This window comes from Notamacropus eugenii, chromosome 5 (genome assembly GCF_028372415.1).
Source record: "Notamacropus eugenii isolate mMacEug1 chromosome 5, mMacEug1.pri_v2, whole genome shotgun sequence".
Lineage (NCBI taxonomy): Eukaryota > Metazoa > Chordata > Mammalia > Diprotodontia > Macropodidae > Notamacropus > Notamacropus eugenii.
Window position 1 is genome coordinate 92,735,818 of NC_092876.1, and position 60,948 is coordinate 92,796,765.

At 36.9% G+C, this 60,948-nt stretch overlaps 2 protein-coding genes and 2 pseudogenes across 2 annotated transcripts; all 4 read right to left on the reverse strand.

The window, feature by feature from the left end:
• Positions 1-3,491: 3,491 nt before the first annotated feature.
• Positions 3,492-4,485, reverse strand: LOC140508772 (olfactory receptor 52E4-like). The gene has a single exon (XM_072616647.1). The coding sequence runs from the start codon at positions 4,428-4,430 to the stop codon at positions 3,492-3,494; it is 939 nt and encodes a 312-aa protein (XP_072472748.1). The 5' UTR covers positions 4,431-4,485.
• A 17,414-nt stretch (positions 4,486-21,899) lies between these two features.
• LOC140508773 (olfactory receptor 52E1-like) lies at positions 21,900-22,835 on the reverse strand. The gene has a single exon (XM_072616648.1). The coding sequence runs from the start codon at positions 22,833-22,835 to the stop codon at positions 21,900-21,902; it is 936 nt and encodes a 311-aa protein (XP_072472749.1).
• Positions 22,836-42,421: 19,586 nt separating this feature from the next.
• On the reverse strand, positions 42,422-43,031 carry LOC140508774 (olfactory receptor 52E2-like; annotated as a pseudogene).
• Positions 43,032-53,500: 10,469 nt separating this feature from the next.
• On the reverse strand, positions 53,501-60,708 carry LOC140507602 (olfactory receptor 52E4-like; annotated as a pseudogene).
• Between the last annotated feature and the right edge of the window lie 240 nt (positions 60,709-60,948).

Below are 60,948 nucleotides of genomic sequence, written 5' to 3' on the forward strand. Positions count from 1 at the left end.
GAAATACTTAGAGACAAGAATATTAAAATAGAGACATAGTGAACCAGGTACTGAATTTATTGGAGTTAGAGGAAAGAGTGATCTGGACAACCCCAAGTGACAAGAAGATGACTCTGAAAAAGATGGGATGAATTTTGCAGAAGTAGTTTCTTAATGAGGGAGGTGTTAGGGTACTAAGAGGATCTGAAAGAGGCAGTGGAACAAGAAGTATTCAATTCTTCTTCCTGGCCCTTTCAGTCAGAAAATACAAAAGCAGAAGACAGCCTTGTAAAGAAAATCAAGAGATATGGTGTTTCCAAGGGAGAACTAAATTTCACTGAGTTCTACAAGAAAGAAATAATGTGAGAAGAGACTTGGAATGAAGGGTAGATTGTTAACAATAGCAGAGGGTTATAGATGAAAAGGGAAGTCAAAGAAGGACAAGACCTGGAAGGGGCACAGATAAGGTTGCCATAGAAGGGGAAATTCTGTGCTGGAGATCCTCAAATCAAGTGACTTGATAGCCATTGGACTTAAAGAACTGCCATTCTATAATAGAGAAGGCCTGCACACTCTGGGCACATGAGTCAAAGAAAGAGTGCTCTTCTGAATATTGGTACCTAAAACACAAATAAACAAACAAAGAGAAAACACCCAACTCACTCAATCTAGTTCTAGCTCTCATGTGAAGTCTAAATTCAAGAAGAAAACAAATGTATACTCTTTGAAGATGAAGGGTTGATTACTCAGTTCAACACATCCTATCAGAATTAAGTGTTTGGAATTCTTAAATGGCAAAAAAGTGAATATGAATATAAATTCACATATATGTGTATACATATATTTACATATTCACACATACAGATACATGCACATAAATACATATGTGTATATATATGTATTTATATGCACCTTATGAAATAAAAGTAGTTACATATCCCTGAACTGGTAACTGAAAATACATCTCTTTGTATATACATGTGTGTATAATATATACATTTATGTATATATGTACTTATGAAAAAAAAGTAGGGAAATATTCCTGCATAGAAACTGAAATCCACATGATTGTGTGTATGTAGTCATCTGGTTGATATTTAATAAAGGTTATGCGTGTATCTATGTATGCATAAATACATATGTGTATATTTAAATAAGTGCTTTATATGTATGTGTATTACCTTTAAGTGCCAAGTGGATGACTTTATGCATACATATATGTGCATATACATGTTTATAAATATAGATGCATTTATAACTCTTAACTGCCAGATATACACACACATATATATATATACACATCTGTACATACCCAAAGATAATATATATATACATATATATATATATATATACATGTGTATATATATGTACATATATAGACACAATCACACATATATTTTCAGTTTCCAAGGCAGGGATGTTTTCCCAGTGTTGTTTCATAATCTGCAGCTGCTTGATATTGTAGGCAACATAAAAGCTCAGGGGTAGCATCTTATGGAAAAAAAGTAGGGAAAATTTTGTAAGAAGTATTTTGGATTATGAGCATTGACTGCTTTCTGGTGTCATTTATGTATGAATGTCTATGTCAGGAAGCCTGGTTTTGCATCTTTAATTAGGAATGCTTTCCTATATCTTCACATGTGCCCTCTCTCTTCCCTTCAGTCTCACTCAGGTATGACTAGTGAGGAGAATGTCATAGATGTATGGGAAAGGGAGAATTATTGTCCTTTTGAGAGAAGACAAACAGTGCATGTTTAAAATTTCAATAAAATCTCATGAAACAATTATGTGTGTGTTGCTCACCTAGTACATTAGTGAATTCATTGAGGGTCACATGCGTGTAACTGATTCAAGTCAGTCCTGGGTATCTACACACGGTACGCCCACAGGGTACGTTGATGACTGACTGATAAAGAAGGGAAATCTACTCAATCCATTCCTTTAGCATTTGTTCTCTACTGTAGTAGTAACAGCAATATTAGTAATAATTAGTAATTGTCAATCAAGAAACACATTTTTATTAAGGATATACTATGTGCCAGGCACTGCTAAATGTTGGGGAGACAAAGAAGAACATGAGCAAACAAAAACCTTCTCTACACTCAAGAAACTTATAAATGAAAAGAGGAGACATCATATAAGTAAATGAATAGGTGAGTACCAAACACTTACAAAGTAGAATGAAAATAACAATTGAAGATAAGGCTCAAGTGACCAAGGTTATTGGGAAGAACTTTTGCAAAAGATGGCATTTGAACTGAATATGGAAAGATACCAGAGTTGCTGAGATGTGAAGGAGGAGAAAGAGGCCCATGGTAAAACCAGAGCAAAAAACCATAGAGAGGAGATAGATTGTCATGTATGAATAACAGCAAATAGGGTTGCAAGATTCCTGGAAGAGAGATCAGTATAAAAAGTATGAGGTAACTATAAATTACAAAAGTCTGAGGTTGTTTAGACTGTCAAATTCAAAACAGATGATTTTAAATTTAGTCCTAAATATAACAGAGAACAACTGTATTTTAAGGTGGTTCTAATCCTGGAGCTGGAGTTGGACCAGCAGTCTTGACAGGAGTGATGTTTTAATATTTAAAATAGTTCTATTAATAAAAATAAAACAAAAATGAAAATGACAATCTTCCATGTTGACAAATGCTTATTGAAATTAATTGGATTTAAAGTAATGTAACTTCACAGAGCAGAAATAGGAAGAGAATGAAGACTTCTCACATCTAAAAAGGAAACCAAGGAAATGATTGTGTTCCAGACAAGAAAACAGAGAGTTTTCATTGGACTGAGAACCAGAACTGAGGTGACTCTGAGACTGAATTCTTAAGCTAGGTTCAGCAGGACTCCACAAAATCTTTGCGTGAAACATTATTTCCTATTCAATCTTGGTGTATTCATGCCAAGTAGCTTAAAAGTGTGCTGTTAGCTTTGTTGCAGAGAGGAACAGGTGATCAAGAGACAGGCTCATCTTCCTAAAACATTTCCACCCCCAAATCCTCAAAATGGTGATAGCAATAATTAGGGTAAGGTCAAAGTGCCCAAGAACCCAATGGGGATGGGCCTTTCCCCAAGCTAGGTACTGAGTTTTCTTCTGTTCGCTTAAGATCAGAAGCATATGTTTAACTCAAAGCAGAAATTTAATTGTAGGAGTGAGAGTCACTTGTCCCTGTACCCACTGAGAGAATTAGCAATGCCCTTTATTAATCATCAAAAATGAGGATCTTCTCTTATAACACAGGAAAGATTAGGCAGAATGTGTGTGTGTGTGTGTGTGTGTGTGTGTGTGTGTGTGTGTGTGTGTATGAAGGCTATGGAAAGGCAGGTACTGTATATGAATCACTGGGCTAAATTAGAGCAGTATAGTGAGAGGGCCTCAGCTCACTCTCCTCCAATGATGAGCCTTTTCTCTATCATATTCCTGAGTAAACAGATATGACAGAGTGAGCTGCTTTCATTCTGAGGGATGATCCCACAACGTTTCTCTCATTCTAAGAATATGCTGGCTATTCTTTCTGAACAAATATCCGTAGCACCCGTTCCCAGATCTGTTTAGTCCTGACTCCATAAATGACAGGATTAAGGGCTGGAGGGATGACCACATAGAGATTGGCCAGGAGGATGTGAATGTAGCGAGGGACATTACGGCCAAATCGGTGGGTCATGAAGGAGAAAAATGCGGGTGTATAGAAGGCCAGAATGACACAGACATGGGAGCCACAGGTGCTGAGGGCCTTCAGTCGTGCATCCCTGGAGGGGAGGCGGAAGACATTTCGGAGTATCTGGACATAGGAAAGGACAATGATGATCAAGTCAAAAATGAGGGCAGCAATAGTGAATAAGCCATAGCTAATATTTACCCTGATGCTAGCACAGGCTAGCCGAGCAATGCCCATATGCTCACAGTAGGTGTGGGGGATGATATAATGACCACAGAATGGCAACCTTTTAAGGAGGAAGGAGAAAGGAATGACAAGAGCAGCTGGTTTCCCAACCACCACTGAAGCTATAATGGCTACCACCTTGTTGGTGAGGATTGTGGTGTATCTCAGTGGGTAACAGATAGCCACAAAACGGTCAATGGCCATGGCTAACAACACCAGTGACTCCATGCCAGTGTAGGTGTGAATGAAGAACATTTGGGTGAGGCATCCTGCAAAGCTGATTTCCCTGAGGTCGAACCAGAAGATGCCAAGCATCTTGGGGATGGTGGATGTGGATAGTCCTAGGTCAATAAAAGAAAGAAGGGCCAAGAAATAAAACATTGGCTGGTGAAGGCTCTGTTCTGTCTTGATCACAAGCATAATGGTGATGTTGCCCACAAATGCAGTCAGATATACAATACAAAAAGGGAAGGCAATCCAGATGTGGTAGGCTTCTAGCCCTGGGATCCCCAGAAGTAGAAAAAATGGAGGAAGAGAGCTGGTTTCATTGGAAGATAACATCCTGACCAGGAGTTATGACAGATGACTGATGCACCACAATTTTCCACAGTCCTGACATGAAGCAAAGGGAAGGTGTGATGTACTCTGCATCTAATCAATTCCATTTGGAGATTAACGAAATCCCAAGTCACCCCAAATAAATACTTCTGGAGCGAGCCAGAAGACTGGGAGAAGTCTCAAAGACACAGAGAAAATTTTCATAAAGGTTTTAATGCAGGAATTCTTACCCTTTTTTGTATATCATGAATTCTTTGAGCAGTCTGCTAACACCTGTTTTGAAAATATTTTTGATACATAAAAGACACTAAAGATTGTCCAAAGGAAATGAATTACATTAAAATAAAACAATCAGTGATATATATATATATATATGTGTGTGTGTGTGTGTGTGTGTGTGTGTGTGTGTATGTGTACACACTCATATATATATGCATATATATATATAATTTTCAGACCACCAGGTAAAGAAATCCTGGTGTAATGTAGTCTCACTGTTTGGCAAGTATTGATAGATATGATACATTTGACTCATTTGAAGGGAATTGGGGAACTATAACAGCTACTTACATTGAAGCATATATGGTAACTGATAAATGCCAACTCGTCCCTTTTATATCTTACCCTTCTCTGTGAATGGCCCTTTCTCTTCTTACATAATAAAAACCTTTCCTTCTATAAGGTGAGATAACTTTAAGATCATAAAAGCTTGAGAACCTTCCATTTTAATCTCTACTCAAAAAGAACCCCCATCTATAGTACTCCCAACCAATGATCATCAGGCTTCTACTTATCTAATTTTAGGATTTAGAAGTCCTTTATCTGAGAAGACAATCCATTCTCTCTTTGCATAGTTCAATTCTTAGAAAATGCTTCCAAATCCTGAGCTGAAATTTCCTTTCCATTAACTTCTGCTTCCTGGGTTCCTGTTGGCTAGAACCAAACACAATTAACCTTATGTTCATTCAAGGGAAAACTTTTCACACATTTAAAAACAACTTTCATGTACTCTTAAGGCTTCTATAATCTAAGAATTTCTACCATCTATCTTGTCACACAGGTGGGCAGTTAATAAATCCTACTCAGCTGACTAACTGTGAGTAAGCTTTGCACATTTCAAGTACTCTCTTAATCTAGAGATCTTCTCTTTTGTTGGTTGCTTCTCCCCACAAACTTCACTTTAAGGAGCACATTCAGGCCACAGTAGTATTCATTCTTCTCCAGGCTACATTCTCTCTATCATTTCCCCACCCTGCGTCCCTTCAATTCCAGACCACCTCTTCCAGCTCCTTTTTCTGTATTGCTCTTACCAGTTAAAATATACGCTTCTTAAGTTCAGAGGTTTTCTTCTTCTATTTGTACTCCCAAGGCTTAGCGCAGAGCCTAGCATAGAGCAAACCCTTTAATAGATGCTTCTTGATTTAACTTTGTATGGCAAAAGGCCATGGCATGGACTTCAATCCTGATTACCACCTTTTTACTTCTCCCCTCACTTTTGTACTTGCAAAAAAGGTGATGTCTAGGACCAACCATAATTCTTCACATAATCAAGATAGAATGGAAGAGCCTATTAACTCCTTCACTCTGGACTATATAAATCATTTAATATAGCATTGTTACTGTCCTTGTTTTCTGGGACATGGGAAGAAAGAGATCATATAACAACATGGGGGAGTTAAACAGGGAGGAAAGTACAGAAGGAAATAGGAAAGTATGTGATGTGGGAGAGTCAATAAGACATCTATTTGGCTCAATTCTCCATCACACCTGAGATTTTAGAGAGGCAATGGCACAAATCTTATATCCACTGTTTACTGCCTCTGTGACCCTTGTATAAATCCCTTTACCTTCCTGAACCACACTCATCTATATCTATTAACATTAATAAATATAGTTTTAATAGGAATATGTATAAGGGTTTTCACCTGAGGTAAAAAAAAAAATCAACTTCCTAAATACGAAGTTGGTAAAGTGTAGGTACCTAGGCAGCAATTTGTCTGAAAAAAAAGAAAAAACTGGGAATTTTAGTGGAAGAGGTCTGTACTGAATCAAACATAAGCCACAGTGGCCACAAAAGCTAAAGTGATTTTAAGATGCATTAGGAGAACCACAGTATTCAGTAACAGAAAAGTAATATTAGCTATACTCTTGCTCTGTCAGGTCATCTCCAGAAGAACTTCAATTCTGAATACAACTAATGTTAAAGACTTTGATAAGCTGCTTAGTACCCAAAGGAATGGAGGCAGAACGTCATTAGGACATGAATTCATGACACATGAGAAATAAAGGTTTTGTGTTGGGGGTTTTGTATTTTTGTTTTGTTTTGTTTTTGTTTTGTTTTGTTGTTGCCTTGGAAGGAATAGGAACAATGGCTTGACATTATAAAGAGCCATGTTCAGGTGTGTCAAAATAAACTGCATCCTAATCATTAGAAGTACCTGAACTTGGAAGAGGCTGACTCACACAGGAGTGGATTTGTCTTAATCAGAGACTTAGTACATATGTATCCACTGAGGTCACTTCTAGTTCTGAGTTTCAGTAATTCTGTGAAATGGAATGGGATTCATTAGAAGTTCTGAAACCCTTTTCACTGGGTGTCTTTGAGTGGGGTTGGGGCAATAAGTATTTATATAGTACCTACTAAGTGCCAGCATTGTGTTAAACGCATGACAAAAATTATCTCATTTGCTCACCATAAGAATTTTGCAAGGTAGACGTTATTATTCCCATTTTACAGCTGACGAAACTGAGGCAAACAGTGATAAAAGTGACTTGTCCAAGGTCATGCAGCTAGTGTCTGAAGACATATTTTCACTCAATTCTTCCTGACTCTATGACCAGTGCTCTATCTGCTGTACTACATACTTTCTAGCAGGGGTTACATTAAATCATGTCAGGAAAGCTATAGGAGGTCTTATTTTCTTGGGTAGGGGGTTGGACCGTGTCTTTTGAAGTTCCTTCTAACTTTAAGATGCTATGATTCTAAGCAAAATTTTTTTTAGAAAAGTTATTGAACTCTGAGAATCTGGAGGAAAACATACTCAGGTCTTTTTTTTTTAAATGTACTTTAATCCTGCTCTAAATTTTATCTTATGTCTTTAAACAATTGTTAAGAATCATTCAATGACTCTACCCATGCCAACTGGCATTCTCTGCTACTTATAGTTTTAAAGAGTTCTCTGGGCTCCTAAGACGTTAAGTGACTTGCCCAGGTATAACCAGTGTATATTGGTCAGAGGTTGGGCAGTAAATCAGCTTTTCCTGATTCTGGAGTCCATTCTCTATCGAGTATACAAAACTGAATCCCTAGTAATTTTTATTTTCTTTAATTGATCCCCATGCTTCATGGTTTCCACCTCTTTCATAACTACTCATTCTTCTCTGAGCACTTCTGCTTGTCAATGTCTCTCCTAAAATGTAATGATCCAAAATAAACATATCAATACAAACATTGTTTGACCAAGATATAATAGAATGGGATGGTTTTCTTAATTCTTGAAACTATGACTCTCAATTTAGAATAGAGACAATAACCTTGGGGAATAGGGGAGAAAACTTTACACTTACATGGTGTTTTAAGGTCTTTGTAGTGTTTTATTCCATTTCTATTTTCAAAACTGTTCCACGGTTAGCATTACAGTTATAACTAGCCTCATTTTATGTATAATTACCCTGAAACTAAGGTATTATGTGATGTTCCCAGGGTCACACAGCTAGTAAGAGTCTGTAAAGGCATTTGAAAACATATCTGTCTAACTTCAAACCCAGGAATCTACCAGTTATGTCCTATTGCAACTTGACACCTCTTTTTTTGTGAATGTATTTTAATCATTTTGGGTTTTTGATAAGGAATTTTTTTAGGTCAAAAAAACACTGGAAGCCTGTTCTTCATTTCAATTCTTCATTTTATATACACAAGCACAGAGGGCAAGTCCAGTTGGCCTATGCAAATAGAACCAAGTAATCAGTGCTCACTTTGGAGTAAGTAAAAGAACTGAAGTCATAGTGATCAGAAGAACATCACTTTCATAATATTGCTCTTGCAAACATAAAACTATTTACTATAGCTTGGTAAAGTCCACATACCTACACCCAGGAGAACTGGCCAGGCAGTTGTATCTTTTATGAAGGAAGAGGTAAACAGTATGTCTCATTGTTTTCAGGAAGTCCCCACCAAGGAGACTGGGAAGACAAAGTTGGTAAGCATGCAAGGCAAAATTCTGGAGCTCATGGAAGAGTATCTGTACATGGTCCTGATACACTCAATCCGCTGTTGCCAAAAGGAGGAAGAGCAAATGAGCAGACACCATATCTAAAGTGGAAGGAGGTCTGCTTATCAGCTTTTCCAAGACAGCTATTCAGATCCAAGATTCATGGATATTTCTAAGAACTAGACAGCTTTTAAAAAATGTGAATATAGGAGAACATACTTTGAGGTCAAGACATACTTTCTCCATCCCTGGAATGCATTCCTTCCTCTGCTCTGCCTCATATAACGCCTAGCTTCCTTTGGCTTCTCCTGATGTGCTCTTCATCCACTAGTGATTAACTCTCTCTTTTGTGTGAAATTATTTTATATTATTTTTCTATAAACACTGTGCATTTAATTAGTAGTATAGATGAATGAAAACTTCTTGAGGGCAGGATTATTCTACTACTTTTCCTCATATCCCCAGTGCTTTGTAAAATGCCTGGCAAATATTAATCACTCAATTATTAAACTGAATTGAATTTCTATCTTCTTGCAAATATATTTCCCTTCCTTTAGTTGATATTCCATGGGCTTCATTCTCTGAATAAGTCTGTATTCTGTTGTTCTTGTTCTGTGTAAAGCTTTGAACACCATTTTTGTTTGAATTTGCCACTGCCATGTTCATTATCTATTGTCTCAGTGCCTGTGAATTCAGACAACACAATTTGGCTTAGTGCAAAGAAGTGGGAGATAAGACATCTATGTTCTCGGCTTGGATTTGATACAGACTTGCTGTTTGGCCTTTAAAAGGTCACTTCACCTCTCTGGTAAAGGCATCTTCATTTTTTTAAAATGAAGGGGTTGAATTATTTTTTTTATCATCACTATTCAGTAACTCAGTCCCCCTTCTAAAATAAAAGTCCCTTCATTTCAACAAAGTAAGTATAATATCAAATACTCAGTTTGAACTTTTCCTCTATGTCCTCCAAAAATTTAACTCTACAGGGTCCCTTCAACGTGGCAACCCATGAAAACAAAAGTATGATAAAATAAAATAAGTGAACATATCAATCATATATTTATGAAAATGTATGCTTGGTTCCAGAAATCTAGCCCATTCTATTTCAGAAACCACATAGGAAGAATATTTTGGAATTTGAAGGCCTTTGTGGTCTCATTTAATAAATATTAAGTTCATACTGTAAAACTTTTGAGTGAAAAGATATCTTAACTTCTCTTAGGATCTAAAGTTACATGAGCAGTCACATTACAGCTGAATTTCATCAGCAGTATCATTATTATTATAATCATTTTCATCATCATTACCTGAATGTCAGCTAGTAGTTGAAAAGACATTTTTAAGGGATGAAGGTAGTTACAGTAATCGAGCCTACATTTCTCTATAATTATTAAGGTGCAAAAAAGGCTAGCAGCTTTGACTTCCCCAGGAGAAATAAATGTTTTTGAGTTACCAAAGAAAAATACCATTCATCAAAGAATGGGAGGCAGAAGAGAGCAAGAGAAATAAGGGGAAAATAAACTAAATTAAGTAAGTAGTAGCAGGGATAAGGGGGAGAAAGGGCTTTTTCAGGAGCCTAGGGCAGAGAATCTAAGCCTTAATCAAAGCAGAAGCAGATTGGAAATAGAAATACAAGAGACTTCTTGAAGAATATGACTACAATAAGGAGCTTGGACTTAGCATGAGCAGGGTTCATTTTGCTGAACAGAGGCATCTAGAACCAAAAGTCTCTAAATTCTGTCTGCCTCTTGATCTGGGACAAATTGGTCTTCATTATTACTACCATGTGACTAATTTCCTGTCTGGATAGATTTGATTTACCTTGATAGTGCTCCTAGCTTGTCTTTATGTAATTTCAGTACACTCCAAATGCTTAAATTGAAAGTTTGTCACCGTAAGAATTCACTCAAGTTCACTTTTGAAGATGCTCCCAACAAACCTGTTTTTTTCAGGTACTATATGCATTATCATCCTCATTTTATGAATGAAGACACTGATACTGAAGAGCTAAATGACTTGCCCAAGTTACACATCTTGCAATTGTGAGCAACATAAAAGCAAAAGCAATGAACCAAATTTCATAGAGCACACATCCCTGACTCTACAGAATTATTATCCTGCTTCTATGAGAGCTGTCCACTATTCTACACCCTTTCTCTTGGGGTGAACTCACTGACTTCAGCTGAGGTCCCAGATCCTCTCTCAAAGATTGGGCACTATACCCCGCTGAACATTTTTTTGAAGTGCATCTTGTAATCTCTTATCTAAAGAAGGAGAGCTTCTACTAGCTTTGCTGACCTGTAGGGACTGGTCCCTTGTAGTGGACTCTGCAGGGAGTGGTTAGACATGAGAATCTCTGAGGTAATGATCTCAGAGCTCTGAGATTTTTAAAAGGAAATTTAAGCACAGAGGCACAGGAATTTCCTCCAGTCACCCTCAAGGGAGAAGGGCTCCTAGAGCTGTTGAAACTGTTAGTTTTTTTTTTACTTCTATGGACATAACCTCAAAGATCTGGATTTTCCTTATCACTCACCTTAACCCTGTAGCTTCCATATTTTTCTTGTCCCCACATGGCAGTGATTCTATAGACACATGTGACAATAGATGGAAAATATCATCAAAGATAACTTACTCAGTACAAATGAAAGGACTTGTGAAGGGCAAGATTTTTTCTTCTCTTGAACTCCTCAATGAAAAGAGTAGGAGTATATGTGTATGGGCTGTGGAGGTCTAGTACTGCCCAGAACCAGGGACTTATTGCAGGTAGATTCTTTGAAAAGATTGGCAATCAGAAAAGATCCGGTGTGTCACCCTTTATAGCATAAAAGACAGACAATGACCATGACCATATAGCTGCCCTATATATCAAATGCTAAGGATCAGCTTCATTGGGCCACCCTCACTCTCTTACCTGGTTGCCCATTTGACTACTTGAATTTGTCAGGTGTGGAGTCCAGTGTGTCAATAGTGACAGTAATTCACCTGATAAGAACCTAGAGATGTTTCTAGTGTCTCCATTAGATCTGTTTGTTGCTAAGAATAGGGGATCATTTATTAATGATCTTGATTGATAAAGGGGAGAGTTATCTTTAAAGCTCAGAAACCTGGCTTCAGACCTGGCTATCTGATACACATTGTGTGACTTAACCTCCCAGTGCCCTAGGCAAATCTCTAAGGCTGTGCTTTATAGATAAGGTGATATTCTATATGCATGGGTATATTTAGTTTCTTCACCCAGGATTTCCCTGTAATGATGAAATCAAAAGACTGGTCTCTGTCCCTAGCCTACAGATGATTACGGTACCAGAGTTAGAGATCAGTTTTGTGGAGGTTAAGGATTAATGTATGGCTACTGTAGTTGGGGTTAGATAGTGCTCAAGATATAGTTTGAAATCAGGTGGAGAAGCAATGATGCCAACCAACCTACATACAGATAAACCAGTTCTCATTCACTTTGTACTCACTCACCTCTGGTAAACAGCTAAGGATTACCCTAATGAGTGGAGGGTTATCATTCCTATATTATCTCTCTATTATCTGACTATTTTACCGGTATATCTATTTACCTATCCCCACATTAATTACTGATTCATAATAGCAAAAAATTTACATACCATTCTAAGGTTAGCAAAGCACTTTACACCTATGAACTCATTTTATTCCTCAAAACTCCCCTGGGAGGTGTTATTTTTATCCCCATGTTACAGATGAGGAAACTAAGGCCTATGCTCCCTTCTAGATTTAATGCTTTATAGTTCTTTCTTGAACAAGAAATCTGTAACTCAGACTCAACTCATCTTACAACACTGATGCAGGAGAGTCTTTACCTGGTTATTTCAGAAACTGACAAATTACCATTACAATTGTATGTAGGAAGTAAAGGAGAGAGAAAAAAAGTGAAGGATATAATTTCATTACTTGGAGAGTTCCAATTTCCTTATCATCATGAAATTTATAAAAGAAGAAAAGACTTCCCTACCCCAGAGGTGTCATGAAGTCATTGCTTTTGGTTCAAACCAAGCATGATCCAATAAATCAGCATTTATCTATGAATATATTTCATGTCCTCAACACAATGAATCAACTGATTCTCCCTGTTATGTTCTAATTAATGAGGAAACAGAACCTAAGAATTATTTCTGAGAATTCATTCTCAGTACTGAATCCTGGATCAGGCTGATGGAGGCACCTAGTTGGCACAGTACAGAGAGCATTGGGCCCAGAATTGGGAAGTTAAAATACAGATTCATACACTTATTAGTTATGTGACCTTGAATCAATCCCTTAAACTTTGTTTTCTCAATTTTCTCATTTGTAAAATGGAGATAGTAATAGCAATTAACTCCCAGGGTCATTCTGAGATATTTGTAAAACTTTTAAGAGAGTGCCTAACACATAGTATGGGTTTAATAAATGCTTATTAATTTCCTTCCTGACCCATTCATTGTACTGAAAGAAAGTGAAACTATAACATTCAGATTGGTCAGAAGGATTAGGAGGCAGCTAGTGGTATTGTTACTGAATCAGGATATTATTAATGAGAAAAATGTCAACATGTGTAGGGTCAACATGACACAGACATGTGATTCATAGTTGCAGAGGGTTTTGAACCAAGAATCTTCAGAGGGGGAGCAGAATACAGTTTGGAGGATTAGGGTACCAGAGATCAAATTGGGAGAGAAGCACCATCCATTGTATGAAGAAAAATTCATCGGCTTGTCTGCTGTTGTTGCAGCTCATATTGAATCAAAGAATTTTGAAATTTGAAGGACCTTCACTGGTTCTTAGGTTCAATCCATCTCCTAAAAAGAATTTCTACTAGAACAGATATCATAAGTGGTCGGTCATCTAGCCTTTGCTGAAAGCTCTCCAGTGAGGGAGAACTTACTACCTTCTGAGCCAAAGCATTATAATTTTAGGCAGTTTCACTTGTAACATTTCACTCTTTCTCTGCTGTCAAAACCATCCCCATAGTGATCCTTCAACCTCAAAAAGACCTCACTTGATCTAGTCACTCACGCTACCTGTCATCCTTTCTCTCTCCTCCCTTTTGTGGCTCCTTCCTAGAAGAGACTATTCACACTCTTACTTTCTTTCTTTATTTTTCTCTTGTCTGTCATCCAATCTTGTTATGCCCCTGAAGTTGCTCTCCCCAATATTACCAATCACATTTTAATTTGCAACTCCAACGATGTTTTCTCAAGTCTCTATCTCAAACATTTTGTCCTATAGACATCTTAAATTCAATATGTCCAGAACACATCATCTACCCCTTTGAAACCCTACCCTCTTCCCAGCTCCTCTGTAATTGCCAAAGCTACTACCAACCTCCTAGTTGCACAGATTCACTACATATGTATTATCCTTCGTTCCTCATGCTTTCCCACTCCCATAACCAATCAGAGACCAAGATGTATTGATTTTATCTTCATAATATTTGTTATTTTTGATGCCTTATGTCCTCTAACACTGAAATCAGCCTGGTGCAGGCCCACATAATTTCAATACTTGAGTAGTACAATAGACTTCTCATTGCTCTTCTTGCAACCTTGCTGTCTTTCAAATTCCTATTTATTGACCTTTAAGATATCAGATAGGTATTCCTAAAATGCAGGTCTGATCATGTTATAATTCAATTAATTCCAGTGTTTCCTTTTTGTCTTCAGTATCAAATGTAAAATCCTTATTTTGAATTTTAAAACTCTTCATAACAGGATCTCTTCTCTTTTTTCTAGTCTTCTTATAGTTAATTCCCCTCCAAATACTTTGTGATCTGATGATAATATTTTGTTTGTGCATTTTTCCTTAAAAGATATTCCATCTGATGAATATGCATTTTCATTGACAATCTTTCACACCTGGAATGTAGACAGTGATTGTCTAATTAATAATAAATTAAATAAATATTGTTTATATTTAATAATAAAACAATGAATATGGACAGATAAACAGAAAGAAATTATACACCAATTTTATTAATGAATATTGATTCAAAAATTTTAAACAAATTATTAACAAGGAGATTACTGCAATAAATCACAAAAGTCATTCACTATGATCATACGGCATTTATATCAGGGATGCAGGGCTGGTTGATAATAAGAAAAATATCAACATAATTAAACATATAAATTTAAAAAACCCAGCAGAACTCATGTGATTCTTTCAACAGATGGAGAAAAAACTGTTGAAAAAATACAGTATCCATTCCTATTGGAAAAGAAAATCCCAGTGGAAACTTACGAATGAATGGAACTTTCCTTAAAGTGATAAATAGTAGCTATCCAAAAATATTAGTGACTATTATCTTTAATGAGAATAATCTAGAAGCCTTCCCAATGAGATTGGGGGTTAAATGAGGCTGTCAATTATCATTGTTCTTATTCAATATTATACTAAAAACCCCCATTAATTATAACAATAAGAAAAGGAAAGAAAAATCAAGGGGATTAGAATAGGCAATGAGGACACAAGACTACCACATGTTACAGATGATACGGTAGTATACTTAGAACATCCTAGAGAACCAACCGAAAAAAGTAGTTGAAATATTAAAAAAATAGCAAAGTTGCAGGATTTGAAATAAATCCATATAAATCATCAGCATTTCTATGTATTACCAATAAACATCAGCAGCAATTGATAGAAAGAAAAATTACATTTAGAATAATGATAGACAATATAAAATACTTGGGATTCTATATGCCAAGACAAAGCCAGAAACTATAAGGACAAAACACTTTTCACACAAATAAAGTCAGATCAAATAAAGTCATTCAGGACAAAAATTTAATTGCTTAACGTAGGCTAAGCCAATATAATGAAAATGACATTTCTATCTCAATAAATGTACTTATTCACTGCAATATCAATCAAACTACCAAAATATTATTTTATAGAGCAAGAAAAAATAGTAATAATATTTATCTGGAAGAGCAAAATGTCAAAAAATATCAAATAATGTAATAAAAAATGTGAAGGAAGCCATAGCAGTTCTTAAACTGTATCATAAAGTAGTAATCATCAAAACCATCTGATACTGGCTAAGAAATAGAGTAGTGGATCTGTGGAACAGATTAGGTACACAATACACAGCGGTAAATGTCCATAGTAATTTAGAATTGGATAAACCCAAATATCCAGACTTTTTGAGACAGGAACTCAGTATTTGACAAAAACTGTTGGGAAAACTTCCAAAAAGGTATGGTAAAAACTAGCTGTGGACCAAGATCCCACAGTGTATGCTAAGAAAAGGTCAAAATGGATGCATGATTTGGACATAAAAGATGATACCATGGGGAAATTAGGGGAACATTGAAGAGTTTACCTATAAGATCTGTAAAGGGAAGAGTTTATGGTCAACCCAGACACAGAGAGCATTGAGATATAAAATGGATAATTTTGATCATATTACAGAAAAATATTTTGCACAAGCAAAACAAATGCAGGCAAGATTAAAAGGAAAGAAAAAAAATTGGGGGTTGGAGAAGGGGTGGAATTACGGTATCTTTGATCAAAGCTTCATTTCTCAAATAAACAGAAAACTGAGTTAAATTTATATGAATGCAAGTAATTTCACAATTGATAAGGGTCAAAGAATACGAAGAAGTAGTTTTTAGATTAAGAAACTAAAGGTATCAATAATCATATTTTTTTTTTATAAAAAATGGTCTTAGTCACTGTTTCTTAGAGCAATTCACATTAACCTAACTCTGAGGTTCCACCTTTCACCTGTCAAATTAGGCAATATGACAGAAAAGGAAAATGATGAAAGTTAGAGGGAATGTGAGAAAATGGAGACACTGTACGTTTACAGTTGGTGGAGTTGTGAACTGAAGAACAATTTGGAATTATGCCCAGTTTAACCCAGAATATGACTACTAGACGTGTTTCCCAAAGAGTTTAAATAAAAAAGAGGGAGAATATACACACACACACACACATATATATATGTATATATACACATACATATATATATGTGTGTGTGTATATATATATGTATATATACTTATAACAATTCCTTTTTCTGTGGCATTGAAATGGAAATTGGACAGATGTCTATCAATTGGGGAATGGCTGAACAAGCTGAAGTGTATTACTTGGATGGAATATTATTGTGCAATAAGAAATGATGAACAGGATTCAAACAAAAGAACTGGGAAGACAGGTTAACTGATTCAAAGTGAAGAGAGAACCAGGAGAACATGGTATACAATAACCTGAATATCTAATGGTGGGTGCTTGTGAATGACGACTATTTTCAGAAATACAATGATCCAGACAACTCCAAAACACTCAAGAAAAATGTTATCTACCTCCAGAGAAAGAATTGATGTAGTCTGACTGCAAATCAAAGAATACTGTTTCTCACTTTTTATTTCTTTTCTTTTTGGTCTGTTTCCTTTCATAGGATGACCAATATAGAAATATGTTTTGCATGATTACACATGAATAGCCTACGTAAAATTGCTTATTGTCTCAGGGAGAGGCTAGAGAAGGGAAAGGGAAAGAGAACTTCAAACTCAAAATTAAAAAAAAAATGAATGTTAAAAATTGTTTTAAATGAAATTGAAAATAAAAATATGTATTTTGAAGCTTGTTTCTGTCATAAATCTACTATGAGATTTCATGGTATAGCAAGGTGCCTACAATATCAATCATAGGAGGAATCTACTTACACTTCACACATTCATCAATACCTACACATAGACACATAAACACATACAGAGATTGATATTTAGTTTTGTATAGCCAATCAAATGCACTATGAAAATCTATTGTCAACCCTTTCCTTATCTTCATGTAGATGTTGTTGCAATTGTTGGTCAGTTGAGTAATTGTAGCAATTATATAAGCTCTGTAGTTAATATCTTATCTGTGACATTCTTGATAACGGGGGCAGTACTGGTGCCAAACAACATTTTCATTTGATCCTCCACATTTCCTAATATTCTACTGTCAGATGCTTCTTTCTCTTAAGTAAAGTAAGTGCACCAATAATTAGAGTGTCTAAATATTTTATCATTATCTAATAAGCTTGACCCATGCCCACCACATCACTTTCTTGTCTTCTCAATACATATGCCTTCCTAAATCTACCCATTTTAGCTCTGAGAATGGTATTAAAATTATATCCTACCATTCCTAATAAGGACATGCCACCCCAATAATCTTTGTCTTCAATCACCATTCACTCTGGTTTTCCTGTCATAAATCTCCCTGGCTACCTTCTTGAAGGTAAGGACTGTCTTGCTTGTTTGTAGCTGAACTCATACCATCCGATACTGTGTTTGGCTCATAATGTTTAATAAATATTTTATTAAATAATTTCATCATATTGTATTAGCCTATTTAAATATCAAAATAAATTGGCAAGAGCTGAAATAATTCGTTCTTATTGTCTCATTCATGAAATCATATGAGTTCACAAATTGTTGTGGATGCCTTGATATTATTCCTAATTCATTTAATTTCTTATATAAATCTATCTATTATGTGATTCCTGTTTGAGAAAAATAATTTGGAAAATGAATTGACCAAATTTCATCAAATCAAGCCCAGAGTCAGCCCTTTATATAGCAGGGTTATAGGCTATTTCTAGAGTAATGTGTGAAGGACACACTCCCTGCTCTGTTTCATCCTGACTCTATAAATAAGAAATTTGAAGGTGCATGAAACAACCACATATAAATTGAAAAGGAGGTTGTGAACATAGTGGGAGACGTAGTGAACAAAGTGGTGGGCCATGAAGGAGAAAAATACTGGTGTCTACAAGGCCAATGTGACATAGACATGAAAACCACCAGTGTTGAAAGTCTTGAACTGAGCATACTGAGAAAGAAGACAGAATACAACTCTGAGCATCTGGACATTAGAAACAACGTCCAAGTGGAGAATAGAGATGGTACAAAGGCCATAGATGATCAGTTGTGATACTGGCACAGGCTGGAAGGGCAATACCCATGTGCTCATAATAAGTGTGGGGAATAATGCAGTGTCTACAGAAAGGCGACCACTGCATCAGCAGAACAAAGGGAATTGAAAAGGTCAAAGATCTCAGGAGGACGACTTAGAGCAATGATGAAAACAGTCTTGTTGCTAAGGAGCAAAATGTAGCAGACAGATTTGCAGATAGCCACACAGTGATCAGAGTGATCTTATGCATGTCTACATAAGACCAGTTGTTCTAGGCCAGTGAGTGAAGAACCCATCTGTATAAAGCATCCTCTAATGCTAATCTCCATTAGAATGAACTAGAAAATGCCCAGAATCTTAGGAATAGTGGATGTATTTAAACCTGTCAATAGAGGAGAGAATGACCAGGAAGCAGAAATGAGCTGGTGAAGATTTTAGTCAGTCTTGATCACAAACAAAATGGTAGTATTTCCCAATACAACATACATAATGCAAATTTGTCGTCTTCTATGTCAGTAGCTCAACTTCAGGGATCCATTTCTAGTTAAGTTTGACATCACTACAAGTCTAAATGATACCATTAGTTGTTTTCATCCTATCAAGGCTTATGACAAAATCCTCTGATGGCTTCATATTGTCTCTAATTCTTAAACTTGGTTGACAGTAATATGGATGTGGACATAGTGACCCTATGATGATATAGAGAGAGCTTGAGGGATCTTAGAAAGTCATCTAGTTCAAATCATTCATTTTACAAATGAAGAACATAAGGGCTAGAGCAGGTAAGTGGCATATCTAATGTCACACAAATGCTGATACTTGAACTCAGGTCCCATGACTGTAAACATAATGTTCTCCTCACCGTGTCATCATCTCCAGTTAGTCTTGATAAGCTAGGTCCATTCCTTCCTAGGTCTTCTGAAAAGGACTTGTGCACTGAAGATACAATCAAGCAAGCCTTGAAGTGAGAAGAAGAAAGTGAGCATCTATAACTATGATTCATAACAGGAATTCTGTTTGCTCTCTTTCTTTCTCTCCCTGTATATATACATACATGCACACACACACACATACACACACTCACATATGTATGCATGTATATCAGTTCTAGCAACATTCTTTGTCATGAGACCTAGTCTTGAGTTCAGGCAGAACCATTCAAGTCAAGAGCAATGGCCTAGATTAGATTTCATAGCTTCTACATTATTTGCTTCCCATCCCAATACAAGTCTATTTATCTAATGTGTCATAACAACAAAAGGCTAGGATTCCTCACTGTAGACAATTCCATCTTGCTGGAAACATAAGCACTACAAAGTCAGCTACAGTACTTCTTGATGAAGAAGTTATGTTGAAGGTCCCATCTAATGTTGTATAGTAAAACATAACATGTTATTATGACTGAATATGTTCTGCTATATGATTGTGATGGAATACTACTATATTATAAGAAATGATGAGCTTGATATTAGAAAAACATGGATAGACTTGTAGGAAATAATGAACACAATTAGCAGAAGCAAGAGGATGTTGTATGCAATAATAATATTTTTTAAGTATGTGAAGGAAAATACTGTCTGCAACTAGAGAAAGAAATGATAAATAAGAAATAAGTAGAGAATTATTTTACACACACACACAACAAATAAACGCACATTTGTGTCTGAAGGTAGGCATCTCTAAGGTGGGGGTGGGAAGGGGAAGAAAAAAGGAAAAAAATACATGATGACTTTCTTGTATATTTAAAACAAATAGCAACTTACGTATGATAGAAGTACAGTTTCATGTTTCATTACCTTTTTATTATACTGTGTTATGGAAATATTTGTTTTACTCCACAAATTAAAAAATAAAATAAAGAAGACTACTCTGGACAGGAAAACCCTGCCTGAGAATAATTTCCAAACTGAATATTAAATTTTGTTGATGGCAAACATAGGCTATTCCAAACATGTACATGGGTCCTTGGGAAATCCACTGTAGTCACAGACCAGTCTTCCTAGCCATAGCCAGATATAAAAAAAAGGCATCATGAATCTGTTAATAATCCATGGACATTTAGGACTTTCCTAGTAAAATGTAACCTCACTGAGGCCATACTAACTTAGGAAATAAGAGATGAGACAGCTTTGAAATCCAATCTAGGCTAGTGCTGTTGATTCAAAAAGTAGCACCTAAATTTGCTTTCAGGTCCATTGCCAAAGAATGCTGCTGAGAGCAGAAATATGGGCCATTTATAGCACGTATCATCAGTAGTATTACTGTGATAGTTCACTAAGGCATCAATAGAGAATGTAAAATTCTGTCTTAAAATAAACCTAGTTTTATTTGAATGGCAGAGCCTATAATCTTTCAGACAGAATATCACCAAGCATTATTACTGAATTACATAATCTTGTTCCCATAAATTGTGACAGTAGCTAGCAGCAGTAACAGCAGAGGTAGTAGTAGTAGTAATAGTAGCAGTAGGAGTATGAGTACGAGTACGAGTATGAGTAGTGGTAGTAGTAGTAGTAATACTAGTAGTACTAGTAGTAATAGTAGTGGTAGTGGTAGTGGTAGTAGTAGTAGTAGTAGTAGTAGTAGTAATAGTAGTAGTAGTAGTAGTAGTAGTAGTAGTAGTAGTAGTAGTAGAAGTAGTAGAAGTTGTAGTTGTAGTAGTAATAGTTGCAGTAGTAGTTTTAGTAGTAGTAGTAATAGTTGTAGTAGATTCCAAAGTAGTAGTAGTTACCGTCATAGTCATAGTTCCAGTCATAATCTTAGTCATGGTGGTAGTTGTAGTAGTTTTAGTAGTAGAAATAACTAGCATTCACAAAATGTTTTAAAGTTTACAAAATGCTTTACAAATATCTCATTTGACACTCATAAGAACCTTGGGAAGTAGGTACATTATCCTCATTTAATTTTATAGAGAAAACTGAGACACAGGGAGGCTAAGTGAGTCTTTCCTAGGGTCAAACAATTAATTAACATCTCTCTTCACTGTACCACCTAGCTGCCCAGTATTTGGTATGACCAAAATGCTCATGCGCTGATTATTCAAGCAAATATTGTAGTGCAAGGAAATAACATCTGGTTGATACTAAACTTACTGGTAGAATTTTAGATATACTCTGGGTTTGATTGGTATTGGAGTGTGGTTCCATGTACTTCACCGTTTCACTCATTCTCATCCACATGCTCCTTTAGTGATACACAGATTGATTTAGTTCTTGTACTATTGTACATATATTACTCCTGACTTCATTGCTCTTTTTATTTTCAAAGAGGGCTTGGAAATATTGAGCTGGTTTAACTCTTCCTCCAAGCCCTGATAGGGAGCCTTCTGCAGTACAGGATCCACTGTTTATTTGGGGGACAATGTCTTCAACACTTTCTCTCTGATCTGTTTGGTCCTAACCCCATAAATAACAGGGTTAAGAGCAGGTGGAACAACCACATACAGATTGGCCAAAAGGATGTGAACGTAGCGGGGGACATTGTGACCAAAACGATGGGTCATGAAAGAGAAAAATGCTGGTGTATAGAATGACAAAATGACACAGACATGAGAACCACAGGTACTAAGGGCCTTGAGTCTGGCGTCCCTAGAAGGAAGGTGAAAAACAGCGCTGAGGATTTGGACATAGGAGATCACAATTGCCACAATATCAAAGATAAGGATAGATACAGCAAAGAGCCCATAGATAATATTGACTTTGATACTGGCACAGGCCAGGCGGGCAATGCCCATGTGCTCACAGTATGTGTGAGGTATGATATGATGTCCACAGAAGGGCAGTCTCTGAATCAGTAGAACAAATGGGATAGCCACAGACAAAGGTCTCAAGGCTATGGCCATTGCAAAGATGAACACCACATTATTGGTGAGCACCAGCTTATAGCGGAGAGGATTGCAAATTGCCACGTAGCAGTCATAGGACATCGCTAGGAGTACTATTGACTCCACGCCAGTGAAAAGGTGAATGAAGAACATCTGAGTGACACAGCCAAAAAAGCTAATCCTTTTCAGGTTGCACCAGAAGATTCCTATCATTTTGGGAATGGTGGATGTGGATAGACCCAGGTCAACAGAGGACAGAATAGCCAAGAAATAGAACATAGGGTGGTGGAGACTCCTATCACTCTGAATTACAATCAGGATGGTGATATTCCCTAAAAGAGCAATGAGGTATACAAGACAGAAGGGAAAGCCAATCCAGACATGCATCTCTTCTAGTCCTGGGATTCCAAGCAGGAGGAATGAGATGGGGTGGAACTGGGTGTTATTCAGATTGGACATCCTTCTGGGGCCCAGATATGACTCCAACCATCAGATTCAACCTCATTCAATGAGGGGTTCCACTCCAGTGTATTGTACTTCTCTGACAGACTGGAATTAGATAGCATTATTATATCATATCTTACCTTCTGTAAAATTTATTTTTTAAAAAATATTTTTACAAATTTTTTTTTCAGTTTTAAACATTCACTTCGACAAAATTTCAAATTTTCTCCCCATCTCACCATTACCCCTACCCCAGGATAGCAAGTGTTCCTATTGCCCTTTCCTCCAAACTACCCTTCCTTCTATCACCCAACCCACCCATCCCCTTCCTTCTGTTTCCTGTAGAATAAGATAGATTTCTCTAATCCATTGCCTATATATCTTATTTCCTAGTTGCATGTAATCAACCTCTAGCATTCATTTTTAAAGCTTTGAGGTCCATATTCTCTCCCTCTCTCCCCATCCACCCTCATTGAGAAGGCAGGCAGTTCTATAAAAATTACGTTTGTGTGGTCATACAAAATACCTCCATAACAATGATGTTGTGAAAGACTAATTTTATTTCCCTCTGTCCTGTAGTGCTGTCCATTTATTCATTTCTCTGCTTTGTCCTGCCCCTCTACCAAAGTGTTTCCTTCTGATTACCCCTCCCCCAATCTGCCATTCCTTTCATTTATGGCCCCTCACATCCCATTCCTTCCTGCTTTTATGTAGCGATAGATAAATGTCCACATCCAATTGAATGTATATGCTATTCCCTCGTGAAGCCAAATACAAGAGAATAAAGTTCACACTTTCCTTTTCACCTCCCCCTCTTCCCTCCCAGTGAAAAAGCTTTTTCTTGCCTATTTTATGCGAGATAATGTGCTACATTTTACATCTCCATTTATCTTTCTCCTAGTACATTCCTCTCAACCCTTAATTTTCTTTTTCAGATATCATTTCATATTCAGTTCACCCTGTGCCCTGCTCCATATATAGATAAATAGATATATGTATGTATATGCACATACATACATACATATACAAATATATACATATATAAATAGATATAGATATATTTATATAGATATAGATACACACTTATACATTTATATAATTCACACACATATATACATGTAAATACATGTATATGTTCCTTCCAACTATCATAACAGTGGAAAAGTCTCATGAGTTACACATTTCATCCTTTCATGTAGGAATGTAAACAGTTCACCTTTAATAAGTTCCTTATGCTTTCTCTTTCCTGTTTACCTTTCCATACTTCTCATGTTTCTTGTATTTGAAAGTCACATTTTTGTATTCAGCTCTGATCTTTTCAACAAGAATGTTTGGAAGTCCTCTGTTTCCTGAAGTTCTATTTTTTCTCCTGAAGTACTATACTCTGCTTTGTTGGGTAGGTTATTCTTGGTTTTAATCCTATCTCCTTTGATCTCTGCAATATCATATTGCAAGACTTCTTATCCCTCAGTGTAGAAGGTACTAGATCTTGTGTTATCTTGATTGTTTTCACAATACTGGAATTGTTTCTTTCTAACTACTTGTAATGTTTTCTCCTTGGCTTGGGAGCTATGGGCTTTGACTACAATATTCCTAGAAGCTTTCATTTTGGGATTGCTTTCAGGACTGCACCAGTGGATTCTTTCCATTTCTATTTTACTCTCTGATTCTAGATTATCAGGGCAGTTTTCCTGGATAGTTTCTTAAAAGGTGATGTTTGTCTCTTTGTTTGATCATGGCTTTCAGGTAGTCTAATAGTTTTTAACTTATATGTCCTGAATCTATTTTTCAGGTCAGTGGTTTTTCGATTGAGATACTTCCCATTGTCTTTTTTTCTTTGTTTTGGTTTTGTTTTATAATTTCTTGATTTCTCATAAAGTCACTAGCTTCCATTTGCTCCATTCTAATTTTTAAAGAATCATTTTCTTCAGTGTCCTTTGGTTCGCTTTTTCCATTTGGCCAATTCTGTTTTTTAAGGCATTTTTCTCCTCATTGGTTTTTTGCACGTCTTTTGACATTTAGATTAGTCTAATTTTATATACTATTATTAATTTTTTTTGCAATGAAAAGATGGCTAGTTACTTTATTTTTAATTAATTCATTTGCTTTCAGTTTTTTACAATCACTTCCATATATCTTAGATTTTTCTCCCTCCCTCCTCCTTCCTCCTCCCTTCCTCCTCCTTCCATCCCCAAGACAGTGTGCAATCTTATATAGATACTACACATATAGCCTTATTAAATATATTTTCACCTTAGACATGTTGCACAGAAGAATTAAAATGAATGGGAGAAATCATAAAACAAAACAAAACACAAGAGAAAATGGTCTACTTCATTCCTCCATTCAATTCCATTATTTCTTACTTTGGATGTGGAAGGCATTTTACCTCTAGAGTCCATGGGGAATTTTTTAGGTTCTTGCATTGCTGTGAAGTCCTAAGTCTACTAGAAAAATTACTTGTACACTGTGGTTGTTGCTGTGCACTAAGTACTCCTGGTTCTGCTCTTTTCACTCAGCATCAGTTCATGTAAGTCCATCCAAGCCTCTCTGAACTCTTCCTGTTCATCATTTCTAATAGCATAATAGTGTTCCATTACATTCATATAACACAACTTGTTCAGTCATTCTCCCAATGATGGGCATCCCCTTTATTTCCAGTTCTTAGCTTCCACAAAGAGAGCTGCTATAAATATTTTTGTACATGTGGGACCCTTTCCCATTTTTATGATTTCTTTGGGATAGAGTCCTAGAATTGATATTACTGAGTCAAAGGGTATGCATATTTTTGTAGCCCTTTGGGAATAGTTCCAAATTGCTCTCCATGATGGTTGGGTCATCTCACAGCTCCACAATCAAAGAATTATTCTTCCAACTCTCCCACACCTTCTTCAGCATTTATCATCTTCCTGTTTCATCATGTTAGCCAATCTGATGAGTGTGAAATGGTGGGTGGCTCAGACATATTTTGATTTGTATCTCTCTGATTAATACTGATTCAGAGCATTTTTTCATATGACTATGGATAGCTTTAATTTCTTCCCCTGAAAATTGCCTTTTCATATTCTTTGACCATTTATCATTTGGGGAATGACAAGTATTCTTACTGGTCTAATTTTAAAAGTGCTATTTTCTTTGGAATTTTTTTGCAATTTCCTTTAGCAAGTTTGTGACTCATTTTTCATGATTTTCTTGCATCACTCTACTTTAGCTTCCCAATTTTTCCTCTACTTCTCTTACTTGATTTTCAAAATCCATTTTGATTTTTTCCATGACCTAAGACCAATTCATATTTTTCTCAGAGCCTTTGGATGTAGGACCTTTGGCTTTGTTTTCTTTTTCTGGCTGTATGTTTTGGTCTTCCTTGTCCCAAGTGCCATAAGAAACATCTCTTCACTGAGAAAGTAAGAAACTGCATTACGTTTCTTTTCTCCACATTTCTTCATTTTCTCAGCCCATTGCTTGACTTTTGAGCTTGTTTAAGGGGAGGGCTCCAGAAGCAGCCTCAGTTTCAACAGTGCCTCCAGCATGCTGGGGCTGGGACTTTGGCTGGGGCCAAAGCTCACTCCCCTCTCAGTCAGGTGAAAGACTTTCCACTGACTTTTGAAGCTGTCTTTACTTTTTGTGGGTTGAGAAGTCTGTACTCTACAGCAGCCACCAGTGTTTCAGTCCCCCAATCCCTACTCTGTCTCTTGTGGTATGGCTCAAGTCAACCTGCAATCTGCTCCCAGCCTGGTGTGATGGTCTTTTCTCACCCATCTTCCAGATTTTCTTGGGCTGGAAGTTTGCTTCAATCTGTGATTTTGTGACTTCTGTTGTTCCAGAATTTAATTAGAGTCATTTTCAGAGGTGTTTTGAGGTGTTTAGAGGAAGAGCTGTATCACATCCCTCCTTCTACTCTGCCATCTTATCTCTTACCCCCAAATTATTTTTATTTTTTAAGTAATCAATTGTCTTCAAGAATGGAAACCAAAATAAAAACAGTGCAGTGCAGTGCAACATAGCCTTTGCAGTGAATGCTAGTCATTGTTTGATGCTTTTCCTTAGATCCAAGGCTGACTTTATACAGGCTCAGGATGAGCAGTCCCTGAACTGTCATCTGAAGGACCCCAGTGAAAATATTCCTATCCCTTATACACCCCTCATGGACTGGCAACACTCATTCTCAGTTTGAATATCATAAAATTGTACATTTCTTTCCTTCACTTCTATAGAGGGAAACAAGATGTAAGATCTCTAAAAATCACTGCTGGTATATATTTTGAGCTTGCATAAGACTATCATATTCTGTACTTCAACTTTTTCTGGCAAGTTCAGATCTATTCTCCTCAATAAATATTTTTGTTACAGTCTGCCTCCAAATGTAGATGTTCTCCCAATGTTCTGTCCTTATCACCCATCTCTATTCTCTATCCTGTTTCCCGTGATGAACTCATCCAGTCCCATCATTCAAACCATGTAAAAGACTGCCAGTTCTTTGTTTTTTTCTACCTCTGACGTCTCTCCTGAGTTCATAGGTCACATTAAGTCAATTAATCATCAGCAAGCATTTTTAAGTATCTATTATGTGCCAGGCATTGTGCTATGTGACAAGGATAAAAGGACAAAGAATGAAACTATTCCTACTACCAAAAACACTGCATTCAAATGGGGGAGACAATTCATTTATAAAACTAAAAAGGGTACATATGAACAGAAGATAATAGAAATATGTGATAATAAAAATAGATGACATTTATAAAGAGATTTATGGTTCATAAGGCATTTTATATATGTTAGCTCATTTTATTCTCTCAACAAACTTCAGAAATAGGTCGTATTATCCCCATTTTACAGATGAAGAAACTGAAAGTGTTAGTGATTAATTAACTTTCCCAGAGTCATATACTGAGTAAGTATCTGAAACCAGATTTCAACCTGAATCTTCTATTTTCATGACAAGGTAGTAGAGGGAGTGCATTATCAGAATGTATCTGGGGTCACACAGCAAGTAACTTGGAATTTGGATTTCATTCAGATCTCCCAGACACTAGTTCTTTTATTCTAGCCCCTGAACTGTCTAACTGCCTAGGTATTATGCAAAGTAATTAAATATAAAATAGTTTGGGAGTGAGATATGCAAAAAAGTGCTTGAGCTATATTTTAAAGGAAGAGGGGAACTCTGTGAGGTGGTGAGAAAGGGAGTGCTTTCCAGGCTTGTGGGCTGACCAATACCAAGGTACAGACAAGGGAGGCATAGTGTTATGTATGTCAGAGGCTACTTTGGCTAAATCACAGGATGTAGAAGGGAAAGTAATTTTCAGTAATGTTGGAAAGATAGTTTGGGACATATGAATATTAGATGTTAAGTAGAAGAGTTTATATTTTGTCTTGGAAGAAATGGGAAGTCATTAGAACTGACTGAGGAGGGTATTTGCAAGATCAGCTCATAAATAAAATTATTTTACCAGCAACATTTAGGAAGATTAACTAGAGTGGTGATATAGAATTTTCTGTCTCTCATTTTCTCAATCTCTATGTGTCATTTGCAAAGAAAAGGAAAATTTACCTAGATATATTAGTCCTTCAGGTCTGGTATGCCTGACATTCACATATTACAAGATAAATTAATGTTTTTTTCTTACCTCATCTATAGGAAATTGTTTATCAAATTCTCTCATTTTCATTTTTCATTCATAAAAATGAATGATATTTTTACACTTCTATATCATTATCTACAGCATGTACAAGCATGTAATTATCTCTTGGTATCCTCAGAAAACAATGGGAGGAATAATGTTTTTCACCCACACTATCTCTCTTATGTCCCCTTTTTTTCTGTCCACATTGACAAAACCCTAGTTTTTTTCTACTCATTATCTGTCACCTTGACTATTGTAACAAAGTATTTAATAGTTTTGCAGCTCCTCCAAGTCTATAAGGACTGCCCTATAAATCATTCTAGGCTACTCCCTTCCTGAATTCAAAATCTTTCAGTGGTTCTTTAATGATTAATGAATATTAGTGAGGTCTAAGGATCCCTTCTTAAAATCATATTTTTAATTGCATAAAATCCATAAGATTACAAAAGTAGCTAATTATATTAAAAGTATTTATCTCTCTCTCTCTCTCTCTCTCTCTCTATCTATCTATCTATCTATCTATCTATCTATCTATCTATCTGTCTGTGTGTCTGTGCGTCTGTGTGTCTGTCTGTCTATGAAGGTTCATAGATTCCAGGTTAAGAACATCGGGATCAGATGATATTAAATGTCTCTTGGAAATGCAATATTACATGGGAGAAAGGGTGAAAAAGCATTTATTATGACTTCCATTGTGGAATTGAGGAAAATGAGGTAGAGGAAGATTAAATGACTGCATTTCCTATTTGTCACAGTTCTGAGATAATCTATTCAAGAAATACTGGTTTGGTTGAAAAGAAGTTTGCAGAATTCTCCAAGAATGTGAGCTCCTTTACTTACATAGGAAATTCTTAAAAGTCAGCAAAGAACTGATGTGTTCCAGACCAATTCTGATATTTAGAAGTTCAGTTTCTCCTTCTCAGCCCATCCTTAATAGCTTTTCTTCCTACGTTGCTTGTTATAACTCACCATTTAAGGGCTCTGAGAAATAGCAGAAAAATACTTTTCTTCCAACTGAGCTGGTGTGGGCTATGATCTAGGATGGCCAGTAAACCATGAGGAATTTTACATCCTCATTAATTTGGAAAAATATATATATTTATAGTCCACAGAGAGGGTGTTTGCCCCAAGAGTCCTAGGTAAAAGAATTCCCTTAGCATGGAGGCTCTGCAGTCAGGAAGACACCTTGGTCCAGATTACAGAAAATTTTAACTGATTCAAATGTCTAGTTGAAAATCACAATGACTGTGGGCATTTTCAAAGTCATTTACTTTAGTAACTTAGTCTGAATGAAGATACACAATAGCTAGATGTGATGGATAATTTTGATGGCATTAAATTTTGTCTTTTTTTCCCCTGCAAACAAAATCAGTACTTTTAAGGGAAATAAGTGGTACAATGGAGGAAGGGGGAAAATTTTTCAGAAAATTTCTCTGGGCGGAGCCAAGATGGCAGAGTAGAAACACACAAATATGCTAGCTCTGAACCCACAGCCCATGAAATGTCTGTAGAAAAGAGCTGCCAATAAATTAGGGAGCAAGAGAAGCCAAAGAACAGTGGAGTGGCCGAGATTTCTGTTCCAGAGAGCCTGAAAACCTCTCGCAAAAGGTTCTTCGCTCTATTGACGTGGAGCAGAGCCCAGCCCTGCGTTGGCCGCCCAACGCTGAGAGGAGCGGATCCGAGCAGGCTTCAGGGACAGAATCTCCAGGAGCCACGCGGGTCCCTCCACCCACAGGTGACAAGTGTCAGTGAGAGGGTCTCTTTGGCGGGTAGAGAGGAGAGTGGGGAGTCCCTGTGACTCAGGCCCCCTTGGGAGCCACCAGGGGAGGTGGGAGCAGACTGGGGCTCCCCAAGCAGGCAGGAGCATGGATCCATTGTTGAAGGTCTCTGCATAAACCCCCTGAGGGAACTGAGCCCGTGGGGCGGCCCTGCCCCCACCAGGGCAGCTGAACTTGATCTCACACTGAATAGCAGCCCTGCCTCCGCCCAAAGCCCTGAGGCTGGGAAGCAGCATTTGAGTCTCAGCCCCCAAGTGCTGGCTGGGAGGATCCAGAGGCGAGGTGGGTGTGAGGAGAATATTCAGAGGTCAAGTCACTGGCTGGGAAAATGCCCAGAAAAGGGAAAAAAAGCAAGACTATAGAGGGTTAGTTTCTTGGTGAACAGGTTTCTCCTCCCCTCCTTTCTGATGAGGAAGAGCGGTGCTCACCACCAAGGAAAGACACGGAAGTCAGGGCTTCTGTATCCCAGCCCACTCAATGAGATCAGACCATTGAAAAGCTCAAAAAGAGCTCAGAAAATTTTGAAACTTATGTTAGAGAGGTGGAGGAAAAACTGGGAAGAGCAATGAAAGACATGCAAGCAAAGTGTGAACAGCAGGTCAGCACCCTGCTAAAGGAGACCCAAAAAAAATGCTGAAGAAAATAACACCCTGAAAAATAGGCTAACTCAATTGGCAAAGGAGGTTCAAGAAGCCAATGAGGAGAAGAATGCTTTCAAAAGCAGAATTAGCCAAATGGAGAAGGAGATTCAAAAGCTCACTGAAGAAAATAGTTCTTTCAAAATTAAAATGGAACAGATTGAGGCTAATGACTTTATGAGAAACCAAGAAATCAGAAAACAAAACCAAAAGAATGAAAAAATGGAAGAGAATGTGAAATATCTCATTGGAAAAACAACTGACCTGGAAAATAGATCCAGGAGAGACAATTTAAAAATTATGGGACTACCTGAAAGCCTTGATCAAAAAAGAGCCTAGACATCATCTTTCATGAAATTATCAAGGAAAACTGCCCTGAGATTCTACAACCAGAAGGCAAAATAAATATTGAAAGAATCCACCGATCACCACCTGAAAAAGATCCAAATAGAGAAACTCCTAGGAATATTGTGGCCAAATTCCAGAGTTGCCAGGTAAAGGAGAAAATATTACAAGCAGCTAGAAAGAAACAATTCCAAGTATTGTGGAAATACAATCAGGATAACACAAGATCTAGCAGCTTCTACATTAAGGGATCAAAGGGCATGGAACAGGATATTCCAGAAGTCAAAGGAACTAGGACTAAAACCAAGAATCACCTACCCAGCAAAACTGAGTATAATACTTCAGGGAAAAAATTGGTCTTTCAATGAAATTGAGGACTTTCAAGCATTCTTGATGAAAAGACCAGAGCTAAAAAGAAAATTTGACCTTCAAACACAAGAATGAAGAGAAGCATGAAAAGGCAAACAGCAAAGAGAAGTCATAAGGGACTTATAAAAGTTGAACTGTTTACATTCCTACATGGAAAGACAATATTAGTAACTCTTGAAACTATTCAGTATCTGGGTACTGGGTGGGATTACACACACACATGCACACGCACACGCACACACACATAGAGACAGAGTGCGCAGAGTGAATTGAATAGGATGTGATCATATCTTAAAAAAAATGAAATCAAGCAGTGAGAGAGAAATATATGGGAGGAGAAAGGGAGAAATGGAATGGGGCAAATTATCTCTCACAAAAGAGGCAAGCAAAGACTTTTTTAGTCTGGGGAAAAAGAGGGGAGGTGAGAGAAAACATGAAGTTTACTCTCATCACATTCCACTAAAGGAAGGAATAAAATGCACACTCATTTTGGTATGAAAACCTATCTTACAATACAGGAAAGTGGGGAATAAGGGGATAAAATCGCAGGGTAGGGGGGACGATGGAAGGGAGGGCATGGGGAGGAGGGTGCAATTTGAGGTCGACACTCATGAAGAGGGACAGGATCAAAAGAGAGAATAGAAGTAATTGGGGGCAGGATAGGATGGAGGGAAATATACTTAGTCTTATACAACACAACTATTATGGAAGTCATTTGCAAAACTACACAGATTTGGCCTATATTGAACTGCTTGCCTTCCAAAGGGAAGGGGTGGGGAGGGAGGGACGTAAAGAAGTTGGAACTCAAAGTTTTAGGAACAACTGTCGAGTACTGTTCTTGCTGCTAGGAAATAAGAAATACACCTAAAGGGTTATAGAAAGTTATTTGGCCCTACAGGACAGAGGAGAGGATGGAGACAAGGGCAGAGAGGAATGATGGAGGAGAGAGCGGATTGGTGATGGGGACAATTGGAATGCTTGGTGTTTTGGGGTGGGGGGAGGGGACAAGGGGGGAGAGAATGTGGAGCCCCAAATTCTGTGAAAATGAATGTTAAAAGTTAAATAAATAAATAAATTTAAAAAAAAAAGACTGTAGAGGCAGAATTGGTAAGATTTGTCGACTGATAGGATATGTGAGAAGAGTTAAGACTGACTCTAGTTTCTGAAACTGGATTATTGTAAGGATGAATCAACAGAAATAAGGAAGTTATTGTGATGGAATACTACTGTGCTATAAGAAATGACAATCTGGATGGTTTCAGAACAACTTGGAAAGATTTACATGAACTGATGCAAAGTGAAGTGAACAGGACCAGTAAAACATTGTACATAGTAATAGCAATATTATATGATGATCAGCTCTAAACGACTTAGCTATTCTCAGGAATACAAGGATCCAAGGCCAATCCCAAAGGACTTACAATGAAAATTGCTGTCTACCTCCAGATAAAGAAATGATGGAACCTGAATGCGGATCAAAGCATTTTGTTTTTACTTTTTTTTCTTGGATTCTGGTGGAGGGCTGCATTTTCTTTTGCAACATGGCTAATATTGAAATATATTTTCCATGACTACACATGTGTATAATCTATATCAACATGCTTGCCTATTCTAGGAGGGGGGAAGGAAAGGAGAGGATTTGAAACTCAAATTTTTTTAAAAATTATGTTAAAAATGCTTCTACATGGAACTGAAAATTTTTTTAATTTAATAAAAAAGGAAATAGAAAAGTCAAAAAAAAGAGAAAATTTCTCTGTATCTAAAATAGAGTATACAGAAGAGTGATAACAAAATAAAATGAAAGACATAATAGAATTCCAAAATAGTCAGCAGATATACATGAGGAAATCCCAAATGAAGAAATAAATACAAGCTATCAATAGCTCACTTTCTCCACCTAATAACCTGAATGCATGTGCATTTACACACATACAAATGGAAACTGACACACTCATACATATATACACACACATACGTATGAGTATATATATGTGTGTGTATGCACACATGTATACACATTGTACCAAGAGCATACAATTATAAACGTATCACTATATTGTTGAAATCTACTGTAAGCACATATACACATCTACCATATAAAATCATGTCCAAACTATCCACAGGTACCACAATCCATATTAAAACATTTATTAATCTTTGAACACTAGGAGGATATATTTTTGGATTTGTTATTGTGAGAATGTATTTTATTTGACTAAATATATTTATTACAAGTGTTTTCTATTTTTTTTTTTTTTGCGTTGCATATGTATATATGTCTGCATATATAGATACTTATTTGGGCACCAGAAAGCCAAATTCCAACATCAGATTGATAAATGCATCATAGTAGCCAAGAATCAATTCACATTAGTACCTCTGAGGGCAAAGGCATTCCCAAGCCTTCCCCACTACCCGACCCCCACCAGGGCCTTTCCACAAGCAACGTTCATGTGACTGCCAGTCTGGGTCCTCTCTCTCCCACCCCAACCACTCTCCCTCACTTCCTCCTGGTTCTGCTCCACTTTTCCTGCTTCATTTGTTCAGCAAATTCCTCCCACCATGTGTGACTTAGGCTTCCAGGTGATTTAAGCAGTTCACATGAACCTATTAATGACTGGGAAAGATCTTCCCATTTCAGTTGCCATTACACAGTCTTTAGACTCAGTGCTGAACTCCTTTTCCTCCAATATGTCTTTAGCCAAAGGAATTTAAGTGTCAGGAAGTGCAAGGTAGTAAATTGATCTCTGTCCCTCTCAGTAATCTGCCATGAAATCTCTCGTTGCCTTTACATTCCCTACAGGAAAAACTTCATTTACCCTTGAGAGAGAAGCATGATTCAGTGGGAAGAATATTGGATTTTGCCTCAGAGAACAAGGGCCCAAATATTAGTTCTGCTATCTATGTTCCATTTGAAAACACAGTTTCTTTGGGCACTGTAAAAATGCCCTGTTTTCTATAAAATGAGAGCTTTGAGCTCAGTTATTTCACTTCCCTTCTAATGAAATTATATACCATGAAAGGCAGTGAGGTGCATAGTAAGTAGAATACTGGACTTAAAATCAAGGGAACTCAGCTTTCAATCCTACCTCAGACACTTACCAGCAATGTGATCCTAAAGAAACTCACTTAAAGTCTCTGTACTTATATTTTCCTATTTATTTAAAGATGATAGTATTTATATCATAGGGTTGTTGCCAAGTTCAAAAAAGAATAATACATTAAAAAGAGCTGGCCAATCCTTAAGTGCCACAGAAATGTAAATTATTAGTCATGGTCATCTTTACCTCTTGGGGTCAATGCAAAAGTTAAACAAGATAATTCAAGTACTTTGCAAATTTTAAACTGCTATCAGCTCATATCGTTATCTGTTCATGCATTTATCAGTTTTCTGAATGCCCAGAATATCTGTTTCTAATGGTTTCATGGCCCAAGCCTTCTTATTTCCTTGTTTCTTTTCTCATTATTAATCATATCCCATTGATAAACCCTTGGCCTGTTTACAAATTTGTGCTTCCCACGCTGTCAGAATATTTCTTCACCTGCTGGAACTTATTTCTCCATGTTTGCTTCCATTCTTAGGAGGTAACCAGATCACGGTCTCCACTTAGTGTAGTAGTTGACCAAAATTCACTCTCCTTTTACTCCCTTAACGTTTTATCCACTGAAATAATGGATGCATTGTTTTCTGCCCTGGTCACAAAACATCTGCAGTACTCCATAGACTTATGAGCATCTGTTAATCTGGGCAATTTGTATTTTTCTAAATATTCATCCATTCCAATAAGATTGTCAAACTTATGGGCATACAGCTGGGCAAAATAATTTCCAGTTTTTGCTGTAATTTGCTCTTCATTGGAAGTGAATTCATTGTTTTTAGTTTTTACTGGTCATTTGGATTTCTTCTTTCTTTTTTAATCCAATTGATCAAAGTTTTATCAGTTTTATTATTTTTTCCCCTAAACCTAGGTCTTAGTTTTATGTGTTACCTCATTTCCTTAATTTCAATTTTATTAATTTCTCCTTTGATTTTCAGTATTTCTAATTTGGTATTTAATTGGTGATTTTTAATTTGTTCTTTTACTAGATTTTTCAGTTGCATGCCCAATTTATTGATCTCCTCTTTTTCCATTTTATTCATGTAAGCATACATAAATATAAAACTTGCCCTAAGAACGGCTTTCATTGTGTCCCATAAGTTTTGGTAGGTTGTCTAATTATTGTCATTTTCTTGAATGAAGTTACTGATTTTTTTCTATCACTTGTTTGACCCACTTATTCCTTAGGATTAGATTATTTAGTTTCCAATTAATTATTGGTGTATATTTCCATGGCCCATCATTACATATAATTTTTATTGCCTCATGATCTGAAATGAGTGGTTTGACTATTTCTGCCTTTCTGCACAGGATTGTGAGGTTTGTATGTCCTAATACATGGTCAGTGTTTGGGTATGTGCCACCTACTGCCGAGAAAAAGGTATATTTCTTTCTATTCCTATTCAGTTTTCTCCAGAGGTCTATCATATGTACCTTATCTCGAATTCTTATTATTTCTTTAACTTCTTTCTCATGTATTTTGAGGTTGATTTATCAAGTTCAGAGAGGGGGAGATTGAGGTCCTGACTAGTATAGTTTTCTTGTCTATTTCTTCCTATAGCTCCCTTAATTTCTTCTTGAAGAATATTGATGCTATGCTACGTGATGCATATATGTTCAATAATGATATTGCTTCATTGTCTATAGTGCCTTTTAGCAATATATAGTTTCCTTTCTTTTCTCTTTTGATTAGATCTATTTTTGCTTTTGCCTTGTCTATGATTAGGATTGCTATCCCTGTTGTTGTTGTTGTTGTTGTTTTTTACTTCAACTGAACCACAATATATTCTACTCAAGACTATTGTTCCTCTGTTTCAAAAGTGTTTCTTATAAACAACATACTCTAGGATTATAGTTTTTAAACTATTTTGTTATCTGCCCCCATTTTATGGGAGAGTTCATCCCATTCACATTACCAGTTATGATTACTGCCTCAGTCTTTCTCTCTATCCTATTGTCCTTATTTATGCTTTTATTTCTCCCTTCTCCCTTGCCCTCCTCAAAAATCAATCTTCCTTCCCTTCTATCAACTCACCTCCTTTTCTTTCCTTTTTCCCTTACTACTTCTTCCCTCCATTCTAAGCATCCCCTCCCAGTTCTTTCCTCTCTCCCCTACCACTGCCTGTAGGGCAAATTAGATTTCTACATTTAACTATGTTATTCCCTCCTTGAATCAAATTTGATGAGATTAAAGCTTAAGCAATGCTCACTGAAGATCTTATTTACCATTGTGTTGCTACATCTATATTTTGGGATTATAATCCTGTTGAAATTTGTGGATAACTAGACAACAGCCCCCAGGGCCCAAAGTGACTCCTTCATCTCTAGTTTCTGTTCAAGTTTAGTTCAATTCATTATTTCTTTCTGATAATTTTCCTTTTATAGATCAAGTTCAAAATGCTGCTTAGGTTTACAATGAATCAGTCAGAAATCCCAAATGTGATAATTCAATAATTCTCCTCTGCTGGGCACCCAGTCAAGAGTACTTTTCACACTACATCAAGTTTAGGTGATGTAGCTTCAAATATGATGACAATGAGGACACAGTTTCCTTAAAGAAACAACTTCAAAGCCTCATTCTTTAGCCATGTTGACAATAGAGATGTCCAGAGTTTCCTTAGGGAAATAATGTCAAAGCTTCATTCTTTAACTGTGTTAACTTGATCAGTGCACTTCTAGTGTCCCCTCTTCCACAAAGCTTTGTTCAATTTAACTAAATAGAAGTAGTATGGCATAGCAGAGAGGGCACTGAATTTGAAGTCACATGATCCCTATTATACTTGCTAGCTAAGTGACCCTGAGAAAGTTGACTTCCCTGTGCCATAGGTCCTAATGTATAAAATGAAGGGATTGAACTAGATGGATTCCAAGATCCCTTCTAACTCTTAATCTCTAATAATGTAAATCACCTCATATCTCTTACTCTCCATTAATTGAAATAATGATACTGATTCTTTACTTCAAAGGGCTATTTTGAGCAAGGAACTTTAGAAACCTTTAAAAGCTATACAGATTGAATTAATCTTTTACACCTGGCTTACCTGCATACATTTTACTTTTTCTATAAGACTACGAGCCCCAACAATGCAAGTATTTGGCTTCCTTCTTTTGAAACCTTAACAACAACCACCTCTGCTTGGACAGAAGTATTTAAATATATATTTTATTGACATTGGGAAAAAATAAAAGTTGTCATGCATGTCCTTAAGCCCCTGTTTCTCATTTTGTTGGGTGAGCCATATTGACTAGTTGAAGGATGTGCCCCAGATTGCCTCTTTTTGCAGGTCTCCTTTTCAATTCTTTCTGAGTTATGCCAAAGAGCACACTTCTTTGAATTCATTCACAGCGTTTTGTGATATTTATAATCTGGATTCAACTACATCCTCCTTTGGACTATCCCATTGTTCTCAATGAGAAAGAAGGGAAAAAGAGTTGGGAGACTCCCTATGTTATTCGTGGTCTGAACTTGAGGTTCTTTATGATCTTTTTTTTTTTTTGATTGGATCTCCCAGAGTCACTTCTGAGAAACACTGTTGGAACTCTGCAGTGACTGTTCTATGATCCTATCCTAGTTTCTTCTCTTCCTGAAATCCTCCTTCATATTGATCTATATTCTAATAATGCCTTCTTATCTGTGTGACCCTGGATAAATCACGCACTTTTCTTCAATTTCCTCATCAGTACAATGGGTGCGTTAGACTCAGTGATCTCTGGGTCTAGATCTAAATCTATAGCATATGACCAATCAGTCCTACTTCAGTCTTCCACTCTGCTTCTCTTTGATAGCCCCAATCATTCTAGTATCTGGTATATTCACTTCTGTGCCTTACCTGAATTTTGGACATTTTCCCATGTTTAAATTGATTAGTTTTCTAGCTACATAGAAAAAAGAAAGGTGTGCCTCAGCCCAGGGATATGTTGGGTGTCAAGGCATTGTGCCTCCTGACTTTTCAAGAAGAAGAATGAGGCCAGAGAATCATAGCTCCAGAGACTCTAGAGACATCCAGTCAATGGAGAATTTAAGTACACAAAAAATTAAGAAAAAAGACTATTAAATGACAGTTAAAGAAATAAAGTATCAAACATTTAGTTCCTTCTTAGTGTTTGTCAATCTCATCTTTGTTTCTTTAATTCTATATCATATATTCATGGTAAATTTGTGATTCCTATTCCAAGTTTATGAGTCTCTCATAGAAGGTAGACAGTAAAAATGGATAATAAACCTCACAATAGTTGTATAAGTTTTGTCCTGCGGAAGTCTAGTGGTGGTAAAAGATCCCTATATTTGAAGTCATCTATCTGACCTGAGTCTGAATTTCAATTTTGCCACTTGTTATAGTTGTGTGACCCTGGGCAAGCAAGTATACTTCTCTCCAACGCCATTTCTTCATATATAAAATAAAGGTGATATTAATTATCAATGAAGAAAGTGATGAGTAAACCTTAAAGGGATAGAGATGAGACCCAGACCTATGAATTTCTTAGTAGAACTCTCTGAATTAAAATCTCTCTATTAATTCAGTTCAGCACCTTCAGTTTAACCTAAAGTGTGAGAGGGTCTCCTGGAGAAGAGAGGGGTTAATTGAGTCATCCAGGTACTTACAAGCTGAGTATGTCAGAAACATGGCTTGAACTCAGATTTTCCTGGATTTGAGGACAACTTATTGTCTGTTCTGAATTAACACTCTAAATCTTAAAAGATGCTATAAATAGTCTTAATACTATTTGTAGGAATTGGATCAATTAGAATACAAAATAATCATGTGTGTGGATAGGTGTAGTATATTGTTCTTTGGTAGAACCCAACTACACCATGAGCTAGGAGTGTTAAGTACTAGTCTCTCTTTTGCCTCTAACCTATGGTATGAACTCTTAATTCTTTCCCCTATATGGATCTCAGTTGTTGTTGTTATTTTCCTTTTCAGGAAAGTGGTTGGGCAAGTAATCTGAGGGGCGTATTCCAGAAATGACATTCTCTGATATTTTTGAGTGATAATGTTTCTCAGACAATGAAAAGGATAGGAATGAATGCCATTGTCTCTTTAGAATCAAGTGTTCTGAGCCTCTTTCTTTCCACTCTTAGACCATTGTTCCCCTGTTGCCAATAGCTACTCCAACCCTGACTTTTAGCTCCCTCTCATAGAACTATAAATACACTGGTGTAAGGAACCTTAGTAATCAGGTATGTAGTCCAACACCCTTCTTTTACAAATGTGGAAATTAAGACTTAAAAAGGGTAAATGTCTTAAGGTCACTTTCCCAAGCCACAGGAGTCATATAAATCCTATAACTCCAAATCTACCAGTCTTTGTACAAAATAATACGTATCTCTATTTAGTCTATTTTTATTTCTTTCTGTGCATTTCTTTATATAACTTCCCTCATCTCCCTAATTGTATGTCACTGTTATTGTAATGGTGTTTGCATGTAAAAAAAGGGGTCTCGAATAATAAAAAGTGTTTTATATGTATATATACACACACATATGAAAACCCATACACATATATACATATATACTTACATATATTTATATACATACATATATAGATCTATCTATCTATCTATCTATCTATCTATCTATCTATCTATCTATATATATATATATATATAGAAGTAGATATGGATACATCTTCATCTATATGTATATGGATAGACATATCTGTAGAGATATCTATCTATATTTGTATATATACATCATCTATATAGATCTATGTGTATATATATACATATATATATATATAAATGTATCTCTACATGTCTGTATCATCTCCATATATGTTTATCTCTATCTACTCATATTGAGATAGATATAGATAGACAGAGATATTTACATATCTATATATCCATATCTTTGTCTATATACATGTTGGTATCCAGAGAGATGATTCATAGTAGAGAAGAAGGATAAAGTCAGGGATACATCCATAGTGGGATTTAAAAGGTCAAAAATCTGTCTGTGGAATAAACAGACATGCTCAAGAACAATCTCTTGACATTACCTTATAATTCAGAAATAATTTGAAGTGTCCCTCTTCATTGACTACAAGTTCAACCCTTGCATGCTAGAGATAGCTCCCTGCCTATATTATGGGCAGACTAGGTCTCACAAACACCATCCCTGAATAATTGGGTCTAAATTGTTTGGTTTCCATCAAGCAACTCATTTATGCTTTCCTGGACCTCAAAGCGGTGATCATCACATACATACATGTGTGTTATTATTATTATAATTATTATTAAGGCCCATCTCTCTCCAGCAAAATGTACTCCGCAGCAGTGGCAGAATAAAAAGGAATAACACGATTGGGTAAGAGAAGAATAAATGGCTGTAGCTACATGGAAATTTGAGAGTAAAAAAGAAAAAAAAGACACAGGCATCAGTGCCAAGAAAGGGAACAAAAGTAAAAGAGAAAGAGTGAGAGTCAGAGCTCTTAGGGTCAACGAAAGGCAAAATAAATCCTTATCTGCTTTCTCCTTGCAGTCTCTTCTCATCTTCATAGCAGAATGAGGTGCAGATGGGGTCTTTGCTCACTCAGTAGCAATAGCTATCATGGCACCTGAAAATACTGGCATGATAACAAGTTGTATGAAATGATGAGTATGCCAGATATAGAGAAGTATATAAGAAGACTTCTTCACCTCAGTCTCCTTAGTGGTTAGAAAGAGAACACAATATTCCTTTGTACCAAAATATATGCATTTATCATAACTCTTCCAAATAAGACTTTTCCCTCTTTATTTAACCCTAAAGGACCAATTCCCACAGGGTAGTCACGGAAAGAGGTATTGGAGGAGTGAAGAGGAAAAGAAGAGAAAAAAGGAAGGGAAGGAAATAAGGGGAAGAGGGATGAAACGAAGGAAGGAAGGAAATAAGGAGGGAGTTGTGGAAAGCATACTGTGTGTCAGACACTGTACTAAGTTTTTGCCTCTTTTGTCTTTATTTTCTCTATATTTCTCTTGTACATATATATATTTTTTAATATCCTCAAAGCCTGGAAAATAATAGATACTTAAAATACACTTATTGATTTATTGGTTTATAACAACTTATATTTCTGTAGCATGTTAAGATTTAAAAAATTATCGTTCTCACAATAACCCAGAAAGGTACATGGTACAAGTGCCTTCATTTTACAGACAAGGAAATTGAGAAAAATTTAGGGTAAACGATGAGCCCAGGATCATAAAGCCAGTACATGTTGAGACCAAGCACTTGGACCTGGGACTTCTGAGTCAAGACCAAAATTCTTTTCAACATACTGCTGTCTCAAAGAGTTAGAAAAAGAAATGCACAAAAATATTCATCTTGTTTATGTACTTGTGATTGCTTTTTTTGCAAATAGTATCTTATTATTTAAACTTCATTGCTTTCCTGTAACTTTTGTCATCTTCTTCTAAAAAGTAATTAATTATACTCAGAACATTCTATTATATTGTTGTTAAATGAATACTGTGAGGAAGAAGTATGAAAAGTGCATCAGGAAGAAATTATATCCTCAAGTCTGAAGTGAATGGAGGGAGCCCCAAAACTTAGATGCTAAGCACAAAGCCAAGGAAAAAAAACTACACCTGTCATGTTCCCACATGGAGGCATATCTTGATAATCTGGGAGAATCCAAAAATAAGAGAACCTCTTGAGGTCAAAGGAGGAAGAGCTAGGAAGAATATCTTCCTAGTGAATATCTTCATTTATAACCCTGCAAAATCTCTTGGAGCGTATCAAAACCTAATCAGGGCATCATTCTCCAAGGCTTATTTTTGTGAGAATATCTTTAGCACCCGTTCCAGAATCTGCTTGGTCCTGACACCATAGATAACTGGGTTGAGAACTGGTAGGACTACAACATACAGATTGGCCAGGAGGATGTGGATGTAATGGGGAACATTCAGGCCTAAGCGATGGGTTATGAAGGAAAAGGGGGCTGGGAATAGAAGGAATAGAAGGCCAAGATAACACACACGTGGGAACCACAGGTGCTCGAGCTTTAATACGGGCATCCAGGGAAGGGAGACAGAAGACAGCTTGCAGGATCTGGCCATAGGATATAGCAATGGCTATGATGTCAAATACCAAGAGAGAAATGGCACCCAGACCATAGATTATGTTGATCCTTATGCTTGCACAGGCAAGGCGGGCTAGGCCCATGTGCTCACAGTAGGTATGGGGAAGGATGTGGTGTCCACAGAAAGGAAGGTTCAGGATCAGGAACACAAAGAGAATCACAGAAAGGAAAGATCTCACCAGCACTCCAAGGCCAATTGCTGCCACCACTCTGTTAGTGAGAATGATGCTATAGTGAAGTGGGTTGCAGATAGCCACATAGCAGTCATAGGCCATGGCCAGGAGTACAGCTGATTCCATGCCAGGAAAAGATTATGGGAGTTAAAGATTTTTGCCTGATTTTTCATCTTTTATCTTTAACATTCAACATAGTGCCTGACAGATAGGAGGGGCAATTTAAAATTTATTGACCACTTGATTGATCCAAGATAAACACAGGCAATCTTCTTGGCAATCTGCACAAAGCTATTTCATCTTTCAGGGGCCCTTTCTTCTCTCTGATAAACATCCACATTCCTTAGCTGCTTCTGATGAATCTTGATCTCTAATCCTCTCACTGTCCTATGGTCTTTGTCAGTATCCTTCCTAAAGTCTATCACACAGAATTCATCAAAATTCCCCATTTACGTATGACCTAGCTAGTGAAAACAAGAGAGGGATTATGGGTCTTCTTGATCTCACCATCATGCTTCTTTTAATTAGTTTAATTTCTTTTGAACAAGTGTGTTGTCTTTCCCTGGACCATTTTAAAACAATTCCATTACCAATCTGATTTTTTTTTTTTGGTAACCCATTCCCTTGTTGTCATTATTCTTTGTCCACACATTATGTGATTTGAAATTCAGAGTGGCACAAGTTTGTATGTCACCTGGTTTTTACCAGATTAAGAGTAGAATATTAAATTTCCAGTACCAGAATTTTTGCATTCCTGCTAGTCACTTTACTATTACCAGAAACATCCTCATGCATCTTGCTCAGAATATTACTACATACAAATACACATGTATGTATGTATATATGTATATATAGACACACATACACACATGTGCATACATGTGTGCACATACACATACACATCTGCATAGTCTTCTCATGATCTGTTATATTGCTTCAACTGTCCTTTCTTGTGCCTATCAATAATAGATCATAATTGATTTGAATAACAGAATCATCATATGTCAAGCCTAGAAGAGAATTTAGAAGTAACTTAGTCTAATTCCATACTAGAGTAAAATTGCTAAATATATTATGTCTTCAGTGTGAAGACTGAATAAATATTGATAATGTATATTAATACATAACATATATATTAATATATAACTTAATGAAGCAGCTCATTTTATTTTTTCTCAACTCTTATGTTACGTGATCAATAATTTCCATTTCCAAATGTCTGCTTGTTGTAATTCCCTTATCTGATAATGCTTTCCTTTTCTCTTTAACTAGTCAAGAATTCCTATATTCCAAGCCCTAGATCATGTCACCTCATTCCATGAAACTTTTCCAAAACACCCTAGTTCCACATACTATCCTTCCCCTAAGAGAACTTACTGACTGTAATGGACAAGATTACATTGAACTTACTGGTCAAGTTAATTTAAGGTCCCTGACTTGGCTTGTGACCTGGTTGTAGTTGTCACTGTGTCTCTTATGTGTAATAATTCTGGTGGCTTGGGCCAGGAGTCTGTGTGAAAACAGCAAAGTAGTGATCAGAATGAGGTGATCAGGCACAATAGCTGTTTGTAGTGATAATGTTGAAGATGGAGGAGAAAGAGAAGAGGAAGAAAGAAAATGACAAGGAAGAGAAGGAGAGGAAGGAGGAGAAGGAGAATTTAGGAGGAGGAGAAAGGAAGAAAAAGGAAAGAGGGAGGACAGAGGAAGATGAAGGAGGATGAGTATCAAAAGCAAAAAAGAAGAACAAAAGATTCTGTCTCTCACTTCCATGACTTTGCACAGGCTGTCTCCTGATGCAAGAATGAATTCCCTGTTTTTGAACGCTTAGAGTTTGAAGTTTAATTTAAAGCTTATCTTACTGTCAACTCTTAAGGGAAAAGTTTCTGATACATATAACTTGTAGTGTCCTTATCTGATTATATTTTATTTATTTGTCTGGTTAAATGCTGTTCAACTGCCCAATAGAAATTAAGGTCCTAGAAGACACAGAATATATCCTTATTGTCTTTGTACCCCCATGACCTATCACAGACTCTTTTTCTTTGGTGAGCACTTAGGAAATCATTCTTGGATGAATGAATGAGACACTTTGTCTGAGTGTGGTACAAATCGCTAACCCTTTTCGGAATCTTAATTTTCCGACCTATTAAATGGACATTATAATTCCTGAACATCTTTAACTAATTTATAAGGTGGTCATGAGGACCAAATGAGAAAATCATTATAAAAGCAATTTGAAAACATTGAGAATAATCACCATACCTTTATAAAATATCCTTCATTAGAAAGAAACTATGAAGAGGGGTAACAAAAGAAACAGACAAGTGCAATGAAAGGAAGTTTTAAAAAACTGGAAACTTTGGGTGTGGAGAATTGGAAAGAAAAAATTTTGAAGGAGACAGACCAAAGAAACAAAGAGTGATGCACCAAAATTGAGTAAATAAACATAGAAGAGAGGAGTATTCTGATATAAGTATTGAGCATCTTTGCTGCTTCCCTATGAATTCCAGGCAAGTATCTTTATACTTATCCAAACAGAACATTTGCTTCCTTCTCTGGGTCCCTCAAATGCTTTGTTCACAATTATATTCACTCAACTATTTCTTTATTTCTATAAATGTAGTGTAGCTTAAGTAGATTATAAACCCCTTCAGGAGAGTGCCTTCTTACATTTTCTATTTTTCTTTCACACAACCTAGCACAGTGCCTTATTTATACATTATAGGCATTTAATAAATCTTTAGATTGTGGATGGAACTGAATCCTATAATTTTTTTTAAAAGGAACAGATTTTCACTATGTAGAAAATATTTAACATTTCTTTCAGGTAAAGCAGTGATCACGAAAATGGATCTAGTCACATAATCAACACAGGTAAAACAAATTAGAGGCTTCCAGAAACATTGAATGTTATATTCTGGGGACCAGAGTGTAAGGGAACATCAGTGTAGGCCCTCTACCATTGGGGAATAAAGAAGTAGTATATGTTTTCCCTATTCTAGAGGAGCTAATTGATTAATATCTTTTATATAGAAGAATGAATAATGAATATTTAATGTATGAGTCTTTCAATAATTTTGGATGAGTCTGTATATGTCATTTCAAGATGAGAAAACCAAGAATTTTCAAGAGAAATCCTTCCTCTCACTGGCTAACTTGTTCCTCTAGCTCTACTCAACCTTTACCTGTGTGTAGAGGTGAGAAGTTCTGGGGGTCCAAAGCCTTGGACAGGGGAAAGAGAATGACTTATCAGTCCTGGTAGTAGAGGGTTTCCAGTGTGTGTCTCAGCTGTCAGCTGCACCCCAGTTTGTGAAATCTCAAAGAAGGAGACTCTTTTCTAAAGAATATCCTTCTGTGGGTAATTTCCTCCAGGGGTCTACCCACACAAGATATTTTTGAAGAGGAACTGTGGCCCTGAGGCCCAGAGCAAACATTAGTCTAGATTAATTTCTTGATTATAAAAAGAGATTTTCAGCCACTAGAGAGCAACTACACAGGTTTAGGGAATTGGGGAATTCCAAGTTGCCTATGTGAGAGATGGCTATTGACACTGTGGTTGAGCCTAAATAAACCACTCTAGAACTGGGGGAAATAGGGCCTGAAACAAAAAGCAAGGCTACAGGGCTGCAAAAATGAGGCTATATTTGATAGGTCTCCAACTTCATTAGCAAAAGTTTGGGGAGTCTAGTTTAGGTAGACAGAGGCTGAACCATCAGAAAGGGTTAATACAAATGGGTACAATGACTCCCAAACATAGAGGATGTATATATAGTAAAAGATATTTACTTCTGGTACCACAATTAATTAAGATATAAACCTCAGTTTGTTTGATATACTTCTTGGCCTATATAAAGACACCTTTCCTGATTCCTCCTGTAACTTTGAAAAGGGCTCCTCCCTCTCCAGAGGAAAGTCTCTATATCCTTGTTCCCACACTGTTCCTGTACCTTTGTCCCATCACCAGGCCTAGTTTCTTGCTTATCAAAAGATTCCATAGAGTTTCCTAAGATGTAGGGTGTGTTCAGGGAGGACCAGTACCTTTGGTGTGATAGCTGCCGAGCCCTTTTCAATGTTCTTTCCACCTTTAATGTCCACCTCTTCCACCTAACTCTCACCTGTGGCTCCAAGAATCTGTAGCACGTGCAGTGACCACACTCTGATAAACCTCTTCAGCTGATAGGTCAAATCATGTTGAGAGTAACCATGAGTTCTCAAACCCATTGATGAGGTAAAGGTATGCTATCCCAAGCAAGGGAAGAATCCCCCTAGTGAAATGGGCAGATAAGAACAATTTGTTCCAATGCGCATGTAGGCAGATGAAGCAAACAACATGGAGCACTTAGAGCTTCGTTAGACACCAAAAATGCCAAGGCCACAGACTGAATCCTGAGCCATCCCCAATTGTCTTGACTCTGTCATGGCACTGGGCTATGATGACTCTGGAGGAGAGAGTGAGGCTGATGACTTTCTGCAACTCAGCCTCACTTAATTCCAATTTAGGGACAAATCAAAAGACATCACGTATACCATTTCACTATTATGTCATCACAAAATCATGTGGTGACAGGTAAGTGATGAAGCAGCAGGTACGGATACACTGGGAGCTCTAGTCACAATCCTGCACACAGGCAGCCCAGGCCATAGGGTCATTTCTCACTGGAAGCAGCAGTAGATTCAGCAGTCCCCTGGGTGTCTGAGTAGCCTTTTAAGGAATGCACTGCTCACCTCCTGGTGTGAGGAATGGGGCTAGAAAAGATGCCCTAAACATTGTCTGCTTACCCAAACCTGTCCTGATTACCATGGCATGTGGGGAATCCCACTAGGTGGTCCAAACACATTAAAATGTACAAAAGCATCTGTGAAGATGATTCCACTCACTATCAGCACATGGAACATGCACACACTAATAGATAACACAAAATCCAGAAGACTTGAAAGAAGAAATGCTCTTGTTGCAAGAGACCTCAATAGATATCGCATCCAAGTAACAGCCCTGAGTGAAACAAGGTTGGCAAATGAAGACCAGCTTACTGAATTTGGAGCTGGGTACAACTTTTTCTGGAGTGGTTGCAGTGAAGGGTAGTGCCGTGAAGGTGGCATGTATTTTGAAATCAAAACTCATTTAATCAGCAAGATGGTATGATTGCCAAAAGGAGTGAATGACAAGCTCATGACAAAGTGATTGCCAGTAGCAGGAAAACTCCATGCCACCACCATCAGTGCCTATGCTCCCACCATGACAAACCCTAATGAAGTGAAAGAAAATTTTATGAAGACCCAGAAATCCTTAGCATCAATGTGCCAAAAGAGGACAAACTAATACTTCTGGGCAAGTTTAATGCTAAAGCAGGCTCACACTACCAGGCTTGGAAGGGAGTCTTAGGTAGGAATGAAGTAGGAAACAGCAATAGCAATGGTCATTTACTGCTGAAAACTTGTGCATCCCATCATCACCAACACTGTCTTCCATTTACCTAAATGCAATAAAACTTCATGGATGCACTGTCGAACCAAGCACTGGAATATAATAGATTATGTGATTGTAAGGAGAAGAGACAGACAAGATGTGAGAGTGACAAAGGCAACATGTGGTGCAGAGTGCTGGACTAATCATAGACTTACCCTTTTCAAGCTAAATACTCACATTCATCATAAGTGCCTCTCCCAAGGCAAAATGGCTATCAGAAGAATTAATGTCAATAAATTAGAACATTTGTCTGAGCATGTATAATTTGTTGCTGATTTGGAGGGAAAGTTGAGCCAAAACACAGTTGGCAACAGTGGGGCAGAAAAGGAGTGGGGAGCTTTCAGAGATTTGGTGTACAGCATTTCATTTGCTCATCTGGATCAGAATACTAGCACACATTAAGACTGGTTTGATAAAAATGAGGGGGAAATTCAGAAGCGACTAAATGAAAAATGAGAACTCCACATGATTTACCAGCAGGATAGTTTATCCAACTTTAAGAAGGCATCATTTAATTGCATCAAAAGGAAAGTACAAGCAAAGCTTAGAGAGATGTAGGATTCCTGGCTCAGTAACAAGGCAGTTGAAATTCAGTTTTATGCAGATGGTAACAATCCAAAGCGCTTTTATGATTCCCTGAAAGTTTTAATGCACCAGAAACCTATGGTGCATCACAACTACTCACTGCTGATGGAGCCACATTGATTAGTGATAAGGACATGATCATAGAGAGATAGGCTAAACACTTCTATAGTGTTCTCAACAGACCATCATCAGTCAATGCTGAGGCCATTGATCATTTACCTCGGGTTGAAGTCAATCCCTCATTAGCTGAACTACCAACTTAAGAACAGGTTTTGAGGTCCATTAGACTCCTTTCATGTGGCAAAGCACGTGGTGCTGGTTCTATTCCAGCTGAGATTTACAAGGTAGGGGAACCATTGCTCATATAAAAATTGACTGAAATTTTCCAGGTTATATAGCAAGAGGCAGGGGTCCTACAGGAGTTGAAGGATGCCTCCATTGTCCATCTCTATAAGGGTAAATGGAATAGATTGTCATGTGACAATAAAAGAGGGATCTCTCTCTAAATCATTGTTGGCAAAGTTCTTGCCAGAGTTCTCATTATTAGTCTGATCCTGCACCTGGAAGATGGTCATGTACCTGAGAGCCAGTGAGGCTCAGAAAGGGTCATGGAACAGTCTATATGGCATTTGCTGCCTGACACCTCCAGACAAATGCCAGGAATAGAACAGAGATCTGTACACAAGGTTTGTAGTTCTTACCAAGGCCTTTGACACTGTTAGTCATGAGGGTTTATGGAAAATTATGTCAAAATTTAGTTGCTGGGAGATGTTCATCAATATTGTATGTCCATTTCATGATGGTATGTTTGCCCAAGTTCTGGGTAATGGACAATGATCTCATGCCTTCCCAATCTCTAGTGGAGTGAAACAGGGCTGTGTGCTTTCTCCCATTCTTTGTAGCATGATGTGTTCAGCCAGGGTTCCACTTGCTGTGGCCAGATGAGACTAGCTCAGGATCACAGCTGTCCCAGATAGCCCACCTCAAAAAACCACGTGAAGAACCTGAACCCTAGGCAAGTGAAGCCAACAGCTGCCAACACCAGGACCCCAGGCATGGCTCAGTACCCCAGTGAAATCAGGAAGACATTTGTATAGAAAACTGAGCTTGCCTATGCTCTAGTTCAACTAAGAACCATCCGGCATCCAGACCACACATCCCCCACACTTAGTGAGCTACTTCCAGGGCAACTGCGGGGAAACCCAAAAAGACCTAACCCACTTCTGATTTCAAACACCAGCCAGTGCAGCAACAGGTAAACTGCAACATTTAATATCTAGCTGAAAGAACAAGAGGTCACAACACACAATCAAGTTTGAGGCACAAGAACTATGGGACAGAGCTCTCTGTGCCACAAATGCAGATATCTACCTTAAAAGCCAGGAAAAAGGTTATTATCATGCGTTAAAAGCAAAGTAGAAAAGAAAATATAATACAACCTTTTAATGGAGACAAGGACCAAAACACAAATACCAAAGAGATCAACATTGAGACTGTACTCCCATCTCAAACATCACAAGGAAATATGAACTGTTCAGAAGCACAAAGATACTTCTTGGAAGAGCTCTGGAAGGATTTCAAATCCCAAATTAGAGAACGAGAAGAAAAACTGGCCAATGACTTTAAAAATATGAAAAAAGAATTTACGGAAAAGAACAGCTTTTTAGAAAGGAAAATTGGACAAAGGGAAAAGGAAGTATAAAATCTAACTGGTGAAAATAACTCCGTAGAAGGAACGATTGGAAAGATGCAAAAGTTAACTGAAGAAAACAATTTGATAAAAAAAGAATTGGGCAAGTAGAAGTTAATGAATCACTGAGAAATCAAGAATCAGTCAAACAGAATTTAAAAAATGAAAAGATAGAGGAAAATGGAAAATACCTAACTGGAAAATCAACTGATCTGGAAAACAGATCCAGTGAGAAAATCTAAGGATTATTGATCTACAAGAAAGCTGTGATGAAAAAGAGCCTGGACAAAATCATCCAAGAAATAATAAAGGAAAATTGTCTGGAATTCTGAGACCCAGATGGAAAAATAGTCATTGAAAAAATCCACCATTCACCTCCTGAAAGAGACCTGAAACGAAAAACATCAAGGAATATCATTACACAATTCCAGAACTATCAAGTGAAGGAGAAAATACTTTAGGCAGCCAGAAAGAAATGATTTAAATATTGAGGAGCTACAGGATCTTGCAGCTTCTACTTTAAAAGATCAAAGGAATTGGAATACGATATTCTGTAAAGTAAAGGAGTTGGGACTACAACCAAGGATTAATTACCTAGCAAAATTGAGCATAAAAATTCACATAAGGAGATGGACATTCAGTGAAATAAGGGATTTCCAGACCTTCCTGACAAAAAAGCCAGAACTCAGTAGATAATTTGATTTTCAAGCACAGGTCTCAACAGAGGCATAAAAAGGTAAACAGGGGAAAAGAAAAATTTAAAAAAAAATGTTACAAAATATGGGCAAACTGTTTACATCCAATAATGGAAGATAATCCTTGTTAATCTTGAGAATTATATATTTATTATGACATGTAAAAGGGATATACATAGATAGAGGACGTGGGAATTAATTAAATTAAATGATGTGATGATAATAAATGTAATTTAAGTGTGCAAAGAGATTGTAGTGGGAGATGTGAAAAGTAGGAGACGGAAAAAAAAATAAATTCCATCACAGGAAGAAGCACAAAAATGTATTACAGTACAGGGAAAGAGGGCTGGGAGATGAACATTGAGAGTTACTCTCATCATATTAGATTCAAGGAGGGTACAACAAACTCAGTTAAGTATAGAAATACAACTAGTTGTACAGGTAATAGGAGTGGAGGGGGTAACAAAAAGGGAGGGGAGGCCAAAAGGGAGGGAAGAAGAAGTAAGGGACAAGGGAATTAAAAGGGAGGAGGCTGAAAGAGAGGTGGGAAGACTGAGGGAGGCGGTGACCAAAAATTAAAACTCTGTTGGGGAGGGGAAGGGAGAAGGGTGAACTAAAAGCATAAACAAGGAGAAAAGGGATGGAGGGAAAGACACAAATAGTCATCATAACTGTGAATGTGAATGGGATGAACTCTCCCATAAAATGGAGGTGGATAGGAGAATGAATTCCAAACCATAATCCAGCAACATATTTACAAGAAACATATTGGAAAAAGAGAGATACACATAGGGTAAAATTAACAGTTTGGAGCAGAATTTATTGTGCTTCATCTGATGTAAAATAATCAGGGGAAGTAATCCTAATCTCAGACAAAGTAAAAGCAGAAATAGATATAATCAAAAGAAATAAGGAAGGAAACTATATTCTGCTAAAAGGCATCGTAGACAACGAAGCAGTTTCGTTACTAAACATATATGCTCCAAGTGGTATAGCATATTCATTTGCAATTTGTCTCCCCAGGTATGTTATGAGTTTCTTAAGAGCAAGGATGTCTTCTCCCTCTTCTTTACATGCCCAGTGCTTGTCACAGTGCCTGAAATATAGATGGTACTAAATCAAATTTTATTTCACTGTAAGGGAGGGGTGAAAATGAGGACCTTTACTGGGCTTATGTCAGGGGAAACTGAGAGGAGAGAATGGATATAAGAAATGTTCAACAGGAAAGAAAGAAAAAAAAGTCAAAGGAGAGTAAAGACTCAAAAATAATCTTAGAGTAGTTTAAAAAAATGAGATACTGTGCAGAAACTGCTGTCACAGTCAGAAATGGTGATATCAGGAGAAACAATTTTAGTAGGAGAAATAACAGATTTTGGTATCCTTAGATTCTCTAAAATGAGGATATTTGAGGGCGAGTTCTGAATTCTCATTATTCAATAGTGACACACATCCTTCCAAAGTGAGGCAATTCGACTTAGAATACGGAAATGTGTTGGGGGTTAAAACATCCAGCAAGATCCCAAATTAGGATGTGTTGAATATAAAGATGGGTCAGTTTTCAGGAGGGAAGATAAAATTGCTTTTGGAAAGTCAATCCAGTCACCATGATTAGGCTGACCTTGTTTCAATTTTCTGGAGACACCAGAGGCCTAAAAGGGGGAAAATAAACACACTGAGTTTATTGACTTATTGGATCATTTCTACAAAAAAATAGAAAAAGAAAGAAAAAAACATCTCATCACTTTCTCCTGCATATGCTTGGTTCTAACCCCGTAGATTATAGGATTGAGAGTAGGTGGTATCACCACATAGAGATGGGCCAGAAGAATATGGATATATTGGGGCACTTTCTTTCCAAAGTGATGGATCATAAGGGAGAATAATACAGGGTCATAAAATGGCAGGATGACACAGACATGATACACACAGGTGAAATGTCACTTATGTTAATGAGAGTTCAAGATCTTCCCCATTAATGAGCCTGCCTGTTGGTCTTTATTTCTCTGTTTGTATTTTCTCTCAAGTTCAAGGTGTTGACTTTTTCCCCTGAACTAAGTGAATTGTATTTGTTCTTGATTAAAGTAGATTGTTGACCTCTTAATAGTTGTTTTCCTTTTAGAACAGCAGATCCGTGAACCTGCACAGTAGGCCTTCTTGTTTATGTCAGAGTCCTTGCTGTTACAACAGGTGCTGAAGTCCTTGAGGTAGACATCCTGAGAGGGGAGCCTTGTAGGATTTGCGTGTAGGAGAAAGCAATGGATATGATGTCCAAAAAGAGATACAGATAGTGCCCAACCCATAGATAATGTTAACTTTGAGTCTGGCACAAGCAATTTGAGCAAGGCACATGTGCTCGCAGTAGGTGTATGGGAATATGGTTCCCAGAGAATAGTCGCCTAAGGATCAAGAACACAAAGGGGATCACTTCGGGGAATTACCTGACTACAACCCCAAAGTCCATCTGTTGGTGAGAACAGAGCTATAATGAAGAAGGTTACAGATAGCCACATAATGGTCTTGCACCATGGATACTAGAACAACTGATTCCATGCCAGTAAAGTTGTGGATGAAGAACATCTGACTGAGACAGATCCCAAAGCTCATCTGCCTCAACTTGAACCAGAAGATTCCTAGAATCTTGGGGATGGTGGTTGTGGACAAGTCTAGCTCAATACTGGATAGCATGACCAGGAAGTAGAATAGGAGTTTTTGAAGTATCTTCTTAGTCTTAATTACAAAGAGGATACTGATGTTCCCCACAAGTGCAATTAAATACACAATGCAGACTAGGAAACCAATCCAGATGTGAAAAATTTCTAGTCCTGGAATGCTCAGCAGCAAGAAGGAGAAGGTATGCAACTGTGTGTTATTGGTAGAATGTAACCTTTGTGTAATTGCAAATGACAGTCACTTGTAGAATGACTCTCATTTAATTTATTGGACAGTTATTCATCACTTAGTCTATCTGTTATCCTAGAGATAATTTTAAAAAAAGTAACCTTCTTTCATTAATCAAACATGCAAGTTTTAGAGTAATATAATCTTAGAACAGGAATGGAACTCAAAGACTTATTGAACTTGAGTCCCAAAATGTAGATACCTGGAACTGACATGCCTACCAGGTGGCAATACAGACTCTATTTGAGGTTGAATAAAAATAGGGAATTCAAAATCTATTTCCCTTATCTATAGCTTGATGTATTAGAGTATCCTTCTTTGTATATATTTAAATTGTGAGTTTCTCTAACTTTTTTCTACTGAACTTAGTTCCGTATTTTGGGATCAGTTGACAGCCACCTCAACTTTGAAACAACCTATTCAGGACTTCTCCAGATAAAACCCCCTCAATTCCTTTATCCTTTTTATGTAACACATAGATTTGAATACTCTGAGTATCCGTCTCTGAATATTTTCCATGTTTTTAACTTCTTTCTTTTTGTCCAAATATGGTTTCCAGAATTAAACATCATTCCCCAGTTTCTGTCTGACAACAGCAAAACATGACCATCCAATTCATTTTCTGCATACATTTATTAAGTACTGAATATGTACAAGGCAGTATATATTTGGTGCTAGAGATACAAATCAAAAAAAAGGAAAAATGAGAAAACATAAAAATTGTCTCTGTCTCAAGGAGCTTCCAGTTTAGTGGAAAATACAATAACTGCACATATAATAAATACAATATTATTAGAAAAGGGCTGCAGAAAAATGTGTGATGATAGACTAGAACCAAAGAAAGGAAGGAAGGATGGAGGAAGCAAAAGAAAGGAAAGAAAGAAGAAGGAAGGGAAGATAGAGTGAGTGAGAGAGAGAAAGGAAGAAAGAGAGAAAGAGAAAGAATGAAAGAAGCAAGAAAAGAAAGAAAGGAAGAAAGAAAAAAGGAAGAAAGAAAGAAAGAAAAAGGAGGAAAGAAAGGAAGGAAGAAAAAAGAAAGGAAGGAAGAAAGAAAGAAACAAACGAAAGAAAGGAAAGAAGGAAGAAAAAGAAAAAAGAAAGTTATTAGTCAAGATATGATGGCTGGGCAAATTGTATTATGTCACTTTAATGGAATGCTATCATATTATAAGAAATGATAAATGAAGAGTCAGAGAAACATGAAGTCATTCAAACGAACTGATGCATCAAGAAGTAAGTAGAACCATAAGAATAGTATAAATGATAACTATGATAAGTAAGTAGGTCAGCTAAGTGGCACAGTGTTGAGAGTGCTGGGACTGGCTTCATGAAAGTTCATCTTTCTGAGTTCAAATCAGCCTTCAGAGACTCACCATCTGTGAGACCTTACATAGTTCACTTAACCCTGTTTGCCTCAGTTTCCTCATCTCTAAAATGATCTGGAGAAAAAAAAATAGTAAACCACTCCAGTATCTTTGCCAAGAAAACTCCAAATAGGATCACTAAGAGTTGGACATGACTGAAGAAGAACAGAGCTGAATGATAATAACTCAAGACACACACACACACACACACACACACACACACACACACACACACACGGGCAGCTGTTTATGGACAAATGTGAAGACCAATCTTGTTCTCAGAGATCAGATAGTGAAATACTGCTCCCCTCCTTCCCTTTCCACCCCTTTCCAGTAGAAAAGTAAGAGACTAGGTCAATTTAATGTTGCATACGCTGACATATGGCTGGTGTGTTGCTCAATTGTTATACTGCTTTTTTCTTTGTTACGTTAGACATTGACAGGGGCACGTATTTTGGGATATAGTTAAATTGTTAAGACAATTATATATATATATATATATATATATATATATATATATATATATATATATATATATATATATATATATATATATATATATATATATATATATATATATATATGTTTAACAGTTATAAAGCATTTTTTAAAGTCTAGCGTATAATACAATCGCCAAAACAGGCTTATGAAGAAGGTATCCCTGCAATTCCCATTTTATTGAGGAGAAATGTACTACTGATTAGAAGGCAGACTGCTTAGTCTCCACATAACTACTGTAGTAAACCACTGAAATTTGTACCAGAATGAAGAATGATCAAGAAATTCAGTGATGAAATATAGTATATAACTTCTTTCACACTGGAACTGACAACAACAATTGCAACAATAAAAGAACAAAAGTAAGAATCCATGAACCATAGGTGATTTCTCAGACTGTCTAGCAAAGGTAGGACCAGCGTCTTCTAATGTAAATCAAAATAACATACATAGTCTGTAAGACTGTATAAGAGAGTAGCAAAAGAAGAGACCTCCTCTAAGAAATTGCCAAGGTAAATTAGATAGCCCCAGGATGGAGAAGTTGGAGATCCAAAGGAGCAGCAGTGGGCAGCCACCATGGAGCAGAAACTAGGGCTCTACTACAGTGCTCAGATCTGCACAGCCTGAGCCCAGGAAGAGGGGAGGATATTGGAAAAGAGAATTAGCATTTATGTAGCACCTACTATACCCCAGGTACTGTGTTAAGCAGTTTTTACCAATATTTCCTCTTTTAGTCTTGACAATAACCGTAAGAGGTAGTTGCTTAATAGTACTCCTATTTTATAGTCAAGAAAACTGAGGTAAACAGAGGTGAAAGAGGTCATATTTGAATTCAGATCTTCCTCACTGCAGGCTCAGAGTTCTATCTATGTCTACCCCACTTGCTTTTAGGTTTAATGAGTCCCTAATATTTTGTTCTGAAATGCCAGAGAGAGCTTGGAAGATCTCTTTCTCAGAAATTTAAAGATCCAGAAGATCTAACGCTGCTAAATGGAAATCAGTGCCAGAACTTGAGAGAAAAAGGAAACAATGATGCAGGACTGACCACCCCACCCGAAAAGCACAGCAGGCAAACTGACCAATCCTAGCTCTAGCATGAAGTCTTAACTAAGGGAGTAAAAATGGAGAGATGATAATAATAATAATGGTATTTATATCATGTTTTACTATGTGCCAGCCATAGTGCCAAGTGGTTTTCAAGTACTGTTTTATTTGATCCTCACAACATCCCTGGGAGGGTGCAGCTATTATTCCCATCTTGCAGATGAAGAAACTGAGGCAAACAGGTGTTATAAATAACTTGCCCCATATTATAGCTAGTAAGTGAATGTGATCAGATTCTAACTTACATACTTCTTACTTAACAGGTCCTCTCTATTGTGCCATCAAGTGGTCAATAAAAAAAAAATGACTGCAAATCTAAAGAAATTCTAGCAAAAAAAAAAAAATTCCCACGTGATTACATAGAAGAAATGAGGTAAGAGATTGCTCCAGATAACTTTTGATGAGATGTTACCCACTACCTTACTGCGAGGTGATGGAAAAAGGTAGAAAGCAACATAATTTTAGAGAAAGACACTGTGTGAATTTATTTATCTTCGCTGTGCTATTTTCGTCACAAGGATTTTTTTCTTTATCTTTCATTTGATTTTTATTTAAAAAGCAGGACAATTTAGTGGACTGGGCATGAAAAATAATAATAATACCCCCTTCCAAAGTGAAGCTCTGTATTTTTGTAAAAGCCCAGAAGGGAAAAAAATGAAGTTTTTTTTGAGAGAACAGAATAACAGAGCAGTTAGGATTTATTATGGATAATTTGTATACAATTTTTTAAAGCAACAGGTGTGTAATAGAAATACATAGTTTTGTAGAGCACCTTCTTTTTGTGCTGTTTTCTCTATATGGGAATAAACTTGTGTGCATGTGTATGCAAAATTTCTTTCTTATTGTAGAGAAAAAGGGGAAGATTTGGATATAATATATAGTACCAACATGAGCCTAGCCAAGCATGATCAGAGAAGCTACTTAAAGAATGCTCAGTTTCTTTACAGGTAGAATACGGACAATAATACTTATGCTAATAACCTCATAGAGTTTTTAATGGAGAAAGTATTTAGTAAATAGAAAATATTAGAAAAAAAGATTGCTGCCCCCTATCAATTGAGGTTATACTAAGTATCATAAAAATTTTGTTTTCAGTGAATCATCTCATAATGGAATCTACATGCAAAAATAAAACTGTATTTTACTCTATAAAATCATTAATTGATAATTTGAGGCATTATACTGATATTCCAAGGGGAAAAGGTTAATATAGGCAGAGAAATGACCCAATAAAAATATAAGAACATTTCATTTCATATACAATAAAAATATGAAATGTTTAGTTATGTATCATTCTATGTATCTCGTTGTTATAAGTAGATAATCAAGTATTATTTATTTCTCATGTTATTTGAAAATTCTTTGAGATGCTGAGTGAAATGAGCAGAACCAGGAGAACACTGTACACAGTAACAGCCTGTCACAGCAAGCAAAGAAGGATTGTTGTTCTGGACTGAGTTTTAGCCAATCAAGTGCCTTTGCTTGAGTCTTGCCTTTGAATCAATCAAAAGTCTTTGATTAGAAATAAAGTATAGGGGAACTTGCTTATGGGGAGGCAAAACAGAAAGAATGTTTTGATGTTGGTTTTCTTTCTGTTGATCTATGTTAATTTCTCAGACAGCATCCGTATCTTTTGGTCCGTGTTAATTTCTCAGACAGAAACCTTGTCTGTTTGTTTTTATAAGTGAACTGAGATGATGGCAATGACAATGTGTATAAATATTGTTATAGTCCTGTTAATCTTTGCTCTCCTAGAAACAGAAGAGGCAAGCAGGAGCCCCTAGAGCCTGTTGTCAGGCAGAAGCAAGAAGAGTTTGGAGTGGAGCTGAGACAAGGTGCAGGAGTAGAGAGCTGCCTACATGTGAACACAGGCAAGAGCTGGGAGAAGGTGGCACACAGAAGAGAAGTCGTGGAATTTGGAAGTCAGCTTTGAGTCAAGATGAGAGAGGACTTTACTTGGACACTGTGTATTCATTAAGAAGATTGTTCTTACAGTGAATGACCTTGGGGTGGATGGTTTGGTATTTTCTGCTATTCCTTAAGGATGCATCATGCTAGGGAAGAATCTAGCCTGGGACTTCCTAACTTTGGAGACACAATGGTATAAGCTATATGCCATATGACATACTGAGTATTATGAGGCACATATATGTATTGGATGATATCTTTTGCTTAAAGATATTGTTATGAATGTTATGCTTTACTTTATTGAACAATATTTAGTTTATTGCAGAATAAATAGAGGGTTCATTACAGTATGTGATTACACTTAAAATCATTCACAGCAGCAATCCTTAGGTGTGCTGCCATGATTGGCTTTACACAGTCATAGTGTGCAATGACTAATTTTGACAGACTCAGCTCTTCTCAGCAATGCATGGACCTAAAACAATTCCAAAGGACTCGTGGTAGAAAATGACATTCACATCCAGAGAAGTAACTATAGAGTCTGAATGCAAAGCAAAACAGACTATTTTCTTTCTTTTTTTGTTTTATTTTTCTTTATCATGATTTCTCCCATTTGTTATAACTTTCCTATACAACATGACTCCTATGAAATTATGTTTAATAGGAATGTATATATAGAGTCTATATCATATTGCAGGCTTTCTTGAGGAGGAAAGAAGAGAAAATTTAAAACTTATGTAAGTGAATGCTGCAAACTAAAATTAAATAAATTAACTAAAAACAAAGAAAATTCTTTGAAATCCTAAGAAATAAAGACATAAAAAGTGATGAAATATGACATGAATACTTAATCCTTTTGGAATTTCAAATGTCTAGAAACTGCTCTCTTAAAAGTTACTAAAGATCTCTTGATTGTCCAATACAATGCTGTTTTCTCAATCTTCATCATTCTTACCTCTGTAATTTTTGACACCGACAATCACCCTCTTTCCTCTGTGTTTTGTGAATGCATTCTTCCCTAATTCTTCACTTATCTGACTATTATTTGTCAGTTTCTTTTGCTAGCTCTTCATTGCAGTTACAGACACTAATACTGGGTTTCCTTCAGTCCTCTGCCTGTGTCCACTTCTGTTTCTATGTGATTACTACTTGGGTAATCTCATCAATGCCCATGGATTCAATGATCATATCTGTACTTATGATTCTCATATCTACATATCCAGTCCTAAGCTCTCTGCAGAACCTCTAGGCTTACATCTCAAACTGCCTCTTGGATATCTTGATTGAACTTGATCTTTAGATATCTTAAACTCAACTTGTTCAAAACTGGACTTCTTAACTTCCCTATACTGATGAGGGAAATTTCATTGTCCTATTTACCCAGGCTGTTCACCTCATAGCATCTTCAAAGCATCACTATCTCTCATCAACCCACAACCAATGTGTTACCAATGTCTACCGATTTTATCTTTGTAATACATATTTCACATATGCCGCCATTTCTTCTCCCACATTATCAATGTCTCGGTACATATCCTCATTACCTCATATTAGGACTACTGTCATCATCTACTGATTGGTCTACCTGCCACATGTGTCTCCCTCCTTCAGTTCATCACTCAACTATCCAGGTGATCTTCCTAAAGATCAGGTCTGAACTTGTCATTCCTCTAATCAATAAGATCCATTGTCTCACTATCACCTCCAGGATCAAATACAAGACTCTTTCTTGGGGGTTCAAAGACATTCATAATCATTTCCTTTCCTTGCCTTCCCATTATTATTATCACTTCTACTTAGAAATTCAGGCATTTTTTTTTCTGTCAGCCATGTA

Excerpts from the sequence above, each read along its gene's own strand:
- LOC140508772 (XM_072616647.1), bottom strand. The coding sequence starts at position 4,430 with ATGTTATCTTCCAATGAAACCAGCTCTCTTCCTCCATTTTTTCTACTT.
- LOC140508773 (XM_072616648.1), bottom strand. The coding sequence starts at position 22,835 with ATGTCCAATCTGAATAACACCCAGTTCCACCCCATCTCATTCCTCCTG.